General features: G+C 50.9%; 2 protein-coding genes across 7 annotated transcripts; one reads left to right on the top strand and one right to left on the bottom strand.

The window, feature by feature from the left end:
* Window positions 1-14,269: 14,269 nt before the first annotated feature.
* RFC2 (replication factor C subunit 2) lies at window positions 14,270-37,331 on the top strand. Of its 3 annotated transcripts, none has more exons than XM_081054025.1 (11): window positions 14,270-16,346; window positions 19,209-19,278; window positions 20,954-20,995; window positions 21,317-21,423; window positions 24,140-24,241; window positions 25,279-25,379; window positions 30,983-31,140; window positions 31,344-31,409; window positions 32,807-32,887; window positions 34,058-34,171; window positions 35,478-37,331. In XM_081054025.1, exons 1-11 carry the CDS (start codon window positions 16,180-16,182, stop codon window positions 35,586-35,588), a joined length of 1,119 nt encoding a protein of 372 aa, XP_080910151.1. In that variant the 5' UTR covers window positions 14,270-16,179; the 3' UTR covers window positions 35,589-37,331. The 3 variants fall into 3 exon arrangements, with proteins under 3 accessions (XP_080910151.1, XP_080910150.1, XP_080910152.1); XM_081054024.1 differs by lacking the exon at window positions 35,478-37,331 and adding an exon at window positions 34,507-35,447; XM_081054026.1 differs by lacking the exon at window positions 14,270-16,346 and adding an exon at window positions 16,501-16,723 and having other exon boundaries at window positions 35,478-36,322.
* On the bottom strand, window positions 37,288-51,310 carry LAT2 (linker for activation of T cells family member 2). 4 transcript variants are annotated; one of them, XM_081054032.1, is made up of 13 exons: window positions 50,860-51,310; window positions 46,681-46,795; window positions 46,215-46,254; window positions 43,897-43,940; window positions 43,643-43,703; window positions 43,364-43,401; window positions 43,079-43,114; window positions 42,970-43,000; window positions 42,325-42,380; window positions 41,123-41,188; window positions 40,740-40,811; window positions 40,208-40,331; window positions 37,288-38,066 (listed from the first exon to the last, which is right to left on the bottom strand). In XM_081054032.1, the coding sequence occupies exons 2-12, from the start codon at window positions 46,772-46,774 to the stop codon at window positions 40,225-40,227; spliced, it is 645 nt and encodes a 214-aa protein (XP_080910158.1). In that variant the 5' UTR covers window positions 46,775-46,795; window positions 50,860-51,310; the 3' UTR covers window positions 37,288-38,066; window positions 40,208-40,224. The 4 variants fall into 4 exon arrangements, with proteins under 4 accessions (XP_080910158.1, XP_080910160.1, XP_080910161.1 ...); XM_081054034.1 differs by having other exon boundaries at window positions 41,123-41,185; window positions 50,860-51,028; XM_081054035.1 differs by having other exon boundaries at window positions 37,288-38,093; window positions 41,123-41,185; window positions 50,860-50,992.
* Window positions 51,311-54,647: the final 3,337 nt, after the last annotated feature.

Raw genomic sequence — 54,647 nt, forward strand, 5'->3', positions numbered from 1 at the left:
CAGGTGTCTCTCAAGTGCACAGCTGGGGGGAAGTGACAGTCTTGGGGCACATGCGCCTTCACCTTTGCATGGTACCGTCAAATTGTTTTTCCACGTAGTTGTCCCAATTTACATTTTCACAGCAGCATGTAAGTTCTTTTTGTCCAATATCCATGATGACATTTTGTATAATCAGACGTTTTCATTTTTGCTGGTCTGATTGTTTTAAAAAACAAAAGCAGCAAAACAAACCAACAAAACCTGATTACAAATGGAGTCGAGCATCTTTCAAAAGTTCGTAGGTCATACGAGTCTCCTCTTCTGTGAAATAGTTATCTGTGCATTTGTCCATTTTCTGTTGGGTGGTTTGTCTTTTTTCTTAACAATTTGTAGGATTACTTATATATCCTAGACAACTTTTCTGTATCGCTTGGAAGAATTGCCAAGACCTCTCCGAGTTTGTGGCTTGCCATATAACTTTGTTTATTGTATGTCTATGAATGGGCAAGTTTTTAATATGAATGTAGTAAAATTTATCATCTTTTTTTCTCTCACAGTTTAAGTTTTGGGGGCCTTATGTAAATCAGAGATCTTCAGTTAACTTTTTAGCAACACGGCTCTTTGTTCAAAAGAAGCCACCTATGGGATCCTCACACAGAATGCCCACCCCCTTACAGGGCCAGTTCTTTCCTTAAAGAAAATTTTCTGGGCAAACTATCATAAATCAAAGACCTAACTGCCATGGAGATTAACGTTACACATTTGTCAATAGTTAACAAAGTAAACATGTAATGCTCAGTGTTTAAATACTTGAATCTTTATTGCAACAACAACTACCACAATGAAACTCAGAAAAGCAGAGGAAGAAATCAATGGAAGTTCTGCAAATGCAGCCCAGGGTCACCCAGGGCTCAGATCACAAACCAGACCAGGCTCCAGGGTGCTGTCCTCTTTGGTCACTTTTTTTTTTTTAGTTAAAAGTAATTAATTCACTTTACAAAATGATTCTTTGCTTTGTGAAGTAATTTCAGAACATTGGTAAATGTTATAACAAGCTCTTGTTCTGCATTTAAAATATAGATATATGTTTAATCCAAGTTTCCAGGGAAAGTAACTGAGTAAAGCTTAGTATTTGTTTCAAATAGCAAATGTATAAATGACACAAAATCACGGTATTTTGGAATGTTGTGGGATCCTGGAACATTTTGACCAAATTTCCTCATTTTATGAAATAGGAGACTAAGATCCATTTTCTGGAGCCCTTGAGAAGCAAGAATGCCACAGCCGGGCCCCGGGAAGATGAAGAGTTGCCTGGAAGCAGAGGGGGCACTAAGGGAATTCTCTCCCCTTACATGGGCTCCTCAAACCTGAATGGCTATTTGTCCTCCTGTGGCCCACTGCGAAACCGATTGTGGCCTTGCACAGGTATCGGCCACCTCAGCCTGGGACTCCATCCAAGGACTGGTCCTTGTGGGGTGTCTGAACTCCTGCCCACCCGGGGCCCTGCCACTGGGCCTGATGACAGGCCACCAAGGTGCCCTTTGGGTGTGGTCTCCCTCACCTCTGTAGCCCTGCCTGCAGTGGCACCGCCTTTAGCAGGGAGGTAAGGGTCCCTGCCAACTCCACCTAGACTTTCTTCCCACCTGGCTGTCTGTTACAATGTGGATACGGCCGTTTGTCTTCCAGCTGGATGGCTCCGCTTCCAGGTGGCAGCAGCCAGGTGTGGACTGGGATGGGGAGGGTACTGCCCCGTGGGCCGGCCCAGATTTTCAGCCTGGAGGCCCCAGCCCAAGGATCCCAGGGATGGGATCCATGAATCCTGTTTCCCTAGGAGGACCCCCTTTCATGGCTGCAGCTGGTTCTCTGGAACACCCCTTCCTGCTCCTTCCTACCATCCAACCAGACTGAGGCCACAGACATCTGGAACCCCTTATCCCTGTTCCCTCCTTCTCGCCTCAGGTAGGAGATGAGATGACACCTCAGACCCAGGTCCTGGTGTACTTTCTGGGAAAACACAGGAGGTCGAGGGTGTCTTTGCAAACACAGAGGCTATAGGGCTGGGTCATGCAGCCTCTTTAGCCTCCCCCTCCCCACCATGTTAGAAGTCTAGTCCTGCCACGTATTGTCTGTGTGACCTTGCACGACAAACTTCACTGCTCTGTGCCTCAGTTTCCTTCTCTGAGATAGCATTTTCTGTAGGGCTCTTCACACAGCACCTGGTATGCTGTAAGTACTCTGTGGGAGCAAATGACTATACACTCACAGGTAGGGATTGTGAGGAACTGCACCAGAGACTAGGGAAACACAGGACAGGGGTCCCTGGGAGAGAATGACTCCAGTGCATTGCAAGGGCCTTCCCAGCCCCAGACAGAGAGACAGACTCTCCAAATGCCCTGAGATTGATCCATCCACCCCAGCCAGCCCTGTGTCTGCCAGCCACACACACACACACACACACACACACACTGCTTCCCATTAGGAGGTGTCATCCTATGCCCCTGCCTTCCTGTCTTCTCTCCCATGCCCCCAGCTTTGCCCCCCCCAGGAGCGCAGATCCAGCCCAGGGCATTTGCAGTCTCTAGCCCTTCTCCGCTCTCCCCTGAGCCCAGGGTGAGGTCCTAGCCTATGGCAGGACTAATCCAGTAGATTCCCAGATGATCCATTTAAGCTGGAATGCTTGACTTCCTGTTTTGTTTTCCATCAGTTCCCAACCAGAACTTTCCCATAGAAAATATTTCTTTAGGTTGCTGACGCCTCACTCTGAAGACAAAGGAAGTTTGGGACACTTTTTATTTGGATGAAAATTAAAATGCAGGACTGCCCAAGGAAACAACGGAGGTATAAAGCCATGGTTTGGCCTGGTGGCCTGGGTTCAAACCCCCCTGAGGCACTTGTTGGCTGCCTGGCTTTGGACAAATTGCTCAGGGCGTCACTCCGTTCTCTCCTGTACCTGCATATAAAAATAGAAAGAAGAATTTCTTCACTGTAGACTTGTAGACATTAGGTAAAATGTCACAGTAAATGGCTTCTAGCACAGAGCTTGGTATGGGGAAAACACTCCATGTCCAAGGAAACAAAACTTGTCCCTAACCTACTCCCAATCGAGGTTTTATAGGGTAGTTGGAACAGAGAACAAGATGAAGGGAGAGGTAAAAAATCATGAGAAGAAATTTATGTTGAAAAAAAATTTAAAGGAAGGCATCAGCAAGGCAGGGGAGGAAAAACTCTGAAACTCAAAGAAGTAAGTCAAGGCACAAACCTGAGTCTTTCTCCAATTATAATTAAGGAAGAATTTTGTGTCATCTTCCAAGAATTTCCACATCTTTGGAAAGAGCACAACTTGGACAAAGAATGTCAGATATTCAACCAACCCATAAGGTCTCCATTACTCATGAAGAAGTTTCTATGGGCACTTTAAATATATATATGTAACGCATATTGCCAAGTGAGAGGAGCCAGTCTGAAAAGACCACACACTGTATGATTCCAGCAACGTGACATTCTGGAAACGGCTAAACTCTGAAGACAGTACAAAGATCGGTGGTTAGCAGAGGCTGGGAGAGGTGGTAGGGAGGATTGACTCGGTGGAGCACGGGTGATTTTTAGGGTGGTGAAACTATTCTGCATGATACTGTAATTGTAGATACTTGATATTCTACATCTGTGAAAGCCCCTAAAACTGATGAACATAAACAGACAACCTTAATGTCAATTCTGGGTTTTAATTAATAACAATAATGTGTCACTGTTCATTAATTATAATAAATGTACCACATTAATGCAAGACTGTAATAATAGGGGAAACTGTGTGCTTGACAAGGGGTATACAGGAACTCTCTGTGGTATCTGCTTGATTTTCTATAAATCTAAAACTGTTCTGAAAAACACAGTCTATTAATTTAAAAATTGTGTTCTTGCAGGAAGTGTGATAGGGTGGCAAGAACTTGGGACCAGGAGATGGGGAACCCTGACAGAAAATCACTGATTCGCTGAGTGGCCCTGCGCAAGCCCCTTACGCTCCGACCTTGCTTTCTCATCTTTAAAGTGAGGCTTTGGGCTTGAACATCCTCCTCTGGCTATGAGGTACCCTGACTTGACTGTGACAACGTTTTGGAAGAATAAACGAGTGAAAGTCTGAGTTTCTCAAAAAACAGCCCCAGGAATAAAGTTCAGGGAATGTGAATGTATGCTGCAAGCAGTTTAGTTCCAGGGACACCCCCCTCCCCCCCAGGTAGTGTAGAAAACGCCAATTCTCCCGCTCTGGTCACCTTGAGCAGCCAATTGAAATGTCTTCCAAATACCACGCGGGTGGCGACAGCAACCAAGACACTAAACTGCTTCTAGTCCCTAGCAGCTGGCGGTGTTTCTTCCCTTCTTGGCTCGGCCTAAAAACTCATATTTTATTCATGAAAATTGAGGCCCTGGGAGGCCGCGGCATAAACAGGATGTAAATATTTGCGGGTGGTGGGAGAGAGGTGGTATTTGACCAGGGGCTATCCAAAGTGGGGACCTCCAGGACAATGCTTGCTTGGGACCCGCCCACCTCCATCTCCTCTATAGGTTGGTGTGGGGGGTGGGTGGGGGGTATGCAGCCTGTACCCCTGATTAAAGACCGGATTGGAACTCCAGCGCCCTCCAAGCGAGTGGGGATGTTCCTTCCCCTTCTGCTCCATCCCATTTCCCTAACATCCTGGTCCCTTCCTCAGCTTGAGACTTAGGACTAGATTTCTGGCACTTGGAGAAGTGCCCGCCTCCTCTCCAGCTCCTCAACTGCCCTTCCTGCTTCTGGGCACCCCTTGTTTCAGCTTTGTGGAGTCTCTGCTGTTCCCCAAACTGTACCTTTTCATGGTGCTGTCCCTTTGTTTAGTCCAGTTGCTCCAGCTGGTTTGAATTTAGCCCTGCGGGCTTTCACTGGTCAATAAGACCCCTCCAGATGTTTGCATGGACTACACCCTTTCCTGGAACCCAGGGCTACCCCATTTCTTGGCTCCCTTCAGGAGAATAACTCCTGCTCAGTTATCAGGGCCTCCAAGAACTGTCCCTGATGCTTTCCCTCCAAATCTGGGTTCGGAGTCCCTCTTCCCCCTCCCCACAGCCTGGGATTGCCCCTATTTTAGTGCCTGCAGTGCTGAAGCCCTTCCTTGTCCATATCTCACACTCTGATAGGACCGAGACTCTGGTCCTGTTCACTAAATAAATACTTGTTGAATAAAAGGATGGATGGATGGATGGATGGATGGATGGATGGATGGAGGCATAGCTCAATTACCACCTGTGTCTGTGGCCATCTCTGATTCTCCCCTGCTCGTGGAATGCTTCACTTGCAAGCATCTGCTCCATAGATGTCATACCCCGCTCTTTTAATGCCTTACTCACACACACTGTGCACCACTCATTTCTTGCGTGTCCCCCCAAGCCCTCACCCCACAGCCCGTGCATATATCAGTGCCCATAGGATATGTCCTGGAGCATAATAAGCGGCCGTCTTGGTGGAATCTTACAGGGTAGGGAGGATTTTCAAAGTTACACCGTGAACCCAACAGCCTCAGATATGAGAAAAACATTTCTGTCTGTGAGACATAACCTTCTTGGAATTGACACCCTGGAGGCTTCCCAAAGAATGTGGTGTGTGTGTGTGTGTGTGTGTGTGTGTGTGTGTGTGTGCTTGAGTGGGCATGCTGGGACTAAGCTTCGTTTAAAATGTTTATTACATCTTCAGATCCTGAGACCCAAGTTTGGCTATTTCTGGGATTAGGAAAAACACCAAATACACCCCAATATTGAGCGCCACCTGGCCAGACTGGATCCAGGTGAACTACCCCATTTCCAGTGGAGGTGCTGAAATGGTAGGTGTGATCCCACGTTGAGAAATGATGTCCTGGGGAGACTGCTATTGAAAGAAATGTCAAACTGCTTAGGTGAGGTTTTTTTAAGTGCCATTAATCAACCCCTTAATTGATCCTGTGTAAACATGTAGTTTTTTTCAGTGTATAAGACTTCTTAGCTTAAATGGGCTCCCTGATCTAGCAGTTGAAATATCCCATGTCACAGAGAGCCCAACAGGAAAAAAAAAAAAAAAAAGACCTGCAGAGAAGCCTAGAGGGCCTGTCCTGGCCCCCACGGTCCTGTCCTGTTGGGACAGTGCCCCGACCCACATTCACACTGCCGTCCCTGCATTTATCGACGTCTTAGAGCAGAGGTTCAGCCCTGCTATGCACATGGGCCTCCAGACCTTCTACACCAGAACCTCTTTGGTGGACCTGGGCCTCAGCATTGGTGTAAAACTTTCTAGGTGATTCTGTGCAGCCAGGCTTGTGACTCCTTGACTGGTGCTTCCTGAGACTCTGCATTTCTAACCTGCTCCCAGCAGATGCTGGTGCTGCTGCCCCCTGGACCACGCTTGACATGCAAGACTTTAGACAGAACAATTTTTACTTGAGATAAAAATTTTAGGACATGAGTGTTCACAAGTCATTCCTCTTGTAGCAGATTGAAACTAACGGAAATGCACGGAGTGAACCTCCTCCCCTTTACCAGTGCCCCTCCAGAGCGTGGTCCTCCCAGAGGGAGACGCAGCTAACATCCGGGGCTTCGGGCAGACATACAGTTTCTTTGGATTACGTTTCCTCTGCAATTTTTTCTTTTGCAGGAGTCAGTGTACATTGATGACCTTCAGTTTTTAGTGATTGTACAGTAGGAACACACCATAAATAACCCACCAGTTCCACTACTGATGGACTTTTGTCTCCTTCCTTGTTTCCTCCCATTCTAAGTAGCTGCAATAAATTTCCTAGTACAGATATCTTTGTGCACATGTGTAAACACTTCTGTAAGACAAGTTTCTAGAAGCAAATTCTGGGTCAAAGAATGTATACTTAGGAAGCATTGCTGGAAACTGACAAATTACTTTCCAAAAGAGCTTTTTACAATTTGTGCAGAACAGAAAAATGGGCAAACGAACAAGTCACAGTAGAGTATGACACACATTAAATGCAAAAGGTCAACACACGTTAACGTGCTTATCAAGAAAGCGAAAACAGCAATTATATATACATCGATGTTATATATTAGATGTAATGTGTATGTTACATGTAATAAGTGTGTGTGTATATATACATATATATGTGTACACACAGAGGGTGCCAAAAAATGTACGCACATTTTAAGAAAGGAAAAACTATTAAAATTGTAATAATATATACTGAGAACAAAAGATGAGTACAAATCACATTTGACTTCTGCGATTACAAAAAGTACTCAAAGTGGTTACCATCAGCATAATTTTAATATAGTTTTTTCCTTTCTTAAAATGTGTATACGTTTCTTTGGCACCGTGTGTGTGTGTGTGTGTGTGTGTGTGTGTGTGTGTGTGTGGTTTGCAAACCAGATTGGCAAAGAAAAATGTGCACTCCCATCTCTCATCTGCCGTTGATGGAGGGATAGCTGGCCATACCTGCAATGAGCTCAGTGCTCTGATCCCCCATCACTCAGCAGATTTAGAAGTAGCCACAGGGAGGCCAGGGCAGACATGCTGACTGAGAACAGGAAGCAGGGAGAGTGTGGATGAATAAACAAACAGAACAAAATTAGAAGTAAAGAATCTAACAGTCCCATGATCCAGGCTCTAGAGTGTGGGGCAAAGGGTCCCTCCCACACCCTTCCGTAGCCTGGGGTCATCCCCACATCACAACACACAAATCCAGAGGCCTCTGCAGTGATAACCCTAAAGCATGATGAAACATTCTGTGCCCTTTTTCTTAAGAGGGCAAGGAAGTGTGTAAAACGATTATCAAAGTTTCCCAGTTGTTAAAATTTAACAGAATAGTTAAAATGAAAAACTTGGCATACAGAGGGCACTTAACCAAACACGTTATTTACGCGTATGTAGAATAGCTTGTTCTCTGGGAGGTTAGTAAGGTATTATTAACAAGGATTGGCTTAGAGCAGGCAGGCTGTCTTTGAAATCAACAGGCTCCCCCACTCTAAAATGCCACCTTAGGACGAAAAGTCAATGTCTTCTAAAAGATGCATCTTAGGGTCATGTGTACAGACATCTTCCCTACCCCTCAACAAGGTGGTGTCGGGGGACAGGACTGGAGCTTTTCTGCTGAGGGGTGTTAAACTTTAAAAAACAAGTGTCCTCTTGGACACACTGGCTCAGGAGCTCTGGGTTTAAACTTGAGCTGTGCTTCCTTCTAAGGCCTGCCTATCTCACGGGTCATCTCCCTGTGTAGCCACAAGTGACCCTTCCCTCCCTGTGCTCTCTATGTGTCACCTCTGCTGCGTGGGACATCTGAACACCTGCCAGGATTCTCAGTCTATGAATTTGTCGTCAAAGTCATTTTTGCATATCCTACCGTGGTCAGAGCAGTGCTCCCAGGACAGCGCTCACACAGGGCTGGTCCTTTGTGGACTGACCTTGCGAGCGTCACGTAAACTGTAATGCAGAAGTGAGAGCCTGCTCAGACATAGCGAGGGGCACAGACCCAGGATCGGACCTTTAGGCTGGATCCAGGCTCCACCTCCTACTCATTGAGAGACCTGGGGTAGCATGTGCCTCAGTTTCCACATCTGTAATGGGCACAATAACAACTTCACAGAGGGGTTGCGAGGAAAAGCATAAAGCCCCTTTACCAGGGCCAATTGTTAGTTACTATGACTGGTCCTCCACGGGCGTGAAGATTGTCACCAGCCCCAGATTCATTAAGGGGACACGGGACAGCAGGCAGAAAGGCAGCTGTCCAAGGTGGAAGGAGCAGGACTGAGGTGAGGAGCTGGGGGCTTGAGGCCCACCTGACTCATTTACAGCATGGCCTCAGTGAATCTCAGCAGCCATGGTATCCTCATCCATAATAATGATAATAGTACTAGACCACTGAATGACACTTTCAAAAATTACCTCCTGGTATTGCTGATAGGAGTGTATGCTAGCACAACCCTTTGGGACACAAATGGTAACACCCAACCTGTGCAAATGTCAGCTTTCTGGTGGGCCCTGAGACAACTTTTGTGCATTGAAAAGTTTATTTGGAATGTTACTTTAAAACTTTGTTTTGACTTGTGAAAGTTACAAATTTGAAAAACTTTGTTTTTCCTCAAGCTTTCAAGTTCACTTTATAAATCTGATTTTTCTTTTTATAACTGGCAAATTTTGACAATAACCTTTAAAGTCTTTTGAGATACAATATAATTAAATTTTCTGAAACATGGTAAGCTATGTTTATAAATTTAACATATTTGATTTCCTTTTTAAGAATATCATTTATCTGACAAACCTTCCAAGTACTTAAATATATCTTATAAATCTAATAAATTACACTTATAGTATGTTTTTTTTTTAAAGATTTTATTGGGGAAGGGGAACAGGACTTTATTGGGGAACAGTGTGTACTTCCAGGACTTTTTTTCCAAGTCAAGTTGTTGTCCTTTCAATCTTAGTTGTGGAGGGTGCCGTTCAGCTTCAAGTTGTTGTCCTCTCAGTCCCAGTCGTGGAGGGTGCAGCTCAGCTCCAGTTACTGTTTTCTCGTTGCAGGGACACCATCCCTTGGGAGAGTCGGACTGGCAACTTTGTGGTTGAAAGGATGCGCTCCAACCAACTGAGCCATTGGGGAGGCAGCTCAGCTCAAGGTGCCATTTTCAATCTTAGTTGCAGGGGGTGGAGCCCACCATCCCTTGCGGGACTCAAGGAGTTGAACTGGCAGGTTGAGAGCCCACTGGCCCATGTGGGAATCGAACCGGCAGCCTTCGGAGTTAGGAGCAAGGAGCTCTAACCGCCTGAGCCACCGGGCCGGCCCCCACTTATAATATATTGAATCTCAAGTTCTCTTACATATCCTAATACTATTTTTAAGTTTAGTAAGATTTCAACCTAAAATCACTTGTTTAACATAATTCAATTTTAAATTAGAATCATATAGTTCCCGTTAAACATTAGTATGCCAAGTTCTCATAAGCATTTCAAATCCTCAACATATCAAATATATAATGATTGAGTACTACAAAAAAATACCAGTATAAAATTTTGATTTCCTTCATCATATCTGTACTCCTGAAACTCCCTGAGATTATTCATTCATTTGAAAAATATTTATCAATATCTGCAAAGTGCCAAGTACTCACAATGCAAGGCACCAGCGGTGGCTACAATGGAGATAATCCTTGCCATCACGAAACTTATTCCAAGGGGCATGTCCACACAATACATACATAATACATGATCAGCTAAGTTATATGCTGTAGAAAAAGGAAAGCAGGGTAGGGAGGAAAGGAAATGATGGGAGGAGGGGAGCAGGGAAGCCTCAATGAAGAGGTGACACCAAGCAGAAACCAGAATGAGGCAAGGGGAAAGCCATGTGGACATCTGAGGGGAGAGCGAGTGCAAAGGTCCTGAGGTGAGGCCATGCTTGGGCCTTCTCGTTTAAAGCAAGGAGGCCCGCGTGGCTGGAATTGAGTGTATGAGGGTGAGGGTGGTGGAAAGGGCGATCAGGGAGACAGCTGCATGGAGGTAAAACCTAAGAGGCCTTGCAGGGCTTGGGTTTTTACGCTACCTTGACCCTGAATATTCTGTGAGGATTTATCTGGAGACCTCCAGAAAATCATTCTAATGATCCTAATTAAATTGAAGATGCCCTTACCTGGGAACAAGCAGTTCCACTTCTAGGTATCTATCGTAGAGAAACTGTCTCAGAAACAATGACAATACTCTATGACAGAAAACAAACGAATTCACTCAGCAAGTTTTTATTGAGCACCTACTCTGTGCCAGGCAGTGAACAAAAGAGATAATTTTTATTCTCTTGGAGTTTACATTTTAAAGGATAAAATAGAGCTATACAGATAAATCTCAAAAGCATTATGCTAAATGAAACAAACTGAAAGTTATTCATAGAATGATTTATGACAAAATTTAAAACACACCAAACAATAGTATATCACGGTCACAGATAGTCTACGTCTCATCAAAATACAAAAGTGTATAAAACATACAGGCCCTGAGTTCTGACCACCTAGTCTAGATTCAGACTCTACCTACCCCCTACCCACCAAGAGACGCTGGGGACCACAGCTTGACCTTTCTAGGCCTCAGTTTTCTCTTCTGTAAAGTGGGAGTGGAAAAGGGAAGAGGAAAGAACAGGGGGAAGAGCTTTAGCAGTACACATTTTTTTTTTTTAAAAAAAAAGGAGGCAAAACTTTAACATCTAACTTGATGGTGAGTTTATGAATGTTGATATTATTTTCAGTATGTTTGAAATGTTTTATAATTTAAAACTTAGAGATTAAAAGATCAAACAAAAACAAACACTTCTACACACATTTCCTCCATGCGGCCCCTTGTCGGCCCTCAGACCCTCTACCTCCTGGCACCAGAGAGATCTAAAGTATCAATTAGGTGGCGTAGCTTTTACCCGGCCTCTTCAGGGGCTCACTGCTCTGGTCCTGCACGAGACTCATTTCTGCAAGCCCGACTCCCACTCATCCCAGATCCATATGGCCACTGTGTGCTCCACTCTTGCCATCATTGGGTCATTCATCCCTTCAGGACGTATGGCACACCTGCTCTGGGCCAGCCACAGGCAAAGGGGTACAGTGGAGACCAGGACGGAGAGTTCCTGTTCTCAAAGAGCTGCCATGGGGGGGGGGGAGACAATAAACAAGGCAATAAACCCAGATAATTATAGATTGTGGATCAGTGCAATAAAGAAATAAACGGGCCAGCCTGGTGCCTCAGGCGGTTGGAGCTCCGTGCTCCTAACTCCGAAGGCTGCTGGTTCGATTCCCACATGGGCCAGTGTCAGCTGTCTCAGTTGGTTGGAGCACGGGCTCTCAACCATAAGGTTGCTGGTTCGATTCCTTGACTCCCGCAAGGGATGGTGGGCTGCGCCCCCTGCAACTAACAACGGCAACTGGGCCTGGAGCTGAGCTGCGCCCTCCACAATTACGATTGAAAGGAAAACAACTTGACTTGGAAAAAATCCTGGAAGTACACACTGTTCCCCAATAAAGTCCTGTTCCCCTTCCCGAAAGAAAGAAAGAAAGAAAGAAAGAAAGAAAGAAAGAAAGAAAGAAAGAAAGAAAGAAAGAAAGAAAGAAGGAAGGAAGGAAGGAAGGAAGGAAGGAAGGAAGGAAGGAAGGAAGGAAGGAAGGAAAGAAGGAAGAAAGAGGGTATAAGAGAGAGAGTGGTGGGAGACAGGCAGGGTATTAGGAGGTACCTCCCAGGCAAAGCCAACAGTTGTTCGGATCTCAGATTCAGGGTTCAGATCTTGGGTCAAAGGACCGTCCCCAGCAAAGCCCTTCCTGATGTCCCAGGTGGGGTGGTATGGCATTGCTGATATCCTAACAACTAATCAATGCCTTTTCTAACACTTATAATTAAGTAAACATGTGATTGGCTGCTAGGTGTGTGTTTCCCTCCTGTAGTGGGAGCTCCTTGAGGGCCGGAAGCTTGCCCTGGTGGCCATAGGCACTGAGTCTGTATTTATCAAAGACAGAAACCAAAAGTCAGGCTAAATGATTACCAGCTTCCAAATTCTACAAATCTAATCAGAGTGATTCCTGAGGGCAAATGTTACCCAAATGACAAATTCTTATACCAGATATATTTAGGATATATGCTTTTTCACGACAATAATAGTCTTCTAATATTGAAAATGCTAGTAAGAATGTCAGAAAAACTAACGGGATGGAACACTGAAGTGCCTGAAAAAAACAATTATTTCACTGATAGTATCACCATTTTTTTAAAAAATAACTAAAATTCATAAAGAAATCTACTGGAAAACAACAAATGAATTTTTAAAAATTCAGTGTAAACAAGGCAAACAGCATCAAACAGGTTTAACATTCTGGGCCAATGGAGGCTGCCGGTGTGTGGAAAGCAGGCATGTCTGGTTATCCTAACCTGGAGATGCCACCCGATTTTCAAACCCATCCAGCAACAGTGGAATTAAGCTATAACCTAATGATGTCATTTTAGTCAAGGTGTCATTTTAACCAAGATTTGTTGCCTGTCCTATTTGATAATTTCATTGGAAAGCTCTGGCTTTAGGTAAAGGATTTTATTTTCAATTTCATCTCCTTTCTAGTCTTTCCTCTTTTGTACAACTAACTGCCCTCTTGTGAGAAGAGAGTCTGGGAGCTAAGCCTCGTGGTGAATTCAATTTCCTGGGATTTCAGATTTGATTGGTGGGAAGAATAGGCATTCGCTTTGGCTCATCCTTGCTTTCACAAGAGCCTGTGGTTTCCCAACACTCACTAGCTCTGTGTGGCCCTAGGGGGTGCTGGCGTTCTTAAGCTGTAAGCTTTGTCTGGGCCCAAGTCCAACAAGTCACAGAACGCTGGATCTAGAGAAAAGAAAAATGCCCTGATAGTGCAGTTCTTCCCCAAAGGTCACCTCCTTCTCTGATTCTCCTGGCATCCGAAGCACATCAGTGAAAGCAGAGGCTCAGGAACACCAACAGGCCTCTTGTGGAGAGGGGATTTTGCAGAAGAACCATGAAAGGGGAAAGAATGGCACACAGTTTTCGACATTTATTGAAAATGTTTAGTTTCTAGTCACAAACAGCCAGTGTATGTGGTAGGAGGTGGGTGTGTGTGTGTCACAGCTGACTATAAGGAAAGTATGACTATTACCACATGGAAACGATCCCAAGAAGGCAAAGAGACTTTCAAGGAAAGTTCATTATTTCAAGAAAAATTTACATTTTCTCCTTCAGAGAAATGAAGGACCTGTGAATTGTGATTTAAAAACTATATGCCATGGCTCCATCAGTTCAAAGGGGAATGGAAGAGAGACTGCCAACCTCAAGCGTTTTTTCCAAATCATGTAAAAGGAAGAAAAAACACACCGAGTAAGTTCTGAACCTGGAGACTTTTAAAATTACCATTATTAAAACAAACTACTTCAGAATTTGAGTCATTTGAAGTTCCTGCCCAACTGGCAATAACTTGAAAAGAATGAGGAAGCACATGTTCTCGTCTCATCTCATGGAACACAATTGTGAATTGTGCCTGCTGCTGGGACCTTGCTGGCCTGGCTGCGTAACTGGAATAAGCAATCGGCAGACATCAGCTCCAAGCCTACAATGTATAAGGGAAGAAACTAGGAATCAGAGCGTAGGTACCATGTCCTTTAAGATGGAGCACAGAATTTACAAATGAAAAATGAATATAACAGCAATATTGTCTTCCCCAATAAATTGTCATAACGGGCAAGGCTCCTTGGGGTGGGGGAGAGGGCAGGCGGGAACTAAAAGATAAAAATAGAAAGACAATCACAACAAGCATAGATTCTGGAGCCCATATTTATTTGAATGACTAATCAATCAGGTAGAACACAAGGTCTTCCATCTGTTATGTATTGAGGACGAAAAAGGGGTCACATACTAAACCTAACAAGTTCAGGAGAGGCCCTCATGGTGGGCCTTACAAACTGAGACCGAAAGTTAACCACACAGGATGGTTTGAACATAAAAATTTCTAACTGAAAGCAGGCCATGGTGGGTAGTCACGTCCTAGGCCTGTAGCTTCCTTGACAAAGGTCACTCTTTACCTCAAGTGAGCCTGTCTGTTGTCTTTTTGCATCTAAGATAACATACCTTTGAAATGTCAGCATAATCTTCTTTTCCAGACCCCTCAAGGCACAGCTGCTGGCACCACAGAGACCACAGAGGCCCTCATTGTTATCTTGTTGCCATCTCTATGTTGCTCTAAACGTTAATTATTAACTAGCCTTATTAACTAGCCTGTACCCCGATATAAAGAAGTATGTTTCTCTATTTTGCCTTTTGATCCAATCCCAGAGATTTCCCTGCTTTGCTTTTCCCGCCCCTTTAAATGGACCACCAATAAGTTTCATATAACCTTCCTCCTTTGATTCTAATGTATAAAATAAGCTGCAAAAATGCCATTCTCTGGAGCATTTTCTCAAATTCTCCATTGAGATTTTGCTTCTCAGCAATTGTCCCCAGTTTGGCTCAAATAAACTCATAAAAATTACAGATTTGGCAGTTTATCTTAACAATATACAGATTTTAATCGCTGATGGAAGGAAAACAGTCATGGGGCTTTGATCAGTCCTCTTGTGAAAGCACCCCAGTTCCTCACAGCTCGCCCAAACTGTTCAGGAAACGTGGATCCTCACTGTTGATTAAAGACCCTGCAATTGAACATTTACAGCGCACCGGGCCTTGTGCTAAGCAATGAGGCTAGAGATGAATAGGTCCCAATCCTTGCCTTGAATTCAGGCATTAAAGCCAGTTTTTACCCCAAAACTGTAATGCAATGTGGTAAGTGCAATAAAATACAATCTTATTCGCATTGCTTCGGCAGCATTGTGGGGAATGAACCCTGGCTCCACCACTTGCAACCTAAATGACATTGGACAAATGGCTTAATGATTCTCAAGCCTGTTTCTTCATCTGTAAAATGAGAATACTATGAATATCCACGTCGTATTATTATTATGACATTTGGGCTATGGGAGAAAATATTAGTTCAATGGGTAGGAAACCAGCCCAAAAGAATGCTGAAAACACTTTTGAATCTGAAGTACCTATTTCTCTGAAATGAAAATGAGTCACATTTTATAGAGGGACAATTGTGTCCTCTGCAAAATGGGAGTAATTCACATGTGGCAGCATTGTTAGAGTTCCCTGATGATAAACATCAAGTTCCAGGGCGCAGGAGCCCACTCAATGGGAGCTGCTATTGCATCGGAACATTCTGAGCAGTCGGAAAACTGGGCCCCGGCAGGTTCCAGATGTCGGGTTTCCGCCACCCAGCACCGTGGGACGTCGGTCCTAGTCCGTGTACGCCGCTGGGTCCTGCATTTGGGTGGAACGCGCACAGGCCACCGCTCCTCCCTGCACCCGCAGCACGCTCCTACCCCGCCAGCCGCCTGCGCGCTGCCCCCGCGGCGCAGCGGCTCCACGGCCCGCGCGGAGGCCTCCCTGCAAGTCACACAAAAACGAAAACCACCGAATGTCCCTTTCTCGAGCGACCTCCCTTCTAGGAAGGCGATGCGGTCGGGTCTCGCTTTCCTCTCTCGCCCAGGCCGGACGCCAGGTCTCCCATAGCAACCGTGGCCACTAGCAACGGGGGAACCCGCCGGGCTGGTGCTCTCTGCGCAGGCGCGGAAGGGGGCGGGCACCAGGCTCCGCTCGCGCCCGGCGTCCCTCGCGTCTCTAGGGCGGGACTTGCGTGATGGCGTCATGCGGCGGGGCCGCGGGCGGCGGGAAGAGCGGCGCGAGGATGGAGGTGCAGGAAAGCGTCGGCGGCGCGGGCGAGTCCGGGGCTCGGGGCCCTGCCCCTGCCCCTGCCCCCGCCCCCACCAGGGTCCCCGGCAGCGCCGGCCACTACGAGCTGCCGTGGTGAGGGTCCGGGCCCTAAACGATCGGTGTTCTGGGCGCGTGGGTGGGCGAGCGGCCGGCGTTTCCCGGGGGAACCCTGGGGCGGGCGCTCGTTGGGGCGGGCGCCCGAGCGGAGCAGGGGCTCCAGGGGGCGTCCAGGACGTTATCATGTGGTGGGGGCGAGGCACGTGGGTCGCTGAGCCCGCCCGGGGTCGAGAGTGCAGTGCCGGTCGTGACCATCCACTGGGCGCCGGCGGCGACTCGCTGTCACTCGGCGGGAAGCGTCGGACGCCGCCCCGGGGCTACCGGAGTGCGGGAGGCCGCGCGTCCTTCTGTGCCGCGTGGCTTTAGAAGCATCCTGGGCAGCTGGGGGGGACTTGCGAAATTACCTGGCACAGGTGTGGTGCGGGCGAGCTTCGCCCTCGTGCGCGGTGACGGCCGCCCGCTGTCCTCTGCGCGCGGTGACGGTCGCCCGCTGTCCTCTGCGCGCGGTGACGGTCGCCCGCTGTCCTCTGCGCGCGGTGACGGTCGCCCGCTGTCCTCTGCGGGGTGACGGCCGCCCGCTGTCCTCTGCGCGCGGTGACGGCCGCCCGCTGTCCTCTGGGCGCGGTGACGGTCGCCCGCTGTCCTCTGCGCGCGGTGACGGTCGCCCGCTGTCCTCTGCGCGCGGTGACGGTCGCCCGCTGTCCTCTGCGCGCGGTGACGGCCGCCCGCTGTCCTCTGCGCGCGGTGACGGCCGCCCGCTGTCCTCTGGGCGCGGTGACGGTCGCCCGCTGTCCTCTGCGCGCGGTGACGGTCGCCCGCTGTCCTCTGCGCGCGGTGACGGTCGCTCGCTGTCCTCTGCGCGCGGTGACGGTCGCTCGCTGTCCTCTGGGCGCGGTGACGGTCGCCCGCTGTCCTCTGGGCGCGGTGACGGTCGCCCGCTGTCCTCTGCGCGCGGTGACGGTCGCTCGCTGTCCTCTGTGCGTGGTGACGGTCGCTCGCTGTCCTCTGCGCATCCCCCTACCTCCCGCCCACCCTCTTCTTGACGAGAGCAGATGCCTAAGCCGGGCGCGGTGGAGCTTGTTGGAATACCCGCAGCCGCGCGGCGGGGCCCCCAGCCCCAGGCCACACGAGTCCATTGAGCCCTGGAAGTGAGACTCGTCCGACTTGAGACGGGCTCTAAGTGTACAAAATGCTCCTGCATGTCCAGGACTTAGTGTTAAGAAAAACTCAGTAATTTTTATGTTGATTACATGTTGGGAATAATATTTTTAATATATTAGGTTCAGTAAATTGTGTTAGTAAAATTTACGTCATCTGTTTTCTTTTTACCTTTTTTAACGTTGCTACCAGAAAGTTTAAAATTACACACATGGCTTGCATTTTCCATGCCCAGCACTGGGAGGGTGATTCAGTACACAAAACAAACTGCTGTCGTGGAGCTTACATTTGATAGAGAAAGACAAAGTAAAAAATAAACAAGTAGACATACAGAGGATGCCAAAAAAAAAAGTATACACAGTTTAAGAAAGGAAAAAGCTATGAAAATCATAATACTCAATATATGCTGATAACAAAAGATGAATACAAATCATGTATGACTTCTGCAATTACAAGAGCTGCTCAAAGTGTTACCATCAGTGTAATTGTAATACAGTTTTTTTCCTTTCTTCAAATGTGAATGCATTGTTTTTGGCCTCCTGTGTATATAGTATATTTGATGGTGCCAGCTGCTATGGAGTAAATAGCTGTGGTATTCAGGGAAGGCCTTTGATGAGATGATATTTGAGCAAAGACCTGAACTATGTGGAGAAAACTTGCAGGGAGATGGAGCAGCTATGAAGGCCCTGAAGGAGGAACATCGCGTTAAAAGTTCAGCTCAAAGTTAAGCTCCTGACATTCCCTCCTCTGGGGTTCCACAGCCTTTGGTTTCGATAACCAGGTTAGCACTGTAGTAGGACTCGCTAAGCTCCAGCTCTACCAGTGGGAAAGCCCTTTCGAGCAAGAACCACGTCTTGCTCATCTCTGTACCTTCTGCTTTCCTCCCTTTGGGATCTCTAACTCCTTTCACAGTGCTTGGCATCTGGAAGGGGCTGAGTATGAAGAATAAATGAGTAGGAACGAGCATGCTCCATCTGCTGGTCTTGGAGGAGAGCTGTCACTTTCCCACAGTATGTGACAAACAGGCTTCTTTGTATGCAGCCTCTTCTGGAGCAGAACTAGCACCTGCAGAGGGAGCAAGCTGAGGGTAAATCAGGGAGTTTTGCAAAGGGCAGAGGAAGTCTTGAAGGTCAAGTCATTGCAAATCTACTTCCACTTATATTCTCAGAGCTAAAGAAAGTCATTTTCTCTCATAGCGTAGCTTGCTTATTCCTCTGAAAGAAGTATTGATCTGACTAGGCCACTAGCCTGTCCACACCACATGGCCCAAGAGGGTGCCAGGGTAGTAGGTCTGTGGTTTCTGTCTAGCCAGCCCTGCTGTGTACCTGGCACAAGTCCGCAGAAACTGGCAGGTAAGGGATGAGAAGAACCTTCGGTTGCACCCATGTCTGACAGATCAAATGGTGTCAGTGCCACGTGTACTGGACCTCTATTGTGACGGGCAGACTGAATTGCCACACAGTGTCACATTGGTCCAGATGGCCTGCGCTGGCCCTTCTCCAGCAACAACAGGTGTTTCTATGCTGTGGCAGGTTTGATGCTTTTGGGGTGTAACTCTCATGCACTTCTCAAATGGCTCTTGGGCACCTCCTTCAATTTAAAACCTGCAGCCATTTTGGTATATTTTTATTGAATGTATGTCATCTAGCAAAGCTCTCAGGATCGCTGTCGTTCGGTGCTTTCTTTTGGGTAGTGTAAAAATAGCCATGTCAACATCTTTATGTGTTTTCTTAAAAACAGGGTAGAAAAATATAGACCAGTAAAATTGAATGAAATTGTCGGGAATGAAGACACCGTGAGCAGGCTGGAGGTGAGTGATTTTTTTTTATAGGTGAACTTATGTCGGTTATTGTGGCTTTGATAAGCAGAGGCACTTGGAGAAAGACAGATATATAGTGAGTGTGCGGGGCTGAGCCACCGATCCAGAATGGAGGGAGTGGGAGGCATTGAGTTTGGAGACAACTGTGAGTGGTGGGACTTCAGATGTTTGAAAGGCTGGCTTATTGGAGATGGCTTATCAGACTTGTTTTGTATTCTTCAGGAGCAAGGGTGGCAAACTCTGTAAAGGCCGATTAATAGATACTTTAGGCTTTTTGCAAACCATGTAAAGTCTTGGTCAGATATTCTTTATTTTTTCAAACTCCTTTAAATCTGTGAAAACCATTCTTAGCTAGGGGGCTGGCCTCAGGTTGGATGACCCCCACTCCCTTCACACCCCTTCCACCTTAGTTTGCCAGCCCCTGCCTAGAGGGACTAAGTGACATGGCAGGCAGAGATGTTTAGCAAGCGTTGATTTAGGTGGAATCTAGAAGTCCCACTATCTGATACATGACAGAGGTAGTCTCTGTAGTAATGGGGGCTTAGACTTTAATGGCTAAAAAGGTGTTTATTTTACACATTTATTCATTTCACAAGTATTCAACTATCTTCTCTGGGCCAGATAACGGTGTGGGATTAGGACCTGTTGATACAATGGTGAACAGAATAGACTTGATCCCTGCCTGTGTGGGGTTTTTAGTCTAATGGGGGCAGCGCTGAGGTCAGCAGGCCATGTGACAAGCACTGTGCTAGAAGAGGCACGGGGCGCGGTGGGGGGACCACAGGGGGCGTTCCGAGAGGAGCTAGCCTGCTCACACTGTGTCCCTTCCGAAGGAGAAGGAGTGATACCAAAGTTAAATGAGTGGGAGTTAGTCACACTTCGGGATGAGGGGAGGAGGCAGCAGCAATAGCCTGTGCAGAGGCCCTGAGGTGAGACTTCCAGGCTTGTTCTTAGGGAGGAAAATGCCATCTGATTGGATACAGTGCAGTGCTTTCCTGACATTAATGTGCATACGAATTGCCCGGGATCTTGTTAAAATGCAGATTCTGGCCCAGTAGTTGTGGAGTGAGGCCAGATTGTGCGTTTCTGGCAAGCTCCCAGGGGGTGCGGGCACTGCTGGTCCATGGTCACCGAGTCTGCAGGGCACACATAGTGGAGCGCGTGAGAAACAGCGGGGGAGGCCGCGGGATCCAGGCTGAGCAGGGCCTCCTGAGCCACGGGTAAGAGTTTGGCTTCATGATGAGGACAGTAAGGAGTCGTCCAAGGGGTTCAGTCTGGTAAAAATGTTTTAATTAGGTGCATATTTTAGGAAAGTGGTTGTGGTAACAGTATGGGAAATGGATTGGGGCCGGGCAAGACTTGAGGCAAGGAGACCAGTTAATGGCCCGTTGAAAGTGATCCAGGCAAGAGGTACTGGGCTACGAAAGTGGAAGTGGGGCTGAAGGGAAGAAAACGGACGTGAGATAGAGGGGAAAGAAAGACTAAGCCTGGGAAATGGAGGTGCTGTGCCGGGTGAGGGATTCAGTGATCGCCGGGTTCTTGGTTGGGGCCGCAGGGGTGAGGCATTAACAGTCCACGGAGGGGTAACCGTGGGCGAGGCCTCCAGAACTACTTGGCTCTTCATGTTTTCAGGTTAACCAGTTGTAATGAACGTTTCTTCTTTCAGGTCTTTGCCAGAGAAGGGAATGTGCCCAATATTATCATTGCGGTAAGTACTGGGTCCTGGCCCTGCTGGACGTCTTGGAGGCTCATGTTCGCTTCCCTCTGAAGTGCTTTCTTGTGCACAGAGCTTCCTCCTCGGGGAGGCCCATTACTACCAGAGCCCTTACAGTCCCCTCGGCAAAGGGAAACGTTTCACACAAGTTGGTCAGGAGGCCTATGGGTTGATTGCTATATTGATTTGCTGTGTGCTATGTATTGGGGTTAAAGGTTCAAGGGGGAGTCGAGTGCAAACAGGTGAACAGTAAATTTGGAGCTACGTTAAGTTCATTCTGTTGGCTTGAAGCACTTATGGAGATCTCATTCCTAGGGGCCTCCGGGAACTGGCAAAACCACAAGCATCCTGTGTTTGGCACGAGCCCTTCTGGGCCCAGCTCTCAAGGATGCTGTTTTGGAACTCAATGCCTCAAATGACAGGTACCGTCTGGAGTTAGGCCTGAAGGGCAATGAGTGTTTTACATTTTGAATTGTTACAGAAACAGCCTTTTTTCCATTCTGTGTTGTACGTGGAGCTTGCCTGGCCAGCTCTGTGTTTTCCTTTAATCCTTCCCAGTGAAAGAGTGGGAATTGCTTGTTCGTTGAGGTTATGTCATAGGCACTTGACTTGCTGCTTTACTTTTCTTTTTTTTTTTTTTCACTTTACTTTTCTAATGGAAATTTAAACTACTATTTTAAATTGTGGTAAAATACACATAACTTAAAATTTACCATTTTACTCATTTTTAAGTGCACAGTTCAGTAGTGTTATGTATATTGACATTGTTGTGCAGCTGATCTCCTGATCTTTTTCATCGTGCAAAACTGAAACTATATCCATTAAACAACACCCCATTCCCCCTTTCCCAACCCCTGGCAGCCACCATTCTACTTTCTGTTTCTATGAACTTGACTTGTAGGTGCCTCATATCAATGGTTTTATACAGTATTTGTCTTTTTGTGGCTGGCTTAGCATAATGTCCTCAGGTTTCATCCATGTTGTAGCATGTGTCAGAATTTCATTCCTTTTAAGGCTGAATGATATTCCATTGTGTATATATACCACCACATTTAGCTTATCCATTCATCCATTGATGGATACTTGGGTTGATTTAATCTTTGGATATTGTGATTGTGAATAATGCTTCTATGAACATAGGTATACAAATATCTTTCCACGACCCTGCTTTCAGTTTTTTGGGGTAAATATTTAGAAATAGAATTACTGGATTATTTGGTAATTCTGTTAATTTTGGGGGGACTTCCATACTTTTCCATAGTGGCCACACCATTTTACATTCCCACCAGCAGTGCTCAAGGGTTCCAGTTTCTCCACACCTTCACTGACACTTGTTATTTTCTGGTTTGTTGGTGTTATTAGTAGTTATCCTAATGGGTGTGAGGTGCTGGTTTACTTTTTAGACATGAAATAATAGAGGATTATGAAATGAGGACCTGTTCAATGTCTGCTAAGTCTGCCTTTGGTTATTCCTTGAAGTTGAGGCTCTCAGCACTTTAGTTGTTCTGGTTTTAAAGATCTGTGTATACTTGAAACAGGCAATGTCCTTGGAATGTAACTAACTCTGCTCATCAACTGTCATGGATGAGCCTGTAATCTCTCCATTTTGTCAATCCCGATCCCAGATGTCAGACACAATTAGGTTCTAGCTCATCATCACCTCGTGTTCTTTTCACATTTGCATTATCAAACTCACTATTTTTGAAAACTGGTGGCTCATAATTTTGTTGAAGAGGGAATGGTTCATGATTGCAAAGTATTTTTATTTTTAGATTTATAAATATATATTTGAATAATCAATACAATGACTTTTTTCCATTTCCATATCATGTTTCCTTGTAGTCACCTTTGTATACACACCTGCCTTCAGCTTTCGATCACTTGCAAACTTCCTGTTGAGTGGTTAACTGGATGAAAATGTGTTTAGTTTTTGTCCTTAAAAATAGATTGTTCACTCCTTGATTCTTTTTTTTAATTTCTTTTTTATTAAAATATAGTTAATATACAATGTTATATTAGTTTCAGGTATACAACGTACTTATTCAACATTTATATTTCTAATTAAGTGATCACCATGATACGAGTAAGTCTAGTACCCGTCTGACTCAAGATTATTCAGTATTATTGACTACATTCCCTATTCTGTACATTACATAGGGACTTAATTGAATTTAAAAATCAATTAAGGGACTTAATTGATTTTTAAAATACGGAACAGTTTGTGAATTTATGTGTCATTCTTGCCCAGGGACTATGCTAGTCTTCTCTTTGTTGTCCAGTTTTAGTATATGTGCTGCTGAAGAGACATACTCCTTGGTTAAGGTTGAGAAAATTCATCCAGGATTTTGGCATCTGAGGAAACATAATCTGAGGTGTTGCTTATTATGTGATCAGTTTCACCATTATTAGAATCTGGCGTGCTATTTGTCTCTCTGCAGTAATTTTCTGATTTGTCTAATTATGAAACATCTTTCTCTGTCAGTTTCTTCCTCATTGACATTGTGAGTGGAAAATGAAAAGTTCGGAATTTTTAGTTGTGGTCAATGAAAGCTTTAAAAAAATAACAAAGATGATGTATCTGAACTTCTTTCATATCTTCTAGAAAGATAATGCAGTACCTCAAGCAACACAATAAAAAAATGAAGGATGAGATAATAGTATTTTCCCCCACTGTTGTATTACTCTTCTGGGCAATTCCATCTTTCTTTCATTTTCTTATTATTTTAGTAATTTTTAGCATACCTGAGAATAATTGATGAGTAGTGGTGAAATAATTACCAGAATGATGAAATAGCAGTTTCAAGATTTGGAAGAATAAGATGTCTAAGACTTTAAAATATATCTTAGATTAATTATAACATCACTCAATGGACCCATCTGGTAATCACAAGATAAAATGAGTTCCATTATGTTTTAAAAAGTAGGTAAATTTTTTCTTTGTACTTCTGAAGACCTCCAAGAAGGAATAAAAGTAATGAAATTTCAATTCTTACAAATAATTAGAATGGCTCAAAAAGGAAACTTAAAAACTAAAACTGGGTCCATCATGATATACTGAGGGTTAGAAGTTCCTGTGAAGGTAATTGAATTTGGATTTATCTCAGAAGATGACAATTAAATTCTGGCTCATTGTTTCAGGGGAATTGATGTCGTGAGGAACAAAATCAAAATGTTTGCCCAACAGAAAGTCACCCTTCCCAGAGGGCGACACAAGGTCATCGTTCTGGATGAAGCAGACAGGTAGGGTGCTTTGCCAGTACATGTTGACCTTGCTCTCTAAATCTCTCATCGGGCTTTGTTAAACCAGGAGTAAAAGCTCCCGCCTTTGCGTCTCGCATCTTCAGAAGCCATTGAATAGGGGCCTGCACCTTAAAGCTGCCGTCATTAACTTACAAACATTTGTCTGAGACCCTCAGTCAATGTGTTTGTTCCAGCATCAGTCACACGAGTAATTTCAATGATACATATTTTTTTATTGTGGTGAAATACACATAACATAAAATTTACCATTTTTAACCATTTTAAAGTGCATAATTCAGTGGCCTTTAGTACCATTCACAATGTCGTACAACCATTACCGTATAAATGAAAAGTTGTAAATGACATTAAATAAAACAGTAACTCATATTATTTGAAGAAACTTTAGAAAATATTGTTAATATCTTGCTTTATTTCTTCTTTTTCTACACTATGCATTTTTATACATGGTTGAGATCATAATATATAAAATTTTTGTACCGTTTTTCCTTTTAATATAAAAAGCTGTGTTCCATGTTATTGTAATCTTATTTGAAAATAGTTTGCAATTGCCACATTCCATAGTATCAGTGCATCTTAACCATTTTATTGTAACATTATTTATAGCAATAATAGCAACTGACATTTATTGAGCACTTACATGTAAGCATTTACATTCTGCCAGGCACTCTGCTAAACATGTAACCTGTTAGTTCCTCATTTAATTGTCATAATAACCCTCTGCAGTAGGCGGTATCATTAGTTCCTTGTAGGTGATAGATGACATTTAGGCTCAGATAATTGGCCTGTGGTCCCACAGCTAGCAGACGAAGGAGCTGCAAGGTGAGCCCAGGCAGCCCGACTGCAGCACCTCCATCTGCCCATGTGCAGACTGCCTGTGTGAGACCCAGACGGGGTCCTGGAGAGAGGCTGGGCATCCTAGGTCAAGAGGTCAGGTGTCCCAGGGTCTAGGAAGGGATGTGTGTCCAGTGGGCCCTGAGTCCCAGTTACAAACTGTGCCCTTTTGTTTGTCTTCTCAGCATGACTGATGGAGCCCAGCAAGCTTTGAGGAGAACAATGGAAATCTACTCCAAAACGACGCGTTTTGCGCTTGCTTGTAATGCTTCAGATAAAATCATAGGTGAGGGTAAGCTTGGGGTGGGTTGGTATCCAGATGGTGCTCACCTTGGCTCTTTAGCAGCGGGAGAGTGGGCACTTTTTGATTGCCTATTGTGGGCCGAGCCCTGTATAAAACTTTTTCGTTTAATCTTATATAATTCTTTGCGGAGGTATTACTAGCTTCACATTAGCGATGAGAAAACTGGAGCTCAGAGGGGTTGGGTAGTTTGCCCAGAGTCACACAGCAAGTGGAAGAGCTGGGATCGGAACCCCAAGTCTGTCTGACTCTTGCACCATTGCAGGCATATGTGACATTTTGATATCCTGTGTACAGTGTCCTAGTCGCCGCCCCTGTCCAATGTGTTCCTGCACTTTCTGTGTGTCTGAGCACTTGGCCGGCATCATGTGTGCACACCTGGCATGGTTATTACCAGGAAATGCCTTACCTGTAAAACCAGGGTAGCTTTCTCTCTGACCTGGAGCCCTGACCTTCCAGCTTCCTCCCTCCCTCCCTCCCTCCCTCCCTCCCTCCCTCCCTCCCTCCCTCCCTCCCTCCTTCCCTCCCAGCAAGCTCTGTTTCCTCAGTGCTTTGAGCCCTCCCCTCTCAGCGTCTCAGCTTCTTGCTGCTTTCACATCCTTCCCTTTCTGATACAGAGTGGGACACAGTCCAGCTTTCTGTCACCATTTCTCACAGCTCTCTTGTCCCACTGTCCTTGCCTCATGTCTGCCCTGCTAAACCCCAGCCTGTGTGCTCAGCCATCTGACTCCCCTATCTCCACCTGGGCCATCCTGCGCTGCTTCAGACAGGCAGGTTACCAACCGTGAAGCTCCCGCAAAGTTGGCAGGTTCTCTTTTATCAGGAATCCTTTATGTCCATTTACCTTCCCCAGATAGTGTTTGTCCATTCATTTATTCAGCCATTCCACTCAACAAGCACTTACTCTCAGTAGGTGTCAGGCACTGCTAGTGCGGAACATAGAGGTTAGTGAGAAACGTTCTCTACCTTCGTGGCACCGATGGTGGCAGAGGAAACTGCTAAAAGTTCTTGATTGATGTGTATGTGTGTAGCTTGTCTTAGCCAGTGGTAAGACAAGTCTGTGACGGCAGGAGCGGTGTTATACTTAGAGACCCCCCCCCAATGCAGTTTGCATAGGCTGTGCATTAGGGAATTTTCAGTGGTTTGAAACTGTACTTGGTGGAGAAAGCTCTGGCCCTCCCTTTTCATGAAATTAATTTTTTTGATGCATACAGCATTCAGATTATTTTTAATTTTTAAAATGATAATAGCAAACAAAAATGAAATCGCTAAAGAAATTTATTTCTTAACATTAGAAGAAATGGTTCATGATCAGATTGCCGCAGAGGTGATTTATGAAACTTAGTAACTGAACCTTACTTCTGTTCCTAGAGTCATACAGTTAAAAGAGAAGCGTACTTTCTTTGAGGAAGACCATGGCTGTCTTATTCTGACATGTATTAAATTCTGTGAATTCAGCTTTTAGTACTTATCAAAAGGTAAAAATCAACTAAAGGAAACTTCTAGTGTAGTTAGAATATTACCTGTTTTGGTGTATGAACTCCAGTTTCGAATCAGTCTTTCTCTCCTCTGTGCTGATAAACCAAATGTGTAGATAAGGTTCAGTTGTGAGGCTTCCTGATTTCAGATAAGCTGAGATGGACTAACTCTTAGGAAAGCTGCTGTTTGAAAAGTCCCATGCACTCGACAGATGCTGAGCACATTCTACCTACACAGCATCTACTTTGCAAAGGGCACAGCGGAGGCAGCAGATCTGTGTGAGGCTCTGTCCCTGCCCTCCAGGAGCTCGCGCACGGCTAGGAGAGGGTCCCTGGCCTCCAGGAGTTCACGCACGGCTAGGAGAGGGTCCCTGGCCTCCAGGAGTTCGCGCACGGCTAGGAGAGGGTCCCTGGCCTCCAGGAGTTCGCGCACGGCTAGGAGAGGGTCCCTGGCCTCCAGGAGCTCGCGCACGGCTAGGAGAGGGTCCCTGGCCTCCAGGAGTTCGCGCACGGCTAGGAGAGGGTCCCTGGCCTCCAGGAGTTCACGCACGGCTAGGAGAGGGTCCCTGGCCTCCAGGAGTTCACGCACGGCTAGGAGAGGGTCCCTGGCCTCCAGGAGTTCACGCACGGCTAGGAGAGGGTCCCTGGCCTCCTGGAGTTCACGCACGGCTAGGAGAGGGTCCCTGGCCTCCTGGAGTTCACGCACGGCTAGGAGAGGGTTCCTGGCCTCCAGGAGCTCGCCCACGGCTAGGAGAGGGTCCCTGGCCTCCAGGAGTTCACGCACGGCTAGGAGAGGGTCCCTGGCCTCCAGGAGTTCACGCACGGCTAGGAGAGGGTCCCTGCCCTCCAGGAGTTCGCGCACGGCTAGGAGAGGGTCCCTGCCCTCCAGGAGCTCGCCCACGGCTAGGAGAGGGTCCCTGGCCTCCAGGAGCTCACGCACGGCTAGGAGAGGGTTCCTGGCCTCCAGGAGCTCGCCCACGGCTAGGAGAGGGTCCCTGCCCTCCAGGAGTTCGCGCACGGCTAGGAGAGGGTCCCTGGCCTCCAGGAGCTCACGCACGGCTAGGAGAGGGTCCCTGGCCTCCAGGAGCTCACGCACGGCTAGGAGAGGGTCCCTGGCCTCCAGGAGTTCACGCACGGCTAGGAGAGGGTCCCTGGCCTCCAGGAGTTCACGCACGGCTAGGAGAGGGTCCCTGGCCTCCTGGAGTTCACGCACGGCTAGGAGAGGGTCCCTGGCCTCCTGGAGTTCACGCACGGCTAGGAGAGGGTTCCTGGCCTCCAGGAGCTCGCCCACGGCTAGGAGAGGGTCCCTGGCCTCCAGGAGTTCGCGCACGGCTAGGAGAGGGTCCCTGGCCTCCAGGAGTTCACGCACGGCTAGGAGAGGGTCCCTGCCCTCCAGGAGTTCGCGCACGGCTAGGAGAGGGTCCCTGCCCTCCAGGAGCTCGCCCACGGCTAGGAGAGGGTCCCTGGCCTCCAGGAGCTCACGCACGGCTAGGAGAGGGTTCCTGGCCTCCAGGAGCTCGCCCACGGCTAGGAGAGGGTCCCTGGCCTCCAGGAGCTCGCCCACGGCTAGGAGAGGGTCCCTGGCCTCCAGGAGCTCACGCACGGCTAGGAGAGGGTTCCTGGCCTCCAGGAGCTCGCCCACGGCTAGGAGAGGGTCCCTGGCCTCCAGGAGCTCGCCCACGGCTAGGAGAGGGTCCCTGGCCTCCAGGAATTCACGCACGGCTAGGAGAGGGTTCCTGACCTCCAGGAGCTCGCCCACGGCTAGGAGAGGGTCCCTGGCCTCCAGGAGCTCACGCACGGCTAGGAGAGGGTCCCTGGCCTCCAGGAATTCACGCACGGCTAGGAGAGGGTTCCTGACCTCCAGGAGCTCGCGCACGGCTAGGAGAGGGTCCCTGGCCTCCAGGAATTCACGCACGGCTAGGAGAGGGTTCCTGACCTCCAGGAGCTCGCCCACGGCTAGGAGAGGGTCCCTGGCCTCCAGGAGCTCACGCACGGCTAGGAGAGGGTCCCTGGCCTCCAGGAATTCACGCACGGCTAGGAGAGGGTCCCTGGCCTCCAGGAGCTCGCGCACGGCTAGGAGAGGGTCCCTGGCCTCCAGGAGTTCACGCACGGCTAGGAGAGGGTCCCTGGCCTCCAGGAGCTCACGCACGGCTAGGAGAGGGTCCCTGGCCTCCAGGAGTTCACGCACGGCTAGGAGAGGGTCCCTGGCCTCCAGGAGTTCACGCACGGCTAGGAGAGGGTCCCTGGCCTCCAGGAGCTCGCGCACGGCTAGGAGAGGGTCCCTGGCCTCCAGGAGTTCGCGCAAGGCTAGGAGAGGGGCTCTAGAACCAGCACGCCCTGAGCCATCCCAGTTGTCGTTTGGCTCCTCACCACCACAGCCAGCCCCTCACCAAAATCCAATCCAAGGTCATCCCACTTCTCCAGTGTCTTGAACCCACAGCCCTCTTTGCCTCACTGTTTCTCCCTGTCACCGGTACACTTTTGCACCCTAGTCACCAGCTGGCTGCCAGGGTCATCTCAGCACACGCCTGACCTCGCCATTACCCAGCTTACCTCTCTAGGGGTCTCCCATTGCCCACAGAGCCATACCCCCCGCCACCCGCAGGCTGCACAGAGGACCCCGTTGCCCGCAGAGCCATCCCCCCACCCGCAGGCTGCACAGAGGACCCCGTTGCCCGCAGAGCCACCCCCCGACCCGTGGGCTGCACACAGGGCCCTGTTGCCCGCAGAGCCGCCCCCCACCCGCAGGCTGCACACAGGACCCCGTTGCCCGTAGAGCCGCCCCCCCACCCTCATCTGTTACTCATGCGCCGCAGCCTCAGCATGTCACGGTCCCCAAGGCCCCTAGGCCCTTTCCGCACTCTCTCCTCTGAATGTGCTGTTCCTTCTGCTTTTCCAGCTCCTCCCTAAAGACTCTGCTCAGAACTCACCTCTACCGTGAAGCTCCCCTCCTCCAGGCTGAGCTGATGGTTCTCTGGCCTGGGCTCCCAGAGGTGTTCTAGCAGCCTCTGCCACGGCCCTGTCCTGGTGTGTTGTAACTTTCCTGTTTATGTCCCTCTGTCCTGATGAACTTAAGCTCTGAGGAGCCAGCACCTCATCACAATATTCACCCTCTGCATCTCCAACACCTGGGGCGGTAACTGGTTTCTTTAATGCAAATAAGCTAACGGGAACGTGTTCCTTGACAGTGTGTGTGAACACAGGAGGGGAGGGCGCACCAGTCTGGGAAGATCTGGGCCGGCTCCGTGAGGAGGGGTGTGAGAGGAGCTTTCCGTGATGGTTTTGATTTAAATGGGAAGAAACTGGGGCAAGGACATCCTGAATGGGAAGAGCCAGACCTCCAGGAGAGGCAAAGTCTGTTCCTGTAGGGACAAGGTACCCGCTGTGGGGTTAGAGCAGAAACGGGTGAGGTGTGCAGAAGATGTAACCTACGAGGCTCAGAGGTAGACTGTAGTGTAACGTTAGGCTATGGAAAGGTTTGCCTTGGCAGGAAGAGGTAGCAGATCCAAACATTTTGTGGAAGGCCAGTGTGGCACCAGATGGGGGATGAATCAAGGAGAGAGAGCACATTGGGGCTTGGGGAGCACAGAGACGCTACTGTCGTGGTCTGCACCGAAGGTGAAGGACAGCTTCCAGAGTTCTGCATTCGTATGGCTAACGGTTGTCAGCGCCGGCTGCGGTCAGAGTGTCCTGTGCAGCTTGAAATAAACCACACAGGTGTCTCATGCTCACCCGACTGGCTGGCTCGCGACCTGCCCAGACGGGCCCCAACATCCAGCACACGGAGATCTGGAGTCCACCTGGGCCAGCAGTGCCTCACCTCCGGGCTGTGGCATGTGGGGGTCTCTTTCCTGGAGGAGCTGACCCTTAGGAAGCTGTGGCCGCCACGGTCCGCCCGGGCAGTGCCGGCTGAGGCCTCTCGTGTGGCTTATTGGTTGGCATTTTGAAATTTAGCCCTGATTCCTTAGGCACTCGGAGCATTTGCTGGGTAGTGAGTGGTGCTGGCGTGACTGGGCCATGCAGGTTGTGCAGCTGCTGCCGAGGAACTAAACCAGCGGAGCGACGCCACCCTTGGCCAGCGGCGCCTCACCCTCTTCCTGTTTCTGTCAGAGCCCATCCAGTCCCGCTGCGCCGTTCTCCGCTACACCAAGCTGACCGACGCTCAGATCCTTGCAAGGTTAATGAGTGTGATCGACAAGGAGAAGGTGCAGTACACTGACGATGGTCTGGAAGCCATCATCTTCACTGCCCAGGGAGACATGAGGCAGGTGTGTGCGGTCTCAGGCGCGGACCCCCTCGGGGGAAGGGGGAGCGACTGCTGCGCACAGCGAGCATAGGCCGAGTGGTGAGCGTGGACCCCACCGCACTGCTGGGACCCTGTGCTCCCTGCCTGCGGGGAGGGTGCTCAGCTGAGGGACTGGGGAGGGCCGGGAAGGAAACTCACCCTGCGTGTGTTTTTGTTCCTTGACAGGCACTGAACAACTTGCAGTCTACTTTCTCGGGATTCGGCTTTATTAACAGTGAGAATGTGTTCAAGGTACAAACCTGGCTTGGGCATCACAGCCTACAAAAGCAGCATTATTTGGGACCCGGGGGTGGGGGTGGCAGTGCTGGACGGAAGGGGACACACAGGCTGCCGCCACTGCTGGGCCTCGACCTCGCTGGGTGGTGGGTGCCCTGCTCCCATTTGCCCACTTTGTTCCCTACACTGGAGGGCTGGGCAGGACGTTGGGGTGCCACCCGTGTGGTAAGTGGGAGGACCGCGTTGCTGCCTCAGGCCCAATGCTGGCTGCTTTCCCTGCGTCCCCGATCTCACGACGGCCCTGCACACAGATGTTCTCATCGGCATTTTGTGTGGAGGATACAGGCTCGGGGGTCTGCCCAAGGTCATCCAGCCTCGAACCAGGAGGGAGCACAGCGCTTTCCCTGCTTTATCCTCGCAGGCTCTGGCTCCCACCCCGGCTGGCAACTCCTCGCCTGGAGGGTGGGGCGAATCTCTTTAAAGCCAAGCCGTGGGAAAAGATTCTCACTCTCCCACATTGGCAAAAGGATTTTTGTTTGGGGGAATACTTTTTAAAACTGGCTACCACGTCCTGACAACTCTGTGTCTGATTTTCCCCTTATTTGGGGATAGAAATTGGGTACGGCTGTCCATTCAGTCTGTAGCTCTTTCTTACCAAGTTTGCGTGTACAGAAAACTGCTTACAGCCTCTGCGTAGACCTTGGCAGTGATGTGTTTTCAAGGTCACTGAGAGGAACTTCCTTAGTCACCTAGTGCCAGCGAAGGTCTCGTCTCATCCTGGAGCACAGCCTTTCCAGAGGGCTCTGAAAACCAGGCCTTCTGAGGGAAGTCAATTGAACTGGGAAAAGAAGGCCACGGCAGGCTTAGGTGCTATCTGGAGACATCAGAAGACTTTCATTTCGGTTAAGTGTCGATCCGCACTAGAGGGTGGGCTCAGGCCAGTCGGGGCTGCAGGAGGTCGCCTTTGTGCTCGGGGACAGTTGCATCCCCACCCAGCCGGTCATGCTGAGGTGGGGGCCCTGTCTGGGGAGAGCCGATGCCCATTCTGGTGGGAGACTAGCCACAAAGACCTCCCGTCTGAAGTGGGCACTGAGTGGTGCCGGGCAAGTCCAAGGGATCCAAGACGTGACTGATGGCTTTAGAGCTGCCGCCGGGCGAGAGTGCTCGTTGGCCCTTGTGCTTGAGAGTCTGTGACCTGGCGTCAGAAGCCTCCCTCACTGCAGTGGGTCCTGTCAACGTCATGCTCTTCCTGTCTGGTGACTTGTGTGCTGGTGAGAGGGACTTCCCCAGCCTGGGGCAATGAGAAAGGCCAGCTGAGAGGCTGCTTATGTGGATGGCCTAGCAGTTGGCGTGTCAGGGCCCCTCCTCAGATGGTCCCCTCGCCCCTGACACCTGCCTTTCCCTTTGGTCAGGTCTGCGACGAGCCCCACCCCCTGCTGGTGAAGGAGATGATCCAGCACTGTGTGAAGGCCAATATCGACGAAGCCTACAAGGTCTGCCCCCGCCCCCTCTGCGGGGACCTTCACTTCCAGCTCCTAGGCAGGGCCACCCGAGGGGGCTCCCTGTGCGAGGGGCTTACATGCATTGCTCCCCTTAATTCTTAAAGTGGGTACTGTGACCGAGAGAGGCTAAATCACACTGTTTAAAAGTAGTAGAATTGGAATTCTACTATAATTCAGTTTTTCTATGCTCCAAGAGGAATTCGTTCACCTAAGACATGAGGAAAGACCAGCCCAACTCCTTACTTGGCATGAAGCCATTTCCCTCCCAGTTGAGGGGAGATTTCCCCTCCGTCCTCCCAAAGAACACGGGAATGGGCATCTTGGGACCCAGCAGTCATGGGTCATCCAAGAGAGGGGGGGACCAGGGGTTTCTGGCCTGGTCATAGAGCCTGGTCCTGTGAGCAGGTTCCAGTGGGCATTGGGGTTCAAGCCACCCTCCAGTCCCATGGGTGGCAGTGGTGTGATTTAAGGCCATTGGTCTGATCCCAGCAGGTTTCCTTCCCACTAAATTAGACTAGTAGCTGGCTGAGCTCAGGGCAAGGCTGGACCTAATGTGAAACTGGAGTGTAAGGCAGGGAGACGGAGGCAGAGCCCAGGCACAGGATGGGGTTACCGAGAAGCTGAAGGAAGTCTTCAGGTTTATGCACACCGCTTCCTGCCCCCTGAATTCGCCCCGAGATGCCAAAGCGAAGGCACCTGCAGTGCAGATGGGGGGGGGGGTTGAGGCCCCGATGACAGCTGTCGCCTCCGTCCCAGTGCGCGTCTGTCCAGGGCTGCTCCTGCAGCGATGGTCAGCACTGGCAGCTCGGGGAAGCGCAGCAGACAGCTTCTGCTTCCGCTCCGGGGCATGCTGGGATGGTTAATAAGGTTTAAGAGCCGTGGCTACAGTAGTAGACATTGCAATGCATTTTAAACCATTGGCAGTATGTTCTCTGCCTGCTGGGAAAATCAACTAAGTTACCCCACATGATCTAAAGCCCGTGGCTCCCCCAGCGGCTCCGTGGCATTCAGCTAATCCTCAGAATCACTGGGGTTTTCTGGGTGACCTGTCCTCCCAGCAGTGTGACGGGCCCAGGGCTGCTGCGGCTGTCGCCTCGTGTCCCCTGAGTGTCCCTGTCATCTACAGAGAGCAGCAGCCTCACTGCACCTTCTTTCATCTAGATCCTCGCTCACCTGTGGCATCTCGGCTACTCACCGGAAGACATCATTGGCAACGTTTTTCGAGTGTGTAAAACCTTCCAAATGGCAGAATATTTGAAACTGGAGTTTATTAAGGTCAGTGAGAGTATGGCAATGCCTGTCTCCCTAAGAACGTGGGCCACACTGCAGTTTTCTCTGTTTTGCTCATGGCCTGGCACCGGGAGGACACTCAGTGAGGGTGGCTGCCTGTCCTGGGGGATAGCAGTTTGTTTAAGCCGATTCTGCTAGTGAGTGACCTTAGTTCCTTAGGGTGACTCTCTTCACTGGGGATTTGTTTGTTCATCTTTAAGGTCAGGTTAATTAAGATGTAATTTACACAGTAACTTTAGCCTCTTAGGTGTATTCTGCTGACAAAATGATTCGTGTACACATGACTAATCCCCCCACCAAATTCCTGTGCTCCTTTGTAGTCCTCTCCTCCCTCTAGCATCTGGCAACCACTGGTCTACTTTCTTTTTGGGGGACGGAATTTTCCAGAATGTCGTATACATGGAATCAAGCAGAAGAGGAGCCTTTTGAGTCTGGCTTTTTTCACGTAGTTTAATGCATTTTGTTGTTGCGCGTCAGTGGGTCGTTCCTTTTTATTGCTGGATGGTGTTCCATTGTATGGACGTAGCCGTGTGTGTGTTCACAGTTGAAGGACTTTTGGGTTTCGGTGACTGAATAAAGCCACTATAACTATAAACATTTGTGTACATGAATGAGTGTGAATGTGAACCTAAACTTTTGTTTCCTTTGGGTAAATTCCCAGGAGGTGAGATTGCTGGCTCATAGGGTAAGTGTAAGTTTAACTTTGTAAGAAACCCACAGTATTTCCCAAGGTGGCCATAGTGTTGTGTGTGCCACCAGCAGTGTGTGAGGGCTTCGGCTGGTTCACACCCAGCCAGCACTCGAAATGCTCAGGTGGGGTTTTAAAGCCATTCTCATAGACGAGTAGAGATGGCTTGTGGCTTTAATTTGCATTTCCCAGTAACTAATGAGGTCAAGCACTTTTTCATGTGCTTATTTGCCATCTAGAATCTTCTTTGATGAAGCATTTGCTCAAATCTACCAGTTTTTAATTGAGTTGTTTTCTTAATACTGAGTTCTGAGAATTCCTTATATATTCTGGATGCAAGTCTTTTATCAGGCATGTGTCTTATAAATATTTTAATATTTTCTCTAAGCCTGGCTTTTCTTTTCCTTAACAGTATCTTGCACGGAAATATCAACACCCTTTTAGGAAATAAAGTGATATTTAGTTAAACATAGTCAATGACAACTTAAGAGTTCATTTTCTAGTTGGAGTTTGAGTTCATTGCAACAATTCTGAGTAAATTATTAAAAAAAATAAACTCCTCCCTCATTTATTAACCAGACTTAACTTTCATTTGTTTTTCAGGAAATTGGATATACTCATATGAAAATAGCAGAAGGTGTGAACTCCCTTCTGCAGATGGCAGGGCTCCTGGCCAGGCTGTGTCAGAAGACAATGGCCCCGGTGGCCAGTTAGAGTGGCGAACTCATTGACTGGGTTACAAGAACACCGGAAAGACAGGCGTCACAGCCTTCTGCTTTGGGAGGATATGCTGCCCAGCCTGGCCCTGGAACGTGCCTTCCTCTGACACACCGTGGGAGGCCTTCCCGATGCTTCCACACTTCTCCACGAGCATCTGCACTCAGCTCTAGAATGAGGGATGTGTTGATGTGGGGAGGGCCCCAGAGAACCTCCCAGGCAGGGCACCCAGTGTGGGCGTGTGTGAGCATTTGAGCTAATAAAACCATACAATTTTGTCGGCCATAATGTGGCAACACTTTACGCAAGGAGAGCCAGCTTTCTGTCCTGTGCGTGCCCCTCACCTCCTGCAAGTAGAAAACGTGAGTCAGGTAACAGACTGGACAAGTTAGTCTCCGTTTTTCTAGAGGTCTGGAGGGCGGCTCTGTGGGGTGAGGGCAGGGTTTGTTGTAATTTACTGACTATTTAGAAAAACTCAGAACAGCCCGTGGTCATGAGCCCTTCAGAAAGGACTTACAGGAACCACCGGAAAATGATGCAATTCAGGCACATAGGAAACGCCTGCCCACTCGCCTTTTCTGTGCAGTGCGTGTTGCTTTAGAGATTCCCAGTGAATTTTATCTTAACTTGTAGAATTGGGGGGTTTTGTTTTTTGCAAGATACTATCTTTTCCATTTTTTTAAATTATGAAAAATATTTGTACGTAAAAGAGAATGATACAGTGAACCTTCACATATTCATTATCCATCGTGACACTTCACCAGCATGTGGCCAGTGTTGTTTCCTCTGTATTCCCCCCATGTCACCCCACTCTGGGATTGTCCTGAAGCAAATCGCAGACATCACTTTAGAGGGAGTTTCTGAGGAGGGGCTGGGGGTGACTCAGCTTCTGTGATTAGTGGTCTCATGTGAAAAGCTTTGATTGGAAACATACTTGTGTGACATGCTGGCCCTTCCTGCACTGTGGGCTCCCAGACGCAGGGCCACCGCGGTGTGGCCACATGCGCCTGCTGTACATAGTGTAGAGCAGCTGGGCGGTGGCCCGGGTGCTTTTCTCTCCCCTTCCAAGCTCGACTGTTCACTGGCTCTGCTACTCCAGCCTGAACCTCCAGAGCAGGAGGAAGCAGGGAGAGGAAGGCCCGTCCCTCCCAGGCTGCTTGTCACTGGCCCACACCACATTGTTGGGTAGGGACATAAAAGGCTGCGAGATTATTGATTCTGTTTGGGTATCAATTAAGAGGCGAGTAATACAATTAAGGTCCTCAAAAACAGCAAGGTGACGGTTTACAAAATACACATACTTTCTCAATCTTATTTTCTTATCAGGAGCCTTGGGACCCCTGTGAGAGAAAGAAATGGTTGTGCCTGGTTTGTGGGTGACGAGCTAGAGCCACCTCGCAGCCTTGCCACACTCCTGCTCAGAGCTAAGCTGTCTTCTCTGAGCTTGTGAGGTCAGGACTTGAGGGTGTGAAGTGACAAGTGGTCAGCAGTTGTGTTCTAGATGTTTTTCTTTTCATTTCCTAACTTGGCGTTAACTTCTCATGGAAAGTGAATGGTGCAGCATCCTGGAAAGAGGGCTGGACTTGGGGACCCAGGTCCTGTCCCCAGTTCTCGCTCTGTCCAGGCCTCAGGGTCCCTTTCTATGAAACTAGAAGGTTTTACACCAAGCAGGGAAAGCAGACACTGGAGAATTGCTGCTCTTAAACTAAAATTTTTATTGAGACATTTTGATTGGCGAAGGCATTTTGTTACTCTGACTGGCTTTTCTGAGTCAAGGTCCCATTGGGCCCCTGCCCTTCCCCTGAGATAGTCATGCTCTCCAATAGCTGAGCCACCGCCAGCCCTGGAGCAGAGGAGGGCACCACTGCCCCACCCTCCTGCCCCTTCCGCAGAACTGCCACTGTCCAAGCAGACGTGCCCACTGAAGGGGCATGAAGACAAGTGTTCCTCAGTGAAGAGACCCAAAGAAAGGAGCTCCAGGGCTCCCCCTAACTGCTGAAATTAAGTACATATAATGCTTGTAAGAGACAAGATAGTCTCTACCGTGGAATGTAGAGTATTAAATATGGCTTCACCTATATAAATTAACTGTACAAGTTTATCGATCACAAAAAATATCCCAGCAACTAACATTAGTAAGCAATTTGGGGTCCAAATCCAAAGGAAATAAGATGAACAGCAGTGTTGCTCAATGTTTTAGATGTGGGGATAGGGGTGCAACTGGCCGAGTGCTGGGCAGCTAATCATGGCAGGAGCTGAGCTGCCCTTGGCACCAGGCTCCTGTCCTGCCCCAGGGAAGCTGATTCCACGTGAGTGCCCTTTCCCAGGCTGGATCCCCCACGGCCTGAGGGCTGGTCCTTGGGACATGTTGGCGCACCGAGTAGAAACGGAGGCGGGCCCCAGGAGTCCAGCAGCTCTGAAGAAGTGACTGTTGGGAGGCAGTCAATTGTCCAGTGAGCTTGGTGTTCCTTGGCTCTGTTCAGTGACGACAAAAAGCGTTGGCTAAAAGGAAAAGGTTTGCTTCGGCTAGCACTTTGTTCCCTCAGCTGGCTTGGTAAGGGGGGGCCACAGCTATGGCAGCGCGGGGGCCCTCCCACAGCTGGGCTGGGGAGACAGCCCGCCTGTCAAGCAGCTGCAGCTGTTTTCTTCCAGGAGCTTCCACGTTGCGTTTGAAATCCTAACTGCTCCTGGGAGCTGCCGAGGCCCAGGTGCTTCCAACCTGCCTTCAGTCTGCAGCCCGACTTCTCTGACTTTAGGCGTAGATCCCGAACGGCCCGTTTCCTACTCCCCCTGCACGTCCTCTCCAATTGAACGTCCCAGAAATAAACTGGCCTTGCCCACAAAACCCAGTGGCCAAAAGAGACACCCTGTCATTGCTCAGGCAAAAACCTGCGGTCCTCTCCAGCTCTCCTCGCACCCACACCCAGTGCGTCTGAGGCCTACAGACTCCACAACACTACCTCCCGCGCCCACCTCCTGCCTCGGCCTCCACTTACTGGCCTCCCTGCTCCCACTGCTGTCCCCCTGTACGGTCGTGCCTTGGTATTCTCGGGGCATTGGTTCCAGGACCCCCCCCCCCACACGCACATGCACAGAGATACCCAAACTCCAGCAGATGCTGAATCCCTTAGGTCAAAAGGTGCAGTGTGTGCGTATCACCCATATTTACAGAGAGGCTACAGCAAGGCACCCCTACGTAGCACTTCATTTGTGTGGATTCAGTGTAATGCTTGGCATGTGGCAAATTCAAGTTTTGTTTTTTAGAACTTTCTGAGATTTTTTTCCAAAAATGTTTCATCCTAGGTTGGTTGAATCCACAGATGCAAAAACCTACGGATATGGCCGGCTGACTGTATTCATTTCTCTACTCAGTAGTCCGTGGTCCTTTAGAAACCACGTCATCCTTCTGTTTCAAACCTTCCCATGCCCAGCCCCCCCATCTCAGAAATCCCCCCCACCCCATGCTGGCCCTGCATATGTGGCCTGCACCTCCTTTCTGCTTCTCTCCCACTCCTCCCATCACCTCCCACCCCACTGTGGGAGCCTCTGGGCACGCTGGTCCCTCTGTGGTTCCCACAGGGTGGGGAGCGGCTCCAAAGCCTTCCCTGGCCTCCGTACTTAACACACCAGCACCACGTTACTTCCTGCCTCTTCCTGTCCTGTTTGTCTCCACAGGACTTATCGCCACCTAACATGCTGTAATTTCCTCTGTTCTATCTCTTCTCTCGGGTATCTGTTGTATCTCTCCCACCAGAATGTTCGGTGTTTTGTGTATTGTGTTTGTTACGGTGTCCCCAGCACTGGAGGCAGGATTTGCCCCTCGCAGATGCCAGTAAATAGTGGGTGAACGAATGAATGGTGGGGAGTCTGCACCTTGGGCTCAAACTTCTGTGGTTGGCTCCTGAGTGGCCAGGCCCACCCCCCGCTGAGAGGACTGCCCGTGCCCCAGAGAGGGGGGCCCTGGGAGCGAGCTTGCCCACACAGTGGCTGAGCCTGTCCCCTGCTCCACTCACGCTGAGTGTGACTTCGGGCTGGTGGCTTAGTGCTCTGTGCCTTTGGGGTGACAAGAGATGGTGTGTGAGAGCTCATGGCACCATGCTGGCCGGTGCGGTGGCTGCTTCACACGGTTAAGCCACTGTTGTCATCAGCACCATCATCTCCCAGTCCTGTCCCCTGTCCCTGAGGCCAACACTGGCCAAGTCCTACGGGGCTCATGCTTTATGCGCGGTGACTTGTTAAAGCCACAGATCCCATTAGCTCCATTTTACAAATGAGAAAATAGGTCCCAGGAAGGTAAGTCACTCCCCTGAGGTTGCAGAGACCCACCCTTCACCCCAAGACTCAGCAGCCTGCCCTGCCTGACACCCCCACAGCCTGAGACTTGTGCCTGCTGCAAACCTGTCACCTCGCCAAGCCTGCTGTGGGAGTTGGGGCGGGGTGGCAGGGACAGCGTGGGAGGTGCAGCACCCTGTGGAGCCCCCCATTTCAGCACCCATAGGTGCTGACCCTTGGCCCCCACCATGGTTGCTCCGGCCCAAGTGCCCGTCCTCTCCTTGGGAATACGGTCCCTCGGGCGAGTGAAGCTACCCCCCCACCCTGCACCGAGGCAGCTGTACCTTCTCCCATGTCTGCCCTAGGCTTCTGTGGCTGCCACTTCTCCGTTCACGTAATCAGGCTCCCCGTCATCATCCTCATCTGGGCTTCCTGCTGGGGAGGAAGGTGCTTCTCTCTGGACTCGCTCTGCGGACCAGCAGGCATACGGTCAGACGGTTGACACGGACACACCCAGCCCTGCTCCCCCCGCCAAAGCGCCCACCCTGGGCTCCAACTCCCAGATGCCACAAAACAGCCTGAAGGAAAGAAAGTCTGTGCTGGATGGTGTGTTTGTCCTGGCCCTGGGATTTGCCAGAGATTTGTCCCACCCAGGAGCAGAGCAGGCGACTCCATCCCCACAACTGGATGCGCAGCCTGCCCAGCAAGACCCGACCTCAGAAGGTCAAGGCCGCTGAGGGACATCCTAGCACAGCTCCGGCTTCACTGTGGAGTCAGCTGCCTGGCCCTCCCAGGCCAGACCCCCAAACTCCCTGCCCCCCAGGAACAGGCCAGGCCCCTCTGCAGCTGTGACGTCCCTGTTCTCTGGCCACATACCCACGACCCTCCTGGATTCTCGCCACTGCTGGATGGAAGCCGAATTCTGATAATCCTCAGATCCCTCATCGCCTGCAGGGAGAGCACCGGGAGAGTGGCTGCAGGGGGCACAGCCACCGCAGCTTGTCGTCAGGCCAGCGAGGGGCCCTGGGCTTCTCCAGGGAGGCATTCTGCTGGGCAGCCCTTCAGGGGAGGAAGGAATCCCCCTAGTGCTTTCCCACTGAGGCCCAGGATAATGGGGTTTGTCCCTGGATACGAGGTCATACTTGACCCAAAGGAACGAGAGAGAGCGAACTTTCCGGCTTGAAGGCAGGTGATGCCTTTGCCATGGGGCATCACCATGGGGACTTCAGATCTCACCAGTCCCTGGTTGGCAGCCTCACCTGACCCGGGCGACTCCTGCTTGCAGATGAGCACGTTTTCATAGGAATTAGTATCGTCGTCGTCTGCTGGGGGAGGGGAGAGGGCTAGGATGCAGTGGGTCCTGTCCATCAAGCTTGGCTCTTCCTCCTGTCCTCCCTCTCTTTTTCTCTCCCTCCCTCGTGGGCAGATGATCTGTCCTGCCAAACTCTCATCCCTCGGTCCCCCAGGGCCTTGAACATTCTTAATGGGCGCTGGCCTGGCTCCATCAGACACCACCCTGGGCACCTTCTCTGTCCTCCAAGGTCACCCCCTGAATGCACTGGGGAGGGGAGGTTAAGGGGTCTGCATTCAGGTGCAGGATGGATAGTTGGAGGGAGGGAGACAGGCCCACCTCTAGCTGGCAGTAAGGGCAGGGAGAGCCCCTGGGGGCCTAGGAGCGACAGGAACCAGGCCGAAGCTTATCCGGAGGCAGGACCCTTCAGGTAGGGCTGGGTGGGTTGGGAGTCTTTGCCCAAGGGCCCACGCTGTGTGTGGCATATCAGAGCCTGGCACCCCAGTGTCACTCCCCTCCCCCAACAGGGAAGGGGGGATGAGCTCTAACCGCCTCCCCACCCAGCGTCCACCTGTGTCAAAGGGGCTCTGAAAAATGAAGGCCCCACCCCAATTTGGAAGTGGCAGGGGTGAAGGATCAGACTGCTCCCTGCCCACCACGGTGCTTCAACCACCACCACCCCCACCCCCGCCCCAAGCATGGCCCAGGCAGGAAACCAGGCCTGTGCACCTCTCAGCAGGCATTGCCCACCCTTGGTCCTCGGTTTCTCTTTCTGTAAAGCAAAGGTGTTAAGGGCCTAGGGTTCCAGCATCCTGAGTCTGCAAGGCTCAGAGTCCATCAGCAAGGCTGCCCCACCCAGGGCCTTCCTCCCAGGTCCTGTATGTGTCCAGCCCTGAGCGGGGCCAGGAATCCAAGGGGCCCAGCCTCCCCTCATCCCTGCCCCCAACTCCCTCTCCTTTCCTCACCCCTGTGGCTCACCCCTCCCAACTCCCTTACATCTCTTCCCTTCTTTGCACCTGGGCTCCTGCCAGCTCCCTCATCTCCCCCATGCCATCCATCCAATATTTGAGACCCGTCTCCTCCTCACCGCTTCTGGCCCGACAAGTGTGGCTTCTGAAGCTGAGCTCCAGTGCCGCTCATCCCTGCTCCCCTCCTTTCCCTCCGCCTCACCTTCCTGGGACTTCTGGACCAGCCCCCAGTTGCAATAGTCCACGGCGATGGGATCTCTGGCAAGAAAACACAGACATAGCACCAATTTCTGGGCGGGCCTGTGTTCAGGGTGGGGGCTCCATGGTGGGTGGGGCAGTGAGGTCAGAGCTGCTCCAGTCATCGCTCCCCCAGGGGGCTCAGCCAGGGTCTCCCCCAATCCCTCCATCCCCCCTCCCTGGACACCCTGAGCCTCCCTGGGGCTTTGGGGGTATCAATCTGGCTGCAGCCACCTGGCTACGTGACCCTAGACAAGTTCCCACCCGCCCTGGGTTTTAGTTGGCCCATCTGTAAGATGAGACATCTGAGAGCCCTCCGTCTCTCGCGTTCCAGATGCCCCTGTAACTTGTCTCTGACTGGCTGATGCAGGATGAGTCCCCCAAGACAGCCCCTCCCCAGAGTAGGGCCATGGCCCTGTCTCTGTCCCCACAAAGCCATGGCCACTTAAGGGGAAACAATGCTACTGAGGCCTGCGTGGGCCTGGGCCTGGGCTGGCAGGTCCTAGGTCAGGAGGCCTTCATAAACAAGGCAGCTCCGGGCAGGGGTGGGCGGGGTGGGCGGGGTGGGCAGGCGTGGGGACGAGGTGCCAGGCCACGAGAAGTCACTCACATGTAGGCCGCATCTGATCCGTGTCTGCTTCCTGCAGGAGGAGGAACAATTAGGCCTGGGCTCCAGGCGGGCCCCCACCACAGCCTGCACGTCCCCACTGCCCACCTACCTTTGCTGAAGTTCTGGTACCTGGGGGACGCAGAATCTGGAAACAAGGCCAGGGATTTCCTACCTTCACAGGTCTGCCCCTGCTTTCTATCCCCGCCCCCACTCGCCAATTCCCTCAGGCCCCCAGCCTGGCTCCTGTTCCGCCCTGTGCCTCCTCGGCAGCCGCCTGGCTGTCAGGCCTGCACTCCCCCCACCAGCATTGCCCTGCACAGCACCTCTCCCACCAGGTATGCACCTGTCTCAGTCCCACTCACCCCTGCCCCACCCGTGTCCGAGGGTCACTCACCCTCGAGGCTGGGGGAGAACTGCAGTAGCTTATCCTTCCTGCAGGAGACAGGGAAGGTAAGAGCTGAGGTGGAGGTAGGGAGAGGGGCCCTGGGGTGTCTGGGGGTTCGAAGTCCACAGCCCCCTGGTGGGGTCTTCGAAATCTAGCACTGGGGCTCAGAGATCCAAGGAAGGAGTGAGGTCTTGGCCTGGGCTCAGCCAGGTGGGGCCCCAGGGACCTTCTCATTGTTTCCTGTGCTGCTGTGACCCTTCTGGGCCCAGGACAGGGGGCTCATCCTACCTCGCTGGCTCCATGTCAGAAGCTGTGTCCATTGGGGCCCCTGGCCAGGCCTGCCCAGCCACTGCGAAGGACAAGGGGGTGTTTGCTGGGTCCCCCGGGCCATGTGCCAGTGCAGTCCCTCATCCCCCCACTCACCCCCTTACCCAGCCAGATCAGCTATCGCCACAGCCTCAGGGCAATCGGAACAGAGGGACTTTGATGTGAAACCCCTAACCCCGAGCCCAGCCCCTAGACCCTTCTTCTCGGTGACTCACAGGAATAAGTCCGGGCCACTGCGAAGTTCTGTTGATTCTCTTGCCTGGAAACACATGGGACTGTGCTGAGCTAAGGCCTGGCTTCCCACAGCCCAAAGGACAGAGAGACAGGAGAGATGGACAGACGGAGAGGAGTGGCACCCCAGGGAAGCGTGAGGATGAGCGGCTGCCTCCAGGCCTCAGATCCAGAGCCCTGCTCCCTGATGCCCTCATTCTCTGGACTGACCCGCACCCACTGGGTACCCACCTTTCTCACATGGCCCTGGGCTTGCGCCAGCGGCCAGAGACCCATCCCCTGACGCAGCTTCCCCAGGAACCTCAGAAATGGTCAGGAGGGTCTGTGGGCGGGGCTGGGGAGGCAGCCCTGACATTCTGAGGCACGATGTTTGGGGCGACTGCTCAGGGACCCAGCCATGATTTCAACCAGGAGAGACAAAGAGGCTGCCGCCACCTACCACCCCAGGAGTATTTAACATTTCTAGGAGAGCGCACCCCTCAAACACACCATTACTCCCAAGTAACTGTTGGACAACGTCAAGGCTTAGCAGACACAGCCAGGTATGTAGCCATCACCCAGTGTCCCTTTCTTCCTTTGAAACACTCCCTTGCACCTACGTGTGGCCACGTGATTAAGCTGTAGTCAATGATATGCAAGCCAAGATTGTTGGGACTTTCAGGAAAGCTCCTTAAAGGAGTCACTGACTACTGGGGCACAGCCTTTTTGTCCTCCTTCATTCTCTCTTCCACCTGAAACGCGGAAGTGAGGGCTGGAGCCCTTGCTGCCAGATTGGACCATAAAGTACCCTTGAGAATAAAAGTACCACTAAGGCTGGTGCAGCAGACTAGTTAATCCTTAAAGCACTTTGGGCTCCACCCCTGGATTAATATGGGCGGCACTCCTGGATACTGGGGGTCAGAGTGACCTGACTTAGGGAGGAGACTTTAAATCCATAGGAGAGAGTAAGGCATGACTTCCCAGAGGAAGTGACGCAGGAGCTGGGCACAGGCTGAGGACTGAGCCCAAATGAGGTGGGAGAGCCCGGCCCACCTCCTGCCATCCTCTACTTGAGCAGGTGTCTCTGCAGCTCTAAAGTCAATCAGGGAGGGGAGAGGGGAATACGGAGGAGGCCGCCTTGGGGGAGGGGTGTGGGAGGCACCAGGGGAGCCCAGCCCACCCGGGTGGAGGTTGTGGTCTGTGACCTAGAGGGCCAAGGGGCCAAAAATAAAAGCCTGGAAAAATTCAGCCCAGGCCCCTGGGGTGCCTGGATGGGAAAATTCTATTTTCAAATCTCATTGTGGTTTTTCAGTTGCAAAAGGAAATGAAAAAGGGTGTGTGTGTGCACGTTTGTATGAGTGGCCACCCGAGCATGCACACAAGTGCTGCGTGTGTGAGAAGTACACGCATGAGCAAGTGTGCAGGGAGCATGTGGGTGTGCGTGGGCATGCAGGCCTGTGCACATGTGCACACGCGGGCCTCAGAGGGCCGGCAGGGCCTCCATCGGCCATGTAATGACACCAGTGGCCGCTGCCCACCGCCTGGGGCTGCTCTTGGGACACCCCCAGGTCTGCAGCGTCCAGCCCGCTGTCCCTCCCTGGCTCACACAGTGGCCCACCTGTCCTCGAAGTGCCTGGAGCTCCTTCCGCCCGGTTCTGCCCTCTGCCTGGATCACTGACCCCCAGCTCATCTCTACCTCACCTCCCTGCTGCACAGAAGCCTCTGTGGCCCCCTTGGCCCTTAGGACAAAGGGCAAGGCCTTTTCCCACAGTCAAGGCTTTTATCTAGCTCATCACTCTCAAGGCAGGCTGTACCTTCTCCCTCATCCCTGAAGACAGAGTCCACCCGGTCCTTTGTCAGCGACTGCCCACACTGTCTGTCTGTCTGTCTCTGGAATGTCCCCTTTTGCCTCTCTCTTTCTTAAAATCCTTCCCACCTCCTCTGTCACGCCTCCCTAATCCCCCAAGGGACATGCCACATCCTCCCCTGAGTTCTTTCAGCATTTTCCAGGGGAGATTCAGACACAGCTGGCAGTTTGCTATGTGCCCGGTCTCTGCCCCCTCCGCACTACACTGGGCGGGCGGGACTCCTCTGTCAATGCCCCCCACCAGTTTAGCAGGCTGCACGGGGCTGGGGTCACGCACATCCCTGGAGGTACTCCTGGGCAGCTGGAGAGTGGCATCCCTTTCTCCTGAAGGTCTTGCTCGCCAGGCTGGGGCAGGACGTGGACAGTCCCTGAGTGCCCCCCCCCCCCCCGGCCTCCTGACTGCTCAGAACCCAAAGGCACACAGAGACGCTGGGCTGGGAGCACGGAGGCACTCACAGATTCCTCTGCTCGTAGATTTTCTCAGACTGCTTTGCACCTGCAAGAACAGCACCGGGTTAGCAAGCGTCCCGGACCAGGGTGGGAACAGATCCAAGGCCCCTCTCATCCTGTGCCCTGTGCCCTGTTCAGGCGTCAGACAGGCCATGGGGGCCGAGCTGCCAACACTGTGGGCTACCGGACACTCACAGGGTGTTTCTCACCATTTATTTAGGAGAGCGGATGTAGAAAAGTGGACGCCCAGCCAGCCCAGCTTGTCCAGAGCCACCCTCTGCCACAGATATACAGCCCGACCCAGCAAAACCAAAGCCCCATAGTGAGCCACCCCAAGGGGGTGTCACCCCTGCCTTATGCAGCTTATCTGACTGCCCCACCAACCACAGCCAGGTCTGGGCCTGCAAAGGTCTCTGGGTACCCCGTATTCTCCACCACCGCACCCATGACCCCCCCATAGTCCCGCCTTTACCTGTGTGGGAGCAGCGCACACACAGGCTGGCCACCGCCCCCAGCAGCAGCAGCAGGGCTGCCCCCAGCCATAGCAGCTCTGTCTCTGTATTCATGTCTGCTCCTGGCCACTCTTCCTGCAATGTTACAACGTGGGCCGCCCCATGAGCCAGGGTGGGGGGTCTGCAGGGCCACCCCTCCAGGATCCCACCCAACCCCCACTCTCAGGTTTCTGACCCCCACTGTCCCCTGACAGCCTCACACTGAGTCTAGGCTGTGGGAGTGCCCTTTCCACCCTGTTGGAGGACCAGGCTCGGCCCAGACCTATTTCTTCATCTGACCCCAGACCTAACCCTCTGGCTCCCGGGGGCCAGTATCAACCCTTGAAGTGCTGGAAGGTTCTGGGGACTCACCAGATATTAGGTGCATGTGCACACTCCTACATATACCCTCGCTTAATCTACACAACTGCCTTTTCAGGGAGAGGCTTGCTCCATTTCACAGATAAAGAAACTGAGGCCAGAGCTCCCACAGTTGCTAAGTGGAAAGACAGAATTCAAGTTCCAGCCTCCAGACCCCAACTCTGGCTCTGCTCACTGCATCGCCTCCTGTGAATCCATCTTTTCTCCCCAAGCCAGGAGTCCATGGACCCTCCTGTATGGAAGCCTCTAGAGCCTCTAGCATGGCCTTCTGGGTAAGTTTGAAGTGGGATTTCCTTTCCTTAAACACCTGTGCACACTGCTCCCTCTTGTCCTGGAAGCTGAGAGGAGGGAGATCAGGGAAGCCTTCTTGGAGGAGATGGGCCTGACAGCATGGAAGAAGTGTGCTCAGGATAGAGGGACCTATGTGCTGCCCACGGTGGGGTGGCTGCTGGTGGGATGTGCTGGGAGGGTGGGGCTGGAGGACAGCGGTGCAGGGCGAAGAGGTCCCGAATTCCCGGCTCTTAGTCAGTGGCCAGTCCCAGGTTTGGGGCCACTGTAATTGTCAGGCTTTGGTGATTACGGCCATGCACCAGGGCCTGGTGAATGCAAGAACAGGTCCTCTCAAGGGGGCTTCCAATGAGAATTGTTGCAATTATTATAATAAAGAGACTCAGCCCCCCCCCCACAAATCGCCAGACAGCAGGGATATTACAAGGGGACGTACCCCAGGAGAGCACATGGAGACCCCACCATTGAATGTCCACTCTGCGCACATCTGTGCGTCTTGCATTGAGAACCTGGGAGAAGGGCTTCTCCCCACTTTATAGCTGGGGAGGGTGAGTCTTGGGGAGCAGCCGGATTTTGTACTGCCCATCTCCTGCTTCACATGCTCGAGGCCCGTGTGCACCTGGCTGTCCCCTCACCTCTCCAAGCTTCCTGAATCCCTGTGGCAAAGTTGACAAGGGATCTCCGTGCAGCATGAAGCCTCAGTCAGGGACCTGTCACAGAAAAGCCACCTCTCCTTCCCTAAAACACCAAGTGAGTCAGAGGGAACACAAGAATTCCCGAACCTCATGACTGGGCAGCTTCCATGTCAAGAGAAAGATTGACCCGCGTCACCCAGGATGTTGTCTGAGGGGGGATGAGCCTCCTCTCAGAGCCTGGGCACTGTCCCCGCACCCAGCCTGTCCTGTGGCCACCCCAGGGCACACTCCCTCTAGAACCTCCAGCCACGGCCCAAGTCTATCTCAGGCTGTGTGAAGCTGGGAGCACCTGCCTCAGAGGAAGGACTCCTGGGGCCAAATCCTGCCTGTGCCTCAGCATCTCTTGGCCTCAGTTTTCTCATCTATAAAATGGGGATCAGTCATGTCCAGCCTGGCTCACGGCCGGGGCTTCCTGAAGCCGGTGCTTCCTGAAGCCCTGAAATCTGATGAGGGCCTTATTTCTGGCTGGCTGATTGGAAGAGCTTCCTCAGCCTCCTAACCCTTGACAACTTTGGATTTTGCTTAGGACAGCAACTATCTTTCTGCCCTCAAAGGACATTTGGGCACAGACACTCAGGGTGGGTTGCAGACATGCTCCCTGAGAGCTGGGACCCAAGTCTACCCCCAGCAACTCCAGGGGCTGCTTAAGAACCTTGGACCAAGTTCACACTTGGCCTGGCATTTGAGGCTGAGACCTGACCTGCTAACCTTTGGGGAAGGGCGGCCCTCCATGCTACAGGACCCTGGCCACCAGAGAGCCCTCCTGCTTCCTGGGGTGAGCAGTATATTCGGGGATGCTCTCAGCCCTGGTCCATCTCCACCCACCTGGCTCTGGGGGAGGGTGGGGATGGGAGCATGAGAACAAAAATTCTGCTTAGGAATGAAAAGTGAATCCCAGCCTCATGGGCCTTTGGTTGCCCCTTTGTTCAATGGAGGAAATAATGACACTCTACCCGTGGGTTTGTCACATGAGGTCTGGCATTGAGATGACGCATGTAAGGTGCTAGTGCAGGGCAGGGTACGGTTGGCTGTGACCTCCAAGACTGGCCATCATCAAGGGCCCCATGGAAGGGGCAGGCACAGCCAGAGCCTGTCAGGGCCGGATGTGGCTGGTGGGCCCTGCAGCGAACAATGGAGAGCCCTCCCCACCTGGTTCTCAGACACATAGGCCTGAGCCTCCCTCCACTGCCCCTTTAGGGCGTTGGGCTGGGGACACCGGCCCTTGCCCCAGCCCCTCAGTCAGTTGTCACAAACACATGAAGCATCACGTAGGAAACACCACTCCTTCCTCCCAGGGGAGGCCCAGAGGTGAGCACTCTGTCCAAAGTCACAGCCAGGATTTAAACTCAGGGCAAGCTGCCTCCAAAGGCCACACCCTTTTGCCTTTTTCTTATATTGCATTGTTTTATTTATTTATTTTCTATTTAAGGAGGCCGCAGCTCACAGTGGCTCATGCGGGGATCGCACCGGTAACCTTGGTGTTCTCAGCACCACACTCTAACCAACTGAGCTAACCGGCCACCCCATTATATTACATTTTTAAGAATCATGAAATATTTTTCAAAAGAGGCTGATTTGAGGAAACCTCCTGTGGCTGCCCCTTGTCCCTCAGACTGAATAAATCTGTCCCCTCACATTGATTTCCACTTATGTTCTGGGAGCAGATGGGGCAGGTTGAGGGTAGAGGGAGAGGAAGGAGGCTAGGTGGCAGGACAGGCCGGCCCAGCAGCCTCAGGAGGCCCCAAGAAACCAGGCAGGGCTGGGTGGGGTGGGGAGGGAGGCTGCCACAGCCCGTGGCTCTGTGGGCCGAAATAGCACAAGGGGAAGTGGGCAGTTTTCATATGAGCAAGGTTTGCAACAAGCCGGCTGTGGGAAAGCCCTAGATACTGGGTTGAGTGGGCCTCAGCGTCCGAGCCACCTGCCCCAAAGGACCTTGGAGATGATACTGCCCACTCTCCCAGCCCTTGTCATGCTGTAGATGGGGGAAACAAAGGCCCACCAGGGCCTCAGGTCAGGCTGAGAGGTGAGGGTGGAGCGAGAGCTCCGGGTCCGTCTTGGAAAGGCTCCTTATGCTGGGCTGTGCTCTGGGGTCTGTTCTGTTTTCCCAAATAACTTTGGCCTTCACATAAGGCTGGCCTGAGAGGCTTCTAAATGGAGGCTTTCTCAGTGCTCAGGCGGGCAGGGCAGCCCTTGCCCCAGCACAGAGGCGGGGGCTGGTGCAGGCCAGGGCCACTTGTTGACAGAGCTGGGCACCAGGATCTCCCCAGGGCCTCGGGCCTCGCTGAGCCCCAGCAGAGGGCTGGCAGGCCAGGCTGGGGAATGGGTGGGGCAGCAGGGATAGCTGCTTCCATCTGGCCTGGGCAGGACCTGGGCACGCTTGCCTGTAGAGTCTCACCCATCCTCCCACAGCCTAGTGGCAGGGATGTTACAGTCCCATTTTACAGATGAAGAAACCAAGGCTCATGGCCTGGACCTAGGCAGCCACTGTCCCAGCCCCTCACCAATCTCTGGAAGTTACACGACCACCCTGGGGGCTTCCCAGGGCTGTGCAGGCTGAACTGGAGAAGGTGAGGGCAGGAAAGTGGCCAGAGCCCCAGAAACAGGATGCCCCTCTGAGTGTCGCAGGGCCAGGTCAGGACTGAGGCCAAAGGAGGCATTCTGACATCTTCCCACCCCACCCAACGGGTGGCCAAGTGCTCCTGCTGGGCCAGCGGGGCCACTCCAACCCTCAGGGAGTGGGCACCTCAGCACCTCGGCCCCAGGGCCAGCCTCCAGGCATTCTTGGGGACGGCTTACCTGAGAGTCGAGGGCTCTTTACGGCAACCACCTCATCCTGAGCCCACACACCTGCCCGAGCTAACGCCAATGCTGCAAACACTGGCGGGCAGCAAGCAAGACTGCGGGCTTCCTGTCAGCCACTGAATCCTCCCTCACATCCGCTGCCCTGCCGGACAGGCTCTGCTGTGAATAGGCGGAGACACACGCGCACACACACACAGAGGCAGAAAGAGAAAGAACGAGACAAATAGGCACAGAGAGAACAGAAAGACAGGGACACACAAACATACACACATTAAATACACATATGTAAACACGAGTCACAGGGAGAGGAAGACACACACAGGAACAGGGAGAGAGAACAAATGGGGGTGTTCACATGGTCACACAAACAGCGAGGGGATAGGAAGACATGCAGAAACACACACTTAAGAACACACATAAACACAGAAATACACACCCAGACTGTAAACCCCCCCCCCCCACCCCACAGTTACCCAGACACAGAGAACCAGAGAGAGAAAGAGCCAGAGACTGAGAAAGAGATACGCAGGCAGGGAGAGAATGAGGAAGAGAAACACATACACACAGCATACACGGAGACACAGAGAGGGACAGAGAGAGACAGGCAGAGGTTGAGCCTGAGATCAACCGAGACTCAGACTCAGAGGGAGAGTGCGACACAGGAAGACAGAGATCCTCAGATGGTCAGAGACACACAGAGTGAGGGGGCCAGAGACAGACAGACGCTCAGAGAGCAGGAGTCCCAAGAATGAGACACACAGTACACACACATACATAGAACGGGGGACTTGGTAGACAGGGCAGACAGACAAACGACTCAAGACAGAGACAGCCAACAGAGGAATGACAGCCACAGGCATTGGCGGGAGCAAGACAGAAGCCAAGCTGAAGGACAGAAGGAAGGACAGTCACACTCCTCCTCCTGGGAGCTGCATCTCATCACCCCCATTTTCCAGATGAGGCTCACGGAGGCACGGAGCAGGGTGACCTCAGCCCCACTCTGACCGCTCTGTGCCTGTGGCAGCCCTTTCCCTCATCTGGGGAAGGCGCGATGTAAGGCTGGAAGGCACAGCTCCCTGGAAGAGACAGGGAACCCCATGAATCGTGCTGGAGTGCTCATGCTGCTGGCCATTAGTAACTTGACCAAGGTCACAGAACTATTAGTGGCACCCCACTCACCAGAGACCCCAGGGAAGCCCTCGAGGGCCCCCCCGACTCCCCATCATTCTGGCACTTCAGAGCCCGGTCTCTCTAGCTCTGGTGGCCCCTCTCAGTTTGGGCCTGGCTGTGTCTTGTGGCCCCAGCTAGGCGTGGCCAAGACCTCCTGCAGCCCAGGCCCAGCTAGGGCTGGCAAACGGGGAAGTGTAGGCAGGCGGTCCTGTCATGACTTAAACGGAAACTGAGATCTGGGCCCACTGCTGCCACCTCGTGGGGGAGAAGGGCGGCATACGGCTGGAGCTTGTTTTGGGACATCCTGTGGGCCCTGGGCCCCAGGAGTGTTTCCCCATCTTCATGTGGTGGGACTAGGACTGAAGCCAACCCCATCTGACTTCCAAACCTGTGCCCTTGAGTCACAGCCACACTCCCTCATTCCATGTGCGAAACACTACATTTAACCCCTAGGTCACTCTTGCCAGCAGGATATTTTCTTAAACAGGCAAGAAGACAGGCTCCTAGAGGACAACTGGGCTTGAGCCAGAGCCCAAAGCCTCCAAAACCCATGGTCTTCCCACCATCCCCAAGGGCAGGACATCAGTGCGTGCGTGCCAGCAGCCTTCCTCCTTGGGCTGCACCTTGCCCCTCACACAACTGGGCAAGCTAGGTGGGTTTCCATCAGTCCCTGGACCATGTGTCTCGGGGTTCTTGCTCAGAGACCATCAGAAGCTCCAACATGTCTAACAGGAATGGAGTTTTGTTCAGTACTCCCGGCTTCTGTCTTGGGCCTTAGCAAAGGCACGTGCTGGAGAAGTAACCTCTGACCACTGGCAAAGTCTCCGGTCTGTCCAGTGTGACCAAAGCCCCTTTGGACCTGCTCTGAGCCCACTTTCCATCTATAGAAACTCGAAGCCTCACTCTTTCTGGCCCTGGGTGGAAGGAGGACCCTGCCCCCTTTCTAGGCAATTCTCAAATTCCTCCAAGTTCCATTCTATTTATAAACCATTCAGTTGTGAATCAGAAAATAAGCTTTAAAAAACTAGACAGTTCATGTCCAGTTGTACCAATTCTAGTGCACTTAACAATTCAGTGGGTTTTGGTATATTACATTATAACAAAACTTACCATTTTAACGCCTTTTAACTGTGCAGTTCAGTGGCATTAATTATACGCATAATGTTGTACAACTTTCCATCACTCCTAACGGGGCTCCTTGGTTTTCAGGTCACAGCTGAGGAAGTCGTGTGCAGTCGTAGTAGCAGGTACCTACCGAGGTACTAATGCTACAGCTCCAGGAGCTCCAAGGCTGAGAATCTCCTGGGAAAACGTATCCTTGGAAGGCTGATGAGAAGCTACGGATTTTCTTCAGGGCATTTGTTCTAGAAGCCCCAGGAAGCCACTATGAAGTTTGTCTGACTGCTAGCTCCAACTCTCAGGTGCAAATGGGCACCAACCCGCCCCTCATGCCCAGTCATTTACGACATTTCTCTCTGGTCTCACTAACCAAAGGAACCTAGAATATTCCATTTTTCTGCCTCCTCTCACCTTTTTTTTTTCTTTTGGTTTTGTCATGTTATTTCTAAAGTGTTTATATATTTTTTAAAAAAGGTCATGCTGTCTATAAGCACTTGGGACGAATTTTCCGTCTATTACCATAACCGTGACCCATCCATATTGTTGAGTGGTTGTCGTTCATTCCTCTAGGCTGCTGTACAATATTCCATCATCTGAATATACTTTTTCCTGCCATGTTATTTCTCGTGGGTACTTACCTGGGAGGGGAACCACTGGGCTAGAGTATGGGAACAATTTTCAAGTTCATTCCCAGTGGCTGCATCTATTTACACTCTCCTCTGTGGCATGAGAGACCCACACTCTCCAGCAATGGGTCAGGCTTCTAGACTTTTGCCATCTGAATGGGTACAAAACCGTATTTTCTTTCTTTGCAGTCACATTGGCTGAACGTAATTTTTTGGCCACATTTTTTCCTCTTCTATGAAATGTCAGTATTTTACTTAGTTTTCTATTGGGTTTTCTTTTAGTGATTTGCAGGAATTCTACATAGACCATTATTTTTCAGTTTGTAAGTTGTCTTTTCCTTTTTTGTTTTGATAAAGTACTTTAAAAAGAAAAAAATCCAGTGAGCACATTCTTCAAGAGTACAATGCACGTGAGAAAGACGCCTACCAATCCCAAAGAATCTTGGTGCTACATACAGAAACTCTGGGATCCCTGTAAAGCTTCTCTGGTCTCCCTCCCTCCCAGCCCCGTTTAGGTCAGCAATGATTTTAACCTTTTATTAACAGGTGCAGGAAACAAATTCTCTCCAATGTCCAAACTGAAAACCAAAGAGTCTACTGCTGTGAAACAGTTTGCTTTTATTTGTATATTTAACCTTTTACAGTGAAGAGCGTGGTTACAAATAGGGGAAGAGATTAGGTTATAATTAAGTACATAGTCTTCATTATTTTGATTCATTTTCATGACAAAAAATTGCAAAAGGAAGACTCTAAGATATTGGATGTATTTATAAGCCTGTTAGCCTCACACAAGTGAGAAAGTAAATCAAACATCTCAACATTGTTAAAGATTGGCCAGGAAAACATGATAGAGCAAAGCTCCTCACC

The sequence above is a fragment of the Rhinolophus hipposideros genome (assembly GCF_964194185.1).
Source record: "Rhinolophus hipposideros genome assembly, chromosome: 7".
Lineage (NCBI taxonomy): Eukaryota > Metazoa > Chordata > Mammalia > Chiroptera > Rhinolophidae > Rhinolophus > Rhinolophus hipposideros.

Bases quoted from the DNA above. Each gene is read 5' to 3' on its own strand.
- LAT2 (XM_081054032.1), bottom strand. From the start codon at position 46,774: ATGAATACAGAGACAGAGCTGCTATGGCTGGGGGCAGCCCTGCTGCTG. The intron at 46,255-46,680 runs GTAAAGGCGGGA...CTGTTCTTGCAG, and splicing joins TGTGCGCTGCTCCCACACAG to GTGCAAAGCAGTCTGAGAAA. The intron at 43,001-43,078 runs GTAGGTGGGCAG...CTCCTCCTGCAG, and splicing joins GTACCAGAACTTCAGCAAAG to GAAGCAGACACGGATCAGAT.
- RFC2 (XM_081054024.1), top strand. From the start codon at position 16,180: ATGGCGTCATGCGGCGGGGCCGCGGGCGGCGGGAAGAGCGGCGCGAGG. The intron at 16,347-19,208 runs GTGAGGGTCCGG...TCTTAAAAACAG, and splicing joins GGCCACTACGAGCTGCCGTG to GGTAGAAAAATATAGACCAG. The intron at 25,380-30,982 runs GTGAGGGTAAGC...TGTTTCTGTCAG, and splicing joins TGCTTCAGATAAAATCATAG to AGCCCATCCAGTCCCGCTGC.